The sequence below is a fragment of the Corylus avellana genome, chromosome 6 (genome assembly GCF_965113065.1).
Source record: "Corylus avellana chromosome 6, dhCorAvel1.hap1.2, whole genome shotgun sequence".
In the NCBI taxonomy this organism is placed as follows: Eukaryota; Viridiplantae; Streptophyta; class Magnoliopsida; order Fagales; family Betulaceae; genus Corylus; species Corylus avellana.
In genome coordinates, this window is record NC_142495.1 from 2,725,934 (window position 1) to 2,797,277 (window position 71,344).

General features: G+C 36.5%; 7 protein-coding genes and 6 pseudogenes across 9 annotated transcripts in view; 11 read left to right on the top strand and 2 right to left on the bottom strand.

Annotated features, from left to right (window-relative positions):
• The window catches only part of LOC148584774 (putative receptor-like protein kinase At5g24010), a 1,155-nt gene extending 64 nt beyond the window's left edge, over positions 1-1,091 (top strand). Inside the window, exon 1 of the mRNA XM_088517262.1 lies at positions 1-1,091. This exon is cut by the window's left edge and continues 64 nt beyond it. Coding sequence (XP_088373388.1) covers positions 1-1,091 — 1,091 coding nt within the window.
• Positions 1,092-5,255: 4,164 nt separating this feature from the next.
• On the top strand, positions 5,256-8,242 carry LOC132188721 (putative receptor-like protein kinase At2g23200 pseudogene; annotated as a pseudogene).
• A 3,610-nt stretch (positions 8,243-11,852) lies between these two features.
• LOC132186861 (putative receptor-like protein kinase At2g23200) lies at positions 11,853-14,752 on the top strand. The gene has a single exon (XM_059600963.2). The coding sequence runs from the start codon at positions 12,043-12,045 to the stop codon at positions 14,503-14,505; it is 2,463 nt and encodes an 820-aa protein (XP_059456946.2). The 5' UTR covers positions 11,853-12,042; the 3' UTR covers positions 14,506-14,752.
• A 104-nt stretch (positions 14,753-14,856) lies between these two features.
• Positions 14,857-17,164, top strand: LOC132186532 (putative receptor-like protein kinase At2g23200 pseudogene; annotated as a pseudogene).
• A 5,901-nt stretch (positions 17,165-23,065) lies between these two features.
• LOC132187269 (putative receptor-like protein kinase At5g24010) lies at positions 23,066-25,787 on the top strand. The gene has a single exon (XM_059601534.2). It carries the CDS (start codon positions 23,089-23,091, stop codon positions 25,570-25,572), a length of 2,484 nt encoding a protein of 827 aa, XP_059457517.1. The 5' UTR covers positions 23,066-23,088; the 3' UTR covers positions 25,573-25,787.
• A 3,484-nt stretch (positions 25,788-29,271) lies between these two features.
• On the top strand, positions 29,272-32,066 carry LOC132187551 (putative receptor-like protein kinase At5g24010 pseudogene; annotated as a pseudogene).
• A 3,520-nt stretch (positions 32,067-35,586) lies between these two features.
• Positions 35,587-38,568, top strand: LOC132186479 (putative receptor-like protein kinase At2g23200). Of its 2 annotated transcripts, XM_059600458.1 has the most exons (2): positions 35,587-36,079; positions 36,383-38,568. In XM_059600458.1, exons 1-2 carry the CDS (start codon positions 35,746-35,748, stop codon positions 38,287-38,289), a joined length of 2,241 nt encoding a protein of 746 aa, XP_059456441.1. In that variant the 5' UTR covers positions 35,587-35,745; the 3' UTR covers positions 38,290-38,568. The 2 variants fall into 2 exon arrangements, with proteins under 2 accessions (XP_059456441.1, XP_059456440.1); XM_059600457.1 differs by having other exon boundaries at positions 35,587-38,568.
• Positions 38,569-42,104: 3,536 nt separating this feature from the next.
• On the top strand, positions 42,105-44,961 carry LOC132186734 (putative receptor-like protein kinase At5g24010 pseudogene; annotated as a pseudogene).
• Positions 44,962-47,877: 2,916 nt separating this feature from the next.
• Positions 47,878-50,594, top strand: LOC132188224 (putative receptor-like protein kinase At5g24010 pseudogene; annotated as a pseudogene).
• Positions 50,595-55,519: 4,925 nt separating this feature from the next.
• LOC132188213 (F-box protein GID2) lies at positions 55,520-56,731 on the top strand. The gene has a single exon (XM_059602621.2). It carries the CDS (start codon positions 55,787-55,789, stop codon positions 56,330-56,332), a length of 546 nt encoding a protein of 181 aa, XP_059458604.2. The 5' UTR covers positions 55,520-55,786; the 3' UTR covers positions 56,333-56,731.
• Positions 56,732-59,157: 2,426 nt separating this feature from the next.
• LOC132186535 (UDP-glycosyltransferase 84B2 pseudogene) lies at positions 59,158-60,681 on the bottom strand (annotated as a pseudogene). The gene is made up of 2 exons (XR_015912637.1): positions 59,796-60,681; positions 59,158-59,721 (listed from the first exon to the last, which is right to left on the bottom strand). The product of XR_015912637.1 is annotated as a UDP-glycosyltransferase 84B2 pseudogene (transcript).
• Positions 60,682-64,752: 4,071 nt separating this feature from the next.
• On the bottom strand, positions 64,753-66,411 carry LOC132188678 (UDP-glycosyltransferase 84B2-like). Its single transcript, XM_059603199.2, has 2 exons — positions 65,500-66,411; positions 64,753-65,416 (listed from the first exon to the last, which is right to left on the bottom strand). Exons 1-2 carry the CDS (start codon positions 66,346-66,348, stop codon positions 64,859-64,861), a joined length of 1,407 nt encoding a protein of 468 aa, XP_059459182.2. The 5' UTR covers positions 66,349-66,411; the 3' UTR covers positions 64,753-64,858.
• Positions 66,412-70,139: 3,728 nt separating this feature from the next.
• On the top strand, positions 70,140-71,137 carry LOC132188756 (uncharacterized). Its single transcript, XM_059603291.2, has one exon. The coding sequence runs from the start codon at positions 70,156-70,158 to the stop codon at positions 71,071-71,073; it is 918 nt and encodes a 305-aa protein (XP_059459274.2). The 5' UTR covers positions 70,140-70,155; the 3' UTR covers positions 71,074-71,137.
• Positions 71,138-71,344: the final 207 nt, after the last annotated feature.

Genomic DNA, 71,344 nt, shown 5'->3' on the forward strand with positions numbered 1-71,344 from the left:
CTCTCCCAACTAAGTATTTTATGAATTGCGGCTCAAAGTCCAACATTACTGTCGGCGGTCGGAACTTCGTTGGTGACTTGCATTCTGGCTCCTTCTCTGTCGGAACAAGCTCTGATGTCAATGACACCAATTACTCAGCAACAGGAACGTCTCTCTATCAAACAGCAAGAATTTTCACACTACCATCTCAATATGAGTTTGATATCATCGATCATGGCATTTATTACGTTCGTCTCCATTTCTTTCCGTTCAGGTCCGGCAAGATTAATCTGGCTGAGGCCCTTTTCGATGTCTCAACCTCTAATTTTTCGCTCTTGTCAAACTTTGGGGTTAAAGAAAATAGCACATCACCTGTGATTGAGGAGTTCTTACTCACTATCAACGGAAGCAAGTTCAACATCCACTTTGCTCCCCACAAAAAATCTCTTGCTTTCGTGAGCGCCATAGAAGTCTTTCTAATCCCAGATAAAGACTTCGTCAGGGGTGATTTTCCTCTAGTTACTCCTGCTGGGAGCAATCAAACTTACGTTAGCGTAGGATCTCAGGTTTTACGCACAATTCACAGGGTCAATGTTGGAGGTCCACAGAACAATGACTCACTGTGGAGGACTTGGATACCGGATGACGATTATCTCCTTTCCCCAGGATCTGCAAAAATCTGTGTCCCTTATAACGGTACGCTTAAATATGATGTTCTTGGTGCTACTAATTATAGTGCCTCAGATGTTGTGTACAGGACTTGCAAAGAATTGGCTTCAATTTCTTCTGTCATAACTTGGCGTTTTGATGTGAGCAAGAGTGGCTCCAGACACATGCTTCGGCTGCACTTTTGCGATATTGTTAGCACAAGGGCTGCTGTTGTCAAGTTCGATGCATCTATTTATAGCAATTTCAGTCAGAAGATCTATCTTGACGATTCTTTTAACAAAGTTGTGCAGTTGTCAGCTCCATTTTACTTTGATTTTGTGGTTGACTCAGATGATTCGGGAGCTATCTCTGTTAGCATAGCGCCTAGACAGGATTCTAAAAATAAAAATGCCTATCTGAATGGACTGGAGATTTTGGAGTTTTCCAAGGAATTGATGAATTGATTGGTGGATGAAGGAGATGATTGATTTGGACACAAGAAATAATGGAGGGTTCTCCCAATTAAGGATGGATGGATTGTTCCAGATGTTAAAATTTATAATTTTGATCCACATTTTTTTTTTTTTGTATCAATTATCATAATACTCATGATTTCCTTACCGCACCTCGTCATTGTAACACAATTATTTATATATAAGTCAATAGAATCAAAATGGTAGGCTTAAGCCGGTAAGGCCAAAATTTGCTCTTATTATTATTATTTTTTATTTTTTTATTTTTTTGGAAAGAGAATACATTTCATACTCATTCATCGATGAAAAGATCGTGAACAAGAGCTCAAACAAAGCATAAAGTTATGAAGCAAATCATAGCTGAAGCTAAAGTTACAGGTGTCAAAGATACAAACAATCCAAGCCAATCAATAACAACATCCGCTAACCCATGACTAATCTTAAGGTTTAACTACAGATCTGCATCAGACAGACTTAATTCAATGCATAAGTAGTGCTTGTTCCTCGATCTTGAGAGGAGAGGACCCTTACGCAGAAACTTATCCTCTTTGACTCGAAAGCGAGGACAACATAAATTTAGAGAAAGAAGTTCTTCTGATCTATGACTACCAGTGTCAATAGATGGTTATACATATCTCTATTTATAGGTAGGTCATGGACCTTCAATCTTTATTGGTTGGCTGATTTTTCTCCTCCCATTAAGGAATAAAATCAAAATAATATTAAATACAATTTCGGTTTTCACATGAATCATTTATATGGTATAAATAATTTGAACACCATAATTTCAATAATTACAGTTACAGTGAAACCGTAATAATATTTATTTATAATTATAATAAACATGTCATAGGGTCATAAATGAAATTTCTTACATTCATTTCTCCAGATCAATTGATAGGGAGATAATCATTGCAAGAAAAATGGTCTTTAGCGATCAAACGGGAGATAATATTTAAGATGCGTGTATGCAATGCAACGTACAGCTACAACCTCCATGCGAATTGTTTCATTGTATCAAGGGATAAAATGTAAAATTGGTTTTTGTGGTCGACCTAAATTACAAACCACTTTCTGTGGTATATAATTTATAGGTCCTTGTAGTTGGCTTAAATTACAAATCACTCAATGTAGTGTAAAAAATAATTTATAGATCCTCAAGGTTGGCTAAAATAACACTTTACTTCTTAAAATCAATTTCCCTTAAGTAACTTAACATAATCCGTTACTTTGTCACACCATACTGCTACAGAAAATTAACATAATCTCTTCTATCCCAAAAATTTTGTTACCATTCTTTCATATCATTTACTATTCTTCCATATATGAGCCACCTCGGCAAGAGATTTTATTGACGACCCTTATCGGCTCAAAGCCCTTTCAGCTAAATTCTTTAGCTCTTGAGCAATTTTCCTTCTTCTCCTTCAATCAAGCCTCTTGCGTAGTATGCAATATATTTGCGTCTCACTAGGCCGTTATCATTGAATTTGACCCCCAACGCAACCTTCAAATCAGAAAATATTTTTTATTTTTGAACATATTAATTCATAATTCATTCGTATATATATATCTCTAGGCAACATAATGAAGGAAAAAAAAAAAAAAAAGAAAAAAAAAGAGAAGACAAGAGTGAACAATGTGATAATTTTGTGGGTTCGGAGAGAGTATGGAAAAGAAAGAAAGAAGGAGAGAGGAGAAAATAAGAAATGAAAAAAAAAAAAATTGAATGAGTTATCTTTTAATTGATATACCAATCAAATTGGGTAAAATACTTCATACAATGTCAAAGATATAATTTGAGATCTTCACAACTCAAACATTATCTATGACATACACAATAGCTTATCGGGTTATTATAAGACAATATCTATGATATGACCAGGGATAGAACCATAAATTTTTGTATGGGGGGTCCGAACTTATATAAATAAATAAATAAGTAAATACATATACTTATAAAAAAATATGTGTACGCATGTGTTTATGTAAATAAAAGCAAACAAGTTTTAGACTTAATTTCATACTAAGTTATAAGTTGATACAAAAGTTATATGTCTATAAAATCACCTTTAAAAATAAATTGGCTTTCAAATACGAAAGTTTGTTTAATTTACTATAGACATAAAAACTAATAATAATAATAATAATAATAATAATAAATTGGCATCTCCATTGCTATGCCATGGCATGAAGTGAACCCAATCAATATGTAAATCAGGGGTTGGGGGCGAGATTGGAGATTGCATAAAGAGGTTTGGGAATTGAGATTGAATAGACTACTCCAAATATGAAATTGTAAGTATAAAACAATAAAAATCCAAGAAAATTACTCATGTAGGTCCACTTTTGATAACATTAGATTCGTAAGAAGAGGGACAAATTCGTCTTTACATGCCTGATACCCATCAAAAAGAAAATACAGCTAGCTCAACGAGAAGATTTGAGTTGGGAGTGACATGAGGAGGGCAATTTGTCAGTGAGGTGGGAAGAAATTAATGTTTGGGGGTGCCATACTTATAAAATCAAATTTTTATCAGGCTAAAAATCAATCTTTGCAAAGCTTTGGGGTTGCCAAGGCCCCCCAAGCATGCACAGAGGTTCGCCCCTGGCCCTGGATATGGCATCGTCCCAATCAGTTTTAGATTTACTACAAATTTCGACAAATCATGTCCATATCCGCTGTCGAGTCATTGGTTTTTTGACTTTTTCATCACAGTTACTAGTGTTTTATTAAATGTAATCTCCTTTGATGTCTCTATCATAATAATTTCTTTATGCCTTATAACTTTTCTGTCATCGTTTGCTCAAAGAAAAAAACTATAAAAAAACAAAAGATTGACCGGAAACTATTTCTATTATTCATTAAAAAAAAAAAATAATAATTGGGGGGAGAAAGAAAGTTCAAATTATATATATATATATATATATATATATATATATATGTGTGTGTGTGTGTGTGTATGTGTGTGTTTTTCAATTTTTTTTTTTCTTCATAATAGGGAAACGAATAAAGGGTCAAAAATATACATTTTACCATTTTCACTCTCTAAAATAAGAATTAACTTCTCTCCAATAATGCTGTTAGCTTATGAACGAAACCAAGAAAAAAAAACAAATATATATATATAATCAGGATCCCCGGCAATAGCTGGGGAATCGCCAATGAGTTTTTTTGTTAATCTAGATCGTTGGATTCCATCCAATGGTTTAAAGCTCGCCACATGTCCCACATAAAAGAAAATAATAAAATATTATTTATAGTTTAAAAAATAAATATAAAATAAAATAATTAAAATTAAAAATTTAATTTAATAATATCCAGTGCAGCCATAGGGGTGTCGTCGGCCACCCCCAACTGGCCCTTGGGGGTGCCCGAACCACCCCCTGGGGCTCGAAGGGTGGCTTCAACAATCCCCAAAGATCGGTTGGGGGTGGCCGGTGCCACCCCCATGGCCCTAGGGGGTGGTTCGGCCACCCCCTAAGGCCAAACCCAAAAATATTTGTTTTTAGGTTTGACCATAGGAGGTGGCCAAATCACCCCCTGGGCCCTAGGGGTGGCGCCGGCCACCCCCAAAGATCGGTTGGAGGTGGCCAACACCACCCCATGGCCCCAAGGGATGGTTTGGCCACCCCTATGGCCAAACCCAAAAACAAATGTTTTTGGCTATAGAGAGTGACGGAACCACCCCCTGGGGCTGCGCCATCCCCTCTTGGGGGTGGCCGACGCCACCCCAATGGCTATGGTGGGGTGGCCGGCCACCCCCTATGGTGGAAATGGGGTGTCCAACCACCCCATATTATTAAATTTAATTTTTAATTATTTTATTTTTTAAAATATAAATAATATTTTATTATTTTCTTTTAGGTGAAACACGTGTCGAGCTTAAGACCACCGTTGGATTGGTCCAAATTAACAAAAACAAAAAAAACTTTGGCAATTTCCCGGCTATTGCTTGGATCCTGATCCCCGGGTGAATGTTCCTCCTCTTTTACCAGCTAGGTAGGCAAAAGCTATTAAAGAAGATGGAAGACTTTTCGTCCTTGGAAATGACTTTGCCGCTTACCTTTCAAGCGTCTAGTCAACAAGAGATTTTCTTCTACATATGATCTGCTCAAGGCAAATTATTGACGTCCACTACTTCCTCCATTTTTTACTGATAAGGGAGCAACTCCTACCAATTTTCCATGGAAAAGCTTCATCTCCTCATGGCTCTCTTCCCTTTCTTTCTTCTCCATTTTCTTTCTCTTTTACTTTTCTCATCAGCTAATCACACTCTACCAACTAAAGCGGAGGAGGATGGAAGACTTTTCTTCCTTGGAAATGGCTTTGATTTGACGCTTACCTTTCAAACGTCAAAGTCAACACGAGAGTTTCTTCTACATCTGCTCAAGGCAATTTATGACGTCCACTACTTCCTCCATTTTTTACTGATAAGGTCCACTTTCAGTCTCCCACAAGAAACTCCTACCAATTTTCCATGGAAATGCTTCATCTCCTCAGGGCTCTCTTCCCTTTCTTTCTTCTCCATTTCCTTTCTCTTTTGCTTCCCTCATCAGCTAATTACACTCTACCAGCTGTGTATTTCATCAATTGCGGGTCAAAGTCCAACATTACTGTCGGCGGTCGGAACTTCGTTGGTGACTTGAATTCTGGCTCCTTCTCTGTCGGAACAAGCTCTGATGTCAGTGACACCAACTCAGCAACAGATATGTCTCTCTATCAAACTGCAAGAATTTTTGAAAACCCATCTTCATATGATTTTGATATCATCGATCATGGCATTTATTATGTTCGCCTCCATTTCTTTCCGTTCATGTCCGGGAAGACTAATCTGGCTAAGGCCCTATTCGATGTTTCAACTTCTAATTTTTCGCTCTTGTCAAACTTTGGGGTTCAAGAAAATAGTAATTCACCTGTGATTGAGGAGTTCTTACTCACTATCAACGGAACCAAGTTCAGCATCCACTTTACTCCTCACAGAAAATCTTTTGCTTTCGTGAGCGCCATAGAAGTCTTTCTAATTCCAGATAAAGACTTCGTCCTGGATGATTTTCCTCTAGTTACTCCTGCTGGGAGCAATCAAACTAACGTTAGCGTAGGATCTCAGGTTTTACGCACAATTCACAGGGTCAATGTTGGAGGTCCACAGAACAATGACTCACTGTGGAGAACTTGGATACCGGATGACGATTATCTACTTTCCCCAGGATCTGCAAAAATCTGTCCCCTGTATAACGGTACGCTTAAATATGATGTTCTTGGTGCTACTAATTATAGCGCTTCAGATCTTATTTACAGGACTTGTAAAGAATTAAATTCAAATTCGTCCGACTCCGACATAACTTGGCGTTTTGATGTAAAGAAGAACGCCAGACACCTGGTGAGGCTGCACTTCTGCGATATTGTTAGCACAAGGGCTGATGTTGTGATCAGGTTCAATCTCCTTATTTATAGCAACTTCAGTCAGACGATCTATCCTGACGATCGTGATGGAATTGAGCAGTTGGCAGCTCCATTTTACTATGATTTTGTGGTTGATTCTGACGATTCGGGAGTTATGAATGTTAGTGTAGGTCCGAGGCAGGATTCTGCAAATAAAACTGCCTATCTGAATGGGCTGGAGATTATGGAGTTTATGGGTGTTCCTATTCAGGTCAAGCCAAAGAAACATGTTGTTGTTATAGTTGCTACCGCTTGTGGTGCGGTCTTTGTCTTCGTTTTGGTAGTGCTGTTGTTGTTGGGGTTAAGATACAAGAAAGCAAAGCATGTTGATGGAGTAGGTTCATTGCCGGCGCTTCATGGAAAAGGAAGTTATTACAGTAAAGGGAAAGCGAATGCCTCCCCGGTTCGTAGTGTTAACCTAAATTTGAAGATGCCTCTTCTTCAAATACTTGATGCAACTCATAAATTTGACATCAAATTCTTAATAGGTGAGGGTGGGTTTGGCAAAGTTTACAAGGGAACTCTTCCGGATGGTACTAAAGTGGCTGTGAAACGAAGTGATCCTAAAAATGGGCAGGGCCTTCCTGAATTCGAAACAGAAATCTTGGTCTTATCCAAAATTCGCCATCGCCATCTTGTTTCCTTGATAGGGTATTGCGAAGAAGGGTCTGAAATGATACTGGTGTATGAATTTATAGAAAAGGGCACTCTGAGAGACCATCTTTATGTTTTGAAGGAGAACCCTGAGAGATCATCTAAAAGGTCTAAATTGTCTTGGAAGCAACGGCTTGAGATTTGTGTTGGTTCAGCAAAGGGCCTTCATTACCTTCACACCTCTTCAGCTGGGGGAATCATTCACCGGGATGTTAAGTCGACAAATATCTTGCTGAATGAACAGTACGTGGCTAAAGTTGCTGACTTTGGCCTTTCAAGATCAGGCCATCAAGATCCAAACCATTTCAGTACTGTTGGCATAAAGGGTAGCTTTGGTTATGTGGATCCTGAATATTTTAGAACCTTTGAGTTTACAGAAAAATCTGATGTCTACTCCTTTGGTGTGGTACTTCTTGAGGTGCTTTGTGCAAGGCCAGCTATTGTTGACTCGCCCAAGAGGGAGGAGGTGAACCTTGCCGAATGGGGGATGTTTTGGCAAAAGAAAGGGCAACTTGAAAAGATTATCGATCCGTTGTTAGTGGGAGAAATTAACCATGATTCACTAAGAAAATTTGGTGAAATAGCTGAGAATTGTTTGAAGGATTGTGGAGCTGACAGGCCTTCCATGCTTGATGTGCAGTGGGACTTGGAATATGCACTGCAGCTTCAACAAACTGCATTGCACAAAGAAGCGCATGACGACTCTACAACAAATGCATTTTTGGAATTGCCTTTGCCTTCCGATCATAGCATCCCAGATTGGGAAGATGATCATGTGCCCATTATGTTAAGGGATGATGGTTCGGAGACGACAGATAGTGGGGTTTTCTCTCAGATGAGGATTGATGGTGCCAGATAATCTCTAGCTACTGCTTTAGGGTAGTTTTATCTCTTTCTTTGTTCATTATCACTGTGGAGAATCTTGTATTGTGTTATGTATCTTTGTGCTCTTTGTTTGTTTACTCAATGCTGCAAGTGTAATAATAATAGGTTTATTGAACATCAAGCATTTGGCTATAATCTATTAGTGAAAAGTTTAAGAACACGCGATCTACTCTGTTATTCAGTTGCCCCCCTTCCAAATAAAAAGAGTGAAAATTTCGAAATGAAATGAAATGATTGGACTGACCCAGGCCACGTCGACTGGTGACCTATAACCTCACTTTAGGTCCCTTGAATTTTCATTTTTGTTTTAAATGGGGTACTTTTGGCATTTTAATAAAAAAAAATGGTAAAATTAAAAATGGCTGAAATATTCAATACTGACAATGAAAATTTTTAGATTTCAAATATATGATTGCTAGACCACTTATACTTCGAAGGGTGGGTGTAATTCAAATTTCCCCAAAAACTTTTCTTTGTTGGTTCCGTAAAATTCTCTTTCCAAGTAAAAAATGACTAGTCAAAAGCATATGCTAATCCAGTATAATGAACTAAAATGGTCCACCATTTATTTAAGAAAAATGTTGTAAATTACATTTTTATCATACTTTGTTGATATGGCAATGCCAATTAATCATTAGATCAACAACATTAACAATATAGGATAAAAGTGAGATAATAGTGTTGTTTCTAACCTAGGAACCCAAAAATTGATTTTGGGGAATTTAAACATGTTAGAAAATAGTTGACATTTATTAGAGTGAATCGAATGAAATTTCTTTGGAGGGAATTTGTATCCATTATTTATTGAATAAATAGAGTGAGGGTTCCACGTGTAGAGTTTATCTTGAATCCAATTTAAGTTGAAATTGAGACATATGTCTCTTTGGACCATAAGATGATACGACTAAGCCCCTAAACCTAATTTGCCCCCATAAGTTGCTCTTGCATAGATGGTAAACTACCTTATGAAGTGGAGTATTAGAATATCGTATACTACATATAAAAGTAGAAGCTTTCGTGCTTAGAAGTAGAAGCTTTCGTGCTTAGAATTGCAACAAGTACAAGTCTAAAATATTGACAAATGTCCTTTTAATAAATAAGGAAACCAAATATATATATATATATATTTGGTTTCCTTATTTATTAAAAGGACATTTGTCAATATTTTAGACTATATATATATATTTGCAACAAGTACAAGTCTAAACTATTGACAAATGTCCTTTTAATATTCAAATCAAATAAGGAAACCAAATATATATATATATTAAGGGAAAAATACATTTTATTCCTCAGAACTATCCAATCATTTGCACTTTTAATCATAATGTTTAAAAAGTGACACTTTACCCCTCCAAACTTCCAAATTGTTGCAATTCGTCCATTCTAAGTTTTTTTTCTTCCCAAAATGCCCCCATCCCAAGTTTTTTTTTTTTTTTTTTTTTTTTAAATTAAAAATTAAGGGGTGGTAGGTCTAGGGTGGCTTTAGGCCCAACTGAGGTGGCCAGCCACCCCTTAATTTTTAATTTTTAATTTTTTTAACTTGGGATGTGGGCATTTTGGAAAAAAAAAAAAAAATCAGAATGGTCGAATTACAACAATTTGAAAGTTTAGGAGGTAAAGTGCCACTTTTTAAATATTAGGGTTAAAAGTATAAATATGTTGATAGTTCAGAGAGGTAAAATGTATTTTTTCATTATATTAAAGAATTTAGAACAAATAACAAATTTAGCCCATCCGATTCTTCAAGATGAAAGACTTTTGCCCAAGAAGGTCTCGTATGAGAAAACTCAAAATATTTTCATTATAATTACTTTTGCCCCAAAAATATTTTTGACAAAACAACTTTGGAAAAAAATTGTAGAAAATATTTTCATTCTACTTTGGGTTTGGATATCATATACTAAATATAAAAGCATAAACATTCAAGAGAATCACTTAAAGAATGTGACGGACAAGCGGTATTCTAAAATGTTGACAAGTGTCCATTTAATTTCCAAATCAAATAATAATAAAAAAAAAACAAAATCAAATCATATTGAGGATTCAGAACAAATAACAAATTGCATCTTTTTGCTAATTGGAGACTTTCAAGTTGATAAATCATGTATTCTTTTGAGATTTGTGGTAAGCCCTTTTATCAAATGCGTTAATTAATAATAAATAATTTATATATATACAAAAATTTTGAATTTAAATTAAAAAAAAAAAAAAAAACTCACACATAGTGCAATTAATTAATTAAATAATTAAATAATTAAATCAATAATTTGATATAAGTGAAGAGATTATAGACACAAATTCTATAAACTTTACGTTTTTGCTTCTCCAACTCTGTCTTCTCTTACCTCTCCGTTTCTCTTCTCTTCTCCTCTCATTGGCTTACATTGTTCCTGATAAGTACTTCATCAACTGTGGAGCGCCCGAGAACGTGACCATTGCCGATGGTAGGTGGGTCTTTGTTGGCAGCCGAGATTTCTCAGCTAGAAAAGGTAAAGCTGTCAAAAGCCGTAACTATTATGGTTTATTTGCTTATTTTACCGGAGATGCGCTTATGCCCAGTAGCATTTTCATATGCTTCCTTGAATTTGTTTCCTATTTTAGCCACAAAAAAAATCTCCATTTGAATTGCTCCAAAGCATTTATGTTCGGCACTCTAAATTAGGATTTTCCTTTTATTATTTTATTTATTATTATTTTTTTAACATTCATATATTTAGTTCTCAATGTGTAACCCAATCAGTTGGATGTCACATCTTATAAAGTAAAGGTCACTAATTTGAATCTCTTTCTCCTTTCTCTCTTCTTGTGCATATATGTCAAAAAAAAAAAAATCATATATATGAAAATTTGTCCTTTTCTAATGTATATTTTTGAAAATTTGTCTTTTTCTAACATATATTTTTGAAAAATTATCATTTTTTAAAGGGAAATATTAGGTGTTCGATCTCCTCATTTTAAGTGGATATTATTTTCTAAAAAAAAAAAAAAAAAAAGCTCTTATTTCTTTCACCCAGTTTTTAGAAAGTAATATTTATCTAGGACTAGAAAAACATTTTAACTTTTTTTTTTTTTTTTTTAACAGTCATATTTTTAAAATTTCGTTTTTCCTAACAATTATATATATATATATTTTCAAAATTTGGACTTCTCACCATTATGAATCTAGGCATAAATGGGGGGGAGGGGAGGGTGAATAGTGTCGTAATTTTGGGAAGAGCGTGGAAAAGAAAGAAAGAGAGAGAGACAGAGGAGAAAAATAAGAAATGACAAAAAAAAAAAAAAAAGGGAACGAAAGAAAAAGCTTGAATATTTTTTATGTTTTTTTTTTTAAAAAAAATAAAATAAAATTTGGGGACTAACCAACCAATGCTTCTTAACTAGTGGGGAAAATGATTATAAAAAGAAAAAAGAAAAAAAAAAACTAGCGGAGAACATTGTTCATGTTCCTCAGATATTTTTTCATAATTGGAAGACGAATAGTTAAAAAAAAATATACATTTTACTATAATAAAAAAAATTATAATAATAAAATAATAATTACAAAATTTTTTTTGCCTAGCGTGCATCACTATGCACACCAGGAGTAAGTTCTATCACTACTCTTTTTCTTTTCAAAGTAAGAATTTTTCAACAGTAAAAAGGCGGAGGAGAATGCAATTAGCATCGGCAGTTAAAAAAAAAAAAAAACTCTCCAAATGGTCCGGGGTACAAGTTCCCTGCTGCTGGGTAGATGCAAAAGCTATTAACAACGCGGAGGAGGATGGAAGACTTTTCTTCCTTGGAAATGGCTTTGATTTGACTCTTACCTTTCAAACGTCTAAGTCAACACGAGAGTTTCTTCTACATCTGCTCAAGGCAAATTATGACGTCCACTACTTCCTCCATTCTTTACTGATAAGGTTCACTTTCAGTCTCCCACAAGAAAAGAGAAAAGGCAGCAACTCCTACCAATTTTCCATGGAAAAACTTCATCTCCTCATGGCTCTCTTCCCTTTCTTTCTTCTCCATTTCCTTTCTCTTTTGCTTCCCTCATCAGCTAATTACACTATCAATTGCGGGTCAAAGTCCAACATTACTGTCGATGGTCGGAACTTCGTTGGTGACTTGAATTCTGGCTCCTTCTCTTTCGGAACAAGTTCTGATGTCAGTGACACCAACTCAGCAACAGATATGTCTCTCTATCAAACTGCTAGAATTTTTGAAAACCCATCTTCATATGATTTTGATATCATCGATCATGGCATTTATTATGTTCGCCTCCATTTCTTTCCGTTCATGTCCGGCGAGACTAATCTGGCTAAGGCCCTATTCGATGTTTCAACTTCTAATTTTTCGCTCTTGTCAAACTTTGGGGTTCAAGAAAATAGTAATTCACCTGTGATTCAGGAGTTCTTACTCACTATCAACGGAAGTAAGTTCAGCATCCACTTTACTCCTCACAGAAAATCTTTTGCTTTCGTGAGCGCCATAGAAGTCTTTATAATCCCAGATGAAGGCTTCGTCATGGATGATTTTCCTCTAGTTACTCCTGCTGGGAGCAATCAAACTTATGTTGGCGTACGATCTCAGGTTTTACAAACAATTCACAGGGTCAATGTTGGAGGTCCACAGAACAATGACTCACTGTGGAGGACTTGGATACCGGATGACGATTATCTACTTTCCCCAGGATCTGCAAAAATCTGTCCCCGTTATAACGGTACGCTTAAATATGATATTCTTGGTGCTACTAATTATAGCGCTTCAGATCTTGTTTACAGGACTTGCAAAGAGTTAAATTCAAATTCGTCCGACATAACTTGGCGTTTTAATGTAACGAAGAACGCCAAACACCTGGTGAGGCTGCACTTCTGCGATATTGTTAGCACAAGTGCTGATGCTGTGATCAGGTTCAATCTCTTTATTTATAGCAACTTCAATCAAACGATCTATCCTGACGATCGTGATGAAATTGGGCAGTTGGCAGCTCCATTTTACTATGATTTCGTGGTTGATTCTGATGATTCGGGAGTTATGAATGTTAGTGTAGGGCCTAGGCAGGATTCGGCAAATGAAACTGCCTATCTGAATGGGCTGGAGATTATGGAGTTTATGGGTGTTCCAATTCAGGACAAACCAAAGAAACATGGTGGTGTTGTTGTTGTTATAGTTGCTACCGCTTGTAGCGCGGTCTTTGTCTTCGTTTTGGTAGTGCTGTTGTTGTTGGGTTTACGATACAAGAAAGCAAAGCATGTTGATGGAGTAGGTTCATTGCCGGTGCTTCATGGAAAAGGAAGTTATTACAATAAAGGGAAAGTGAATGCCTCCCCTGTTCGTAGTGTTAACCTAAAATTGAAGATGCCTCTTCTTCAAATACTTGATGCAACCCATAACTTCGACACCAAACTCTTAATAGGTGAGGGTGGGTTTGGCAAAGTTTACAAGGGAACTCTTCCGGATGGTACCATAGTGGCTGTGAAACGAAGTGATCCGAAAAATGGGCAGGGCCTTCCTGAATTCGAAACAGAAATCTTGGTCTTATCCAAAATTCGCCATCGCCATCTTGTTTCCTTGATAGGGTATTGCGAAGAAGGGTCTGAGATGATACTGGTGTATGAATTTATAGAAAAGGGCACTCTGAGAGACCATCTCTATGTTGTGAAGGAGAACCCTGAGAGTTCATCTAAAAGGTCTAAATTGTCTTGGAAGCAACGGCTTGAGATTTGTGTTGGTTCAGCAAAGGGCCTTCATTACCTTCACACCTCTTCAGCTGGGGGAATCATTCACCGGGATGTTAAGTCGACAAATATCTTGCTGAATGAACAATACGTGGCTAAAGTTGCTGACTTTGGCCTTTCAAGATCAGGCCATCAAGATCCAAACCATTTCAGTACTGTTGGCATAAAGGGTAGCTTTGGTTATGTGGATCCTGAATATTTTAGAACCTTTGACTTTACAGAAAAATCTGATGTCTACTCCTTTGGTGTAGTACTTCTTGAGGTGCTTTGTGCGAGGCCAGCTATTGTTGACTCGCCCAAGAGGGAGGAGGTGAACCTTGCCGAATGGGGGATGTTTTGGCAAAAGAAAGGGCAACTTGAAAAGATTATCGATCCGTTGTTGGTGGGAGAAATTAACCACGATTCACTGAGAAAATTTGGTGAAATAGCTGAGAATTGTTTGAAGGATTGTGGAGCTGACAGGCCTTCCATGCTTGATGTGCAGTGGGACTTGGAATATGCACTGCAGCTTCAACAAACTGCATTGCACAAAGAAGCGCATGACGACTCTACAACAAATGCATTTTTGGAATTGCCTTTGCCTTCCGATCATAGCATCCCAGATTGGGAAGATGATCATTTGCCCATAATATTAAGGGATGATGGTTCGGAGAACACAGATAGTGTAGTGTTCTCTCAGATGCGGATTGATGATGCCAGATAATCTCTAGCTACTGCTTTAGGGCAGGGTACCCTCATGTGACCATGTCATTTTCGTATATTTTCTTCCTAATTACGTATAAGAGTAGTTTTTTCTCTTGCTTTGTTCATTTCCAGTGTGGAGAGTCTCGTATTGTTAAATGTATCTTTGTGCTCTTTCTTTGTTTACTCGATGCTGCATATGTAATATATTTATTGGTTTCATGATCCATTATCATTCAATCTGTAAATTGGAAGAGCGGCTTCATTACTGCAGGATTGTTAATTGGCCAAATGGATTACTTTATAGGCCAACACCTTCCACACAAATCCATTTTAAATACAAATTATATTTTTATTACACAATTATCCAATAATGCTCCGGCGGTAGTTCTAACAAACTTTGGATTAATTATTGTTAAAAAATAAAATCCTAAAGATTCAATTCAGACTGACATATCAATAGTATGAAATACAAATATAATTTATAACATTATGTATTGAATAAATAGAGTGAGAGTTCCTCAGTTCCACATGTAGGGTTCAACTTGAGCCTAATTTCAAACGCCTTTTTGGAGCAAAAGATGATAGATTGATAGGCCCATGGCCTAATTTGCCAATATATATCCACCATTACTTGCTCTTAAACGGTAGAGTATTATTTTAGAAAAAAAAAAAAAAAAAAAAGAAAAAAAAAAACGGTGGATATATATTAACAATTCTTTTCCAAAAGAAATACGTATATTCCAGTATTTCAAATGCAACTTGGGCTTTTTCCGTCAATAAGAGTGCTACACACTTTGTTCGGGTCCATTTTTGCGACATAGTAAGTATAACACCTAACGACTTGTGGTTCGATCTTATTATTCATTATCCTTATATTATTCCGTTGATCGTTCCTTATGAAATAAAACAATTCCTGGCTGCTCTGTTCTACTTCGATTTTGTGGTTGATCCAGATAATAAAGGATTTGTGGATATTAGCATACACATTAAAGAGGACTCAAACATTCGTAATGCCTTTTTGAATGGGGTGGAGATTATGGAGTTCATGGAGAAATCAAGTGTTAATTTACCATTTATTCCAGAAGCTTAAAGCTAATATGCAGAGGTAAATTTAATCACTTAATCATTACTTTAACACTCATGCTCACGTGTGGGCTCAAACTTCCTTTTAATAGGTGATGCCCAACATGTGAAATATTTAATTTAAATGGGGCGTGATTTGACGGAGTCAAGATTCGATCCCAGGACCTTTGGCTCTGATACCATGACAAACATGCAATCAACAAAATGCAAGTTAGAAATGGATCTTGGGCCTAACTCAACCCAAAAGCTAGCTCAAATTCCATTCTTAAGGAAAGTGAATCAAAGAAGAAGTTCTCCCCCTTTATAATTGGTCTTGTAAGTAGTGGGGCATTTGTCATTTTGGTAGCGGTGGTAGCCACGAGTTTGAAATGCAGGAAACAAGAGCCTGATCAAAGTTTGGTAGAGCTTCTTTATGCAGGGTTCAATTCTAAAAACAGGTTGAGTGAAAGAAGTTTTAACGCGCCCCTTGCCCCTAATCTAAACCTCAGTTTAAGGATATCTTTAGCTGAAATTCAAAATGCAACTGAGAACTACAACGCAAAACATTTGATTGGTGAGGGTGGATTTGGGAAAGTCTACAAAGGAACTCTTCGGAATGGTATGACAGTGGCTGTGAAACGAGGTGAAGCAGGGCATGGGCAGGGTCTTCGTGAATTCCAAAATGAAATCATGGTGTTATCTCAAATCCGCTACCGCCATCTAGTATCTTTGATTGGGTATTGCGATCAAGATTCTGAGACTATACTGGTTTATGAATTCATGGAAATGGGGACTCTGAGAGATCATCTCTATCATACAGATGGCAGTTCTGAGAAATCATCTTCACTATCTGAATTGTCTTGGAACCAAAGACTTGGAATCTGCATTGGTGCGGCAAGCGGCCTAGATTACCTACATGCTCAGGCAGGAAGAATCATACACCGTGATGTGAAGTCAACAAACATTTTGCTTGATAAAGACTATGTGGCTAAAGTTGCTGACTTTGGCCTTTCAAAGTCAGGGCCTCCTGATCCAATCAATTGCACCATGAGTGTAAAGGGTAGCTTTGGTTATCTTGATCCAGAATACTTGGCAACCCAACAGTATACCGAGAAATCTGATGTGTACTCCTTTGGAGTTGTACTTTTTGAAGTTCTTTGTGCTAGACCGCTTATTGACAACTCGCTTCCGAGGGAGGAGGAGCAATTCCTAGCTGATTGGGCGACGCAGCTGCATAGGAAAGGCGAACTTGAGAAAATTATTGATCCCGTGCTACTTGGGAAAAGTAAGCCAACTTCATTGCGAAAGTTTAGTGAAACTGCAGTCAAGTATTTGAAGCAAAATGGTACTGAGAGGCCTAGTATGCGTCAAGTGTTATATGACTTGCACTATGCACAGCAGCTTCAGGAACATCTAATGGACAAAGAGCAACATGAAGCCAGCACAACAAATATTAATTCATTAATTAGGTTGCAGTTTCCTGCTGTTTTGAATGTTCCTGTTCTGGAAGATGATGAAGCACCCATTGAAGGGGATGAAAAGTGGCTACTCAAGACTAACTCCAATTGAGGATTGATAGTAACAGATAGTCTCCATTATTTTGGTGTAGATTTCTATCAATGTGTCGTTGCGTTTCCGTGGCTTCTTATCACCATAAAATGCGTAATATGGTTTTAGTCTGCAAGAATGTTTCTAGTGCTTGAATTCTATTACGGCTTCACTGTCGTCTTTTTTTTGTTTTCCCCTTGATGTGTAAAAGTACCTATTTGCATGTTTCACTTGAAATGGACAACATCCTAATCCTTGTCTGTACAAATTAGAGTCTATTTAGAATTGCATTTAAAAAATAAAGTTTTTAAGTCGAAAGGTATTTTTTTGACAAAAACTTTATTTTTAACTTTTTATTAAAGTATGTTTTGGTAGTAAAAAAGTATTTTTGAAAATTTTTACTAAATGGGCAATTTTTGGTTTGATATGACTTTTTAAACTCTTTAACGCTATCTCAAATAGGCCCTAACTTACAAAAATCAAGAAACTGAATTTGAATATGAGATGATCAAAATTTGTCTTAAGACTTCATTTGTTAATATTTATTGTCTCTTGCGCGTTTTAGGCTTGAAACCCAAATACACTTATTGGTGTGATAATCCAAAATAATAATAATAATAAACAAAGCTTTTAATTCGAAAAATACTTTTTTGCAAAAGTTTTATTTTTTAAGTTTTTGTTAAAAGTGCGTTTTGATTATTTTTAGACACTTAAAAGTACTTTTAATTTTTTTTACCAAACAGATATATATAATTTTTTTAAAAAAATAAGCTTTTTAAATATTAAATGCACTTTTAAACATTCAAATGCACACACAAACGTGCCAAAAAAAAAAGACAAAAGACAAAGATAATCTTATCGAAAGAAAAAGGTGGTTCAAAAAGATAAAAGGTTGCTTTTCTCCTCCATGGGTCATCTCTTCATATTGCTTTTTTGTTCATTGGCTCGCTGGGATGACCTTCATATTACTTTTTAACAACTAAAGTGACCCATATACAATATTTTTTCGTTATTATTGTTAAGAAATTTATCATATTTTTTAGAATTGGTGGGCAAAAAATAAGAAGAAAATAAAAAATAACTTGGTTCACCATTAAGGATTATGTTTACAGAGTTTTAGGAGGCCTCAATTACATTCGTCTACAGGATTGATGGTCCATTAATTTGGGATAAATTTTAGTTTTAACTTTTAAAGGAGGCTGCAAATTATTTTTGGGTAAATTTTATTGATAGCGGAAAAAAAAAAGGGTAAAGTCTACTTAATCTCCTCAAACTACAACCCTAATGACAATCTATCTTCCAAACTATCAATTATGACAATTTACCCCACAAACTACCAAAATAATGACAATGTACCCCCCAATGCTAGCAAAATGACGAAATTACTCCTATTAAATTTTCAATAAGATAAAAATACCTTTAAAAATTTAAATTTTAGTATTTTTGTTTTTATTTTAGTAAGGGTAATTTCGTCATTTTTTAAAAATTAGGGGTATATTGTCATTGTTTTAGTAATTTGGAGGGTAAATTGTCGCAATTGATAGTTTGAGGGTTAAATTGTCATTGGATGGTAGTTTGAGGGGTTAAGTGAACTTTGCTCTGTGTTATTTGAACTTTATGCTTGTTTATCAATGAATGTGATTGAATTGTTTTAAAAAAAAAAAAATTACTTTGTTTACTTGATGTTGTAAGTGTAATAATAATAGGTCTATTGAACATAGAAAATGCTAGGGGTGTTAAATTATCAATTATCCCAAAAACTTAAGCTTATAGGAAGAGGTAAATTTAATTACTTAATCATTAGTTTAACACTCCCCTTCACGTGTGAGGTCAAACTCCCTTTTAATAGGTGAGGCCCAACACATGAAATATTTAATTTAAATGGGGGTGATTTGACGAAGTCAAGGTTCGATCCCAAGACCTTTGGCTTTGATACCATATTAAATTACAAATTATCTCAAAAGCTTAAGCTTATAAGAATAGGTAAATTTAATCACTTAATCATTAGTTTAACAATGTAAAAAAAGAAAACAGAAAAATAATTGTATGGAAGAAAATTTTTTTTTTTGTTTTGTTTTTTTTTTTTTTAAAGAAATACATTCCATTTCATTGATAATAATCACGAGCATAAAACTCTTACATCGCAAGAGCACAAAGCCCTGAAAATGCAAATTATAGCCGAAGCTATAAGGATACAACATCACCTAAAATCTCCGCTAACCTATGACTAGTTTTCAGTTGAAATAACAAATTTGCATAAGACAGACGCAATTCAATGCATAGGTAGCGCAAATTCCTCCTCGACCCAAAAGCCAGGATGAAGTTCACGTTCACAACTCGAAGGTTTGGACTACAATTCACATCCACGACCTAAAAGATCTGGACCAAAGTTCAGTTCACATCCAAGCAGGCAGATCGAGTGGCCAAGCCTTATTACAAAACAGAAGCAAGAAAACCTAAATAAAACGTGAGCGAACCAAAGAGGCAGGGCCTTATTACAAGCAAATAACATGAATGAAATGCATACAGGGAAAAAAATGAACAAAGACAATACGAGGAAAATAAAACAAACGGGAACAGGCACACGTAGCGTGGATGCCGATTGTGCACTCGCCGGAAACCGACACTAGAAGGGAACGATGGAAGCTCGACGTGGTGGGGACGCGAAAAAAGCCTAAAACAGTGGACGGAGGGTGGCGAAACCGATCGCCAGCAGGCCAGAAAACCATCGCAGCAGGGGACGTTGAAGCTCATCGCAGGAGGGGCACGAGGAAAGACCCAGCATTGGACGGTGGGCGGCAGAGCGGGCGGAGGAGATCGGCGGCGAACACAAAACAAAACTGGGGGGAGTTTGAAAGAAACTCCCAAAATCAGCACCCACATCGAGTGGCACACAAGCAAAGCTACAAGAACATCACCCCAAAAACACAGCAAAAAAAAAACAAAAAAGAAAGGAGCAGAAAACAACCAGAGAGCCCCGCCAAGGACAAAAGCAGAACAAAGAGGAAGGGGCGGCTGAGAAAGGGTAGGGAGGAGGCAACCTGGGCCAGGGACATCAAGTAAACTACTGGCACCCGGTGCAAGGGCCGGTGAGGGGGAGGAGGGAGGCAACAAATGGCCATCCCTCCTTCCCTCACCATGAGGGAGGGGGCTTACCTGAGGTTGCGATACTAGAGAGAAAGTGAGAAAACCCTAATGGGAAAAAGGAAAATTGTATTTCTGATGTATGTTCAATTGTACAATAGAATGACATATTTATAGTTTAATAATGCCCTAAAAGAAATGAAATACAATAATTACAAAATCACATAAAATTAGCATATTTACAATAATGAATACAGTATCAAATATTGCAATAATATATGTGGAGAATATTTTCGTAATATATTGAGAATATTTTGTCACATAAATATTACGAAAATATAATATTCTAACAAGGGGTACTAACTATTTTACTAATAGAAACTTACTAAACCGGTGTGTAGCTCATTCATTGGAGAAAAAAAAAAATTAATTAAGAGAAATGTAAAGAGTACTAATAAATAAGCTACACATCAGTTTAGTAAGCCCATGTTAGTAAAATAGTTAGTACCCCTAGTATTTCTCTTGAACATATGTGGCTATAAGCCCGAAATGGAATAGCCACTTTGTTATTTAGTTGCTTCAAGAATAATTATTTTCACAAGAGAAATGTTAGAGATGCTAAATTTTTTACCAATATATAAGTACTAAGATGATACATAACTTATTCAATGGAAATGATCAAAACAATTAATAAAGAGAAATGCCTATGGGTACCAATAAATAAACTTCACATTATCTTGGTAAAAAATTTAGTACCCTTAGTATTTATCTTTTCACAAAATAAAAAATAGTAATTCCTTAAAAATAATAAAAATAAAAGTGTAAAGAAAACTTTGGAAAAACTTAAGTTACGCCTTCAAAGTATAAGCGGTTTTGCAATCATAACCTCGAAGTATAAAAATTTTGCAATGTCGATATCCTACGTTTTCGCCCCTTCTAATTTTTTCTTCATTTTTTTTTTTTGTTTTGTTAAAATGCTCAAAATCCACTCCCCCCAAAAAAAGTGAAAATTCAAAAATGCTTTGGGGGGATACCAACAACCATGTCACGCCATGGGTCACCTGAATTTTCACTTTTTTTTTTTTTTTTTGAACTTTCACTTCTTTTTAAACAGTAATGATAAACAGCACACTGGGCGTGCATGAACGCCCGGCTAATTTTTTTAAAAAAAATATTAAAATATAATATTTTAATTATAAAAAATAAAAAATAAAAAAAATATAGTCGGGCGTGCAGTGAATCATTACTCTTTTTTAAATGGGGGCATTCCATCTCTACATTTTGAAGTATTTTAAATGGGAGCATTTTAACTTTTAAGTTAAAAAATACTTTTTGGCAAAAATTTTATTTTTAATTTTTTACTAAAGTACATTTTGGTCATTTTAAGAGTCAAAAAGTCAAAAAGTATTTTTAAATTTTTTTACTAAATGAGCAATTTTTGGTTTGACATGACTTTTTAAACTCTTTAACGCTATCTCAAATAGGCCATAACAAAAAACAAGAAACTAAATTTGAATATGAAATGATCAAAATTTGTCTTAAGACTTCATTTGTTAATATTTATTGTCTCTTGCGCGTTTTAGGCTTCAAAACCCAAATACACTTATTGGTGTCATAATTTCAAAAAAATAATAAATAAAGCTTTTAAGTTAAAAAAAACGCTTTTTAACAAAAACTTTATTTTTAAAAGTTTTGTCGAAAAATGTGTTTTGGCCATTTTTGAGCCATTTTTTGTCATAATTTTCGAGAAATGTGTTTTTTTTTTTTTTTTTTTTTTAAAAAAAATTAATTATTTGAGTGTTAAACTCACTTTTAAGCATGTCAAACGCAATTGCAAATATGCCCCAAAAAAGAAAAAGACAAAGATAATCTTATCCAAAGAAAAAGGTGGTTCAAAAAGATATAGGTTGCTTTTCTCCTCCATGGGCCATCTCTTCATATTGCTTTTTTGTTCATGGGCTCGCTGGGATAGTGGGATGTCCTTCATATTACTTTTTAACAACTAAAGTGACCACATCCAATAATTTTTAAGAAATTTATCATATTTTTTAGAATTGGTATGCAAAAAATGAGTAGATAGTAAAAAATAAGCAGTCACAAAAACCAAGATTTATTTCGTTCACCATTAAAAATTACGTTAACAGAATTTCAAGAAGCGTTAATTACATTCATGCAAAACTCTAAAGTCAGTAGTGATTATAGTTCAAGCCTCGATTCTATGGACTAAGCCTAAGCCTAAGAAGAAGATTTTTTTTTTCTTTTCTATTTTTTCATTTAAACCGTAACGCTTTCAACGTCAATCAAGTAAAATACAAACTAGACTTAACAACTATGGTTCTCAAGTGAATGACTTTTGAAGAAAAAATCAGACAGGATACTGTTCATATATTGCCACCAAATCTGAAAGACATTTGGACCGTTCTTTTCATTTCAGGTCGAAACTTCTTTCAAACCACGTGCAACACGAGTTACCCCTACCCACAAATCCCATATTGTTTAAAAGATTATTTATATTCTTCAAAAAGTAGATGCTGTAGTTTTTTAACTACTGCTGTTAAAGTAACCAATGGTTGGGATTAAGAAGAACATAAAAAAAAAAAAAAAAAAAAAAAAAAACCAACGGTTGAGGTTGAGATTTGATACTCATTTTCAAAATCAAATATTGCACTGCCAGCATCCTTCTTAAGACTTTCGAAATACATCTTTGGTGTATACGTATTTCTTTTTTTGTTGAATTATACGTATTTCTTTTCGAAAGAGGTAGAATATTTATATCCAATTCAGCTCATTGTCCTTGTTTAATATTCCCATTTTCATGAATTATTGTTGCCCAACTTTATTCCACTCCAGATACCCAGACCCTGCAAAAGTAGCAAGTACTCTTACCAAAAAAAAAAAAAAAAACTCCATGGAAAAGCTTCACTCCCGTAAGCTTCTTCTCCACCTCTGGCTTCTCTTACCTCTCCTTTTCTCTTCACTTCTGCTTCTCTCATCAGCTTACACAGTCCCTGATAAGTACTTCATCAACTGTGGAGCGTCCGAGAAAGTTACCACTAACGAAAGCCCGCCCAGGAACTTTGTCGGCGACCAAGATTTCTCAGGTGGAAAAGGCAAAACTGTCGAAAGCAGCAACTCATCAATAGACACTCTGTATCGAACAGCAAGAGTTTACGAAAGGACATCTTCATATGAGTTCCAAATCAACGAGAACGGTACATACATAGTACGCCTCCATTTCTTTGTTTTCTCTTCGTCTCCTGATCTGTCTGTTGCTCTGTTCGATGTTTGGGCTTCTGGGTTCTCACTCTTGACAAATTATAGCACCCGAAACATAACTACTTCTCCAAGGATTGAGGAATTCTTGCTCACCATCCCACAAGGAAGTTTTAAAATCTACTTCATACCTTCTCAGGAGTCATCTTTGGCTTTCGTAAACGCCATAGAAGTCTTTCTTGCCCCTGACAACTTCTTCGACGATAACAGTACCAATCGCATAACTTCTGCAGGAGTTAATGTTACCTACAGTGGTTTGATCTCTCAGGTTCTACATCCAATCCATAGGATCAACGTTGGAGGTAACTATATCAACGGTGATGATTTATGGAGAAATTGGGTGCCAGATGATAATTACTTGGTACTCAGACCGGCGACTATGAGTAATAATTCTGGTTCAACGCCTAATTACCAGAGTGCAGGGGTGACAGTGTATATTGCCCCAACTCTTGTCTATCAGACAGCCAAACAGTTGAATAAAAATGCTACCAACAATTCCAGTGTTTCAAATGCAACCTGGAGTTTTCCCGCCAAGAAGAATGCTACACACTTTGTTCGGGTCCATTTTTGCGACGTAGTAAGTACTACACCTAATGATTTGTGGTTCAATCTCTCTATCAATAGGAACTATACTCAGACGATCATTCCTTATGATAGAATTCAATATCTGGCTGCTCCATTCTACTTGGATTTTGTGGTTGATCCAGATTATTCAGGATTTATGAATGTCAGTATAGGCGCGCTTGAGAACTCAACCATTCGTGATGCCTTTTTGAATGGACTGGAGATTATGGAGTTCATGAAGAAATCAAATTCCACTCCCATGGAAATTGAATCAAAGAAAAAATTCTCCCCCGTTATAATTGGTGTTGTAAGTAGTGGGGCATTTGTCATTTTGGTAGTGGCGGTGGCCACGGGTTTGAAATGCAGGAAACGAGAGCCCGATCAAAGTTTGGTAGAGCTTCTTTATGCAGGGTTTAATTCTAACAACAAGTCGACTGAAAGTTCTAATGTGTCCCTTGCTCCTAATCTAAACCTCAGTTTAAGGATATCTTTTGCTGAAATACGGCGCGCAACTGAGAACTTCAATGCAAAACATTTGATTGGTAAGGGTGGATTTGGGAAAGTCTACGTAGGAACTCTTCGGAATGGTACGACAGTGGCTGTGAAACGAAGTGAAGGAGTTGGGGATGGGCAGGGTCTTCATGAATTCCATACGGAGATCATGGTGTTATCTCAAATCCGCTACCGCCATCTTGTATCTTTGATTGGGTATTGTGATGAAGGGAATGAAATGATTCTCGTTTATGAATTCATGGAAAAGGGGACTCTCAGAGATCATCTCTATAGTAAAGACGGTGGTTCTGATAAATCATTTTCACTATCTGAATTGTCTTGGACGCAAAGGCTTGACATTTGCATTGGTGCGGCAAAGGGCCTAGATTACCTGCATACTCAGGCAGGAAGAATTATACACCGTGATGTGAAGTCAACCAACATTTTGCTTGATAAAGATTATGTGGCTAAAGTTGCTGATTTTGGGCTTTCAAAGTCAGGGCCTCCTGATCCAGAGCATTGCACCATGGCTGTGAAGGGTAGTTTTGGCTATTTTGATCCAGAATACTTGGCAACTCAACAGTATACTGAAAAATCTGATGTGTACTCCTTTGGAGTTGTGCTTTTTGAAGTTCTTTGTGCTAGACCGCCAATTGACAACTCGCTGCCAGAGGAGGAGGTGCCCCTAACTGATTGGGCGATGCAGCTGCATAGGAAAGGCCAACTTGAGAAAATTATTGATCCTGTGCTAGTTGGGAAAATAAAACCTGCTTCATTGCGAAAGTTTAGTGAAACTGCTGCCAAATGTTTGAAGCAAAAAGGTATTGGGAGGCCTAATATGCGTCAAGTGGTATATGACTTGGAATATGCACAGCAGCTTCAAGAACCAGTAATGCAGAGAGAGCAGGCTGAAGTCACCGGAACTTATATTTCTTCGTTGGACGGGTTTCAGTTTCATGGTGCTTGGAATTTTCCTCTTCAGGAAGATGATGAAGCACCCATTGAAGGGGATGATGATTCTGTTTCAGCGGCTACCGAAACTGTGACATCTAAATCCAACTGAGGATTGATAGACGGTGCCAGACAGTCTGCATTATTTTTGGGGTAAAATGCTATTAGTCTCTATTATTGTCGTCCTTTTTTTTCCCCTTTTCCTAGCGCTTAATTTCAAAACTTGTTGAACAGAAGACTTCTATTTTCTAGCATTACTACGCAGAAGTGGGTTGTAAAATATCATGATTCCTATTTGCATGTTTCACTTGAAAATTGAGAGGATCATGATTACTTGCGCAAATTAATAAACTGAAATTGTCTTATTGATGCGATAATCCCAAAAAATAATAGCTTGCTCTTGCGACGGGAAAGGGGATCCCTTTGTGTAAGGCCAAAAAATAATGTTTTCTAAAGAAAAAGGTGGTTATAAAAGATAAAGGTTTCCAATATGTTTTCTCCTCCATGGGTCATCTCTTCATACTGCTTTTTTTTTTTGTTTTTTCTTTGTTGATGGGATGTTCTTCATAGTACTTTTTTAACAACTAAATTGACCCATATCCAATAATTTTGAGTTACTATGGCCATCACTTGAATGAACTTTGGATGAAGAAATTAGACAGGATACTGTTCATATCATACCTCCAAAGCTCAGAGGCATTTGGACCGTTCTTTTCATTTCAGGTCGAAATTAACTTCTTTCAAACCACGTGCAACACAACATACATCTGACCCACAAATCCTATCTGATTTGTTACAGAATTTTCAACAATATATATATATAACATTTTACATTATCTTTGATTTTTCTTTTTCCATTTTGGCTGTCATCAACTTTATTCCATCCTCAGTTGCAGATTAGGTATGATTTAACAATGAAAAGTAACTTTTGTTAATACTTTTTAGATGGTATTTTTTTATTTAAAGTTTTTAAAAAATGTTTTGATGTATCGTAGGGGTGAAAGTATTTTGGTGTTGAAAAATGCTAAATACATTTTCAAGTACCCATTATCTGTTGTAACAGTGATATTATATGTATTTTCATTTATTATTTTATTTAATACTAATTTTTACTGATACGGCAGACAATTATTAATATTTTTTATTTTGAAAAGAAACAGCAAAAAAGGTAAAAAGAAAAAACATGTCAAACAAAACCTTTATAAGGGTACCAACATCCATGGAAATGGTACATTCCTGTAAGATTCTTTTGTTCCACCCTTCCTCTCCAATTCTCTTCACTTCTGCAGTTCTGCCTTCCTCTTTATCTTATACTCTTCCTGAAAAACAGTGTGACAGTCCTCTTTACAAGCAAAAAATGACTGGCCAAAATCAAAAGCATCTATTAAACTAATATAATTACGGGTTGACAATTCTTGTATTTCCCCTTTCTTTTTCTTTTTCTTTTTCTTTTTTTAGTTTTAGCTTGTGAAGGAGTCTGCATCTTACTGTTAGTGAGAGAAGATAGAGATTTGTTTAAGAAAGACGAAGAGAATCTTATCGAAAGAAAAAGGTTGTTCAAAAAGACATGTTCATTATCAGCATGGTTAATTGAAGTAAAAGACATGTTCATTCTTGTATTCTTAATTGTATTTTTGTACTTTATTTCTTTACTTGAGGCTGCAAAGTGTAATAATATTAGGTCTATTGGACATCAAGCACATGGCTATACGCCCCAAATGGAATAGCTACTCTGTTATTCAATTGTGTCAGGAATATGAATAGTTATTTTCACAAAATAAAAAATAGTTATTCATTAGAAAAGAAAAGAAAAAAAGAGCGTAAATAATAACTATTCTAAAATGGAAAATTGAAGTAAAAAAAACTTCATTTACACCCCTTGAAGTGGTTTTGCAATCATAATCTCAAAGCATAAAAATTTTCAACTCATTTTAATTTCACTTTCTTTTTTTTTTGGGGGTTAAAATGCTCAAATCCCACCCTAAAAAACAAGTGAAAATTCAAAAATGCTTTGGACTACTAACAGCCACGCCATGGGTCTTGTCCCAGACTCAGCCGTGGGCCATCTGAATTTTCACTACCCTTTCTTTTCTTTCTTTTTTTTTTTCACTTTTTTAAAAATGGGGGAATTTGGGGTATTTTAACAACAAAAATAGGTGAAATTAAAAATGGTTAAAACATAGAATATTGACATTGTAAATTTTTAAACTTCAAGATTATGATTGCAATACCCTTATACTTTAAAGGGTGTTAAGTAAAATTTTCCCAAAAACTTATCTTTGTTGGTACCCATAAAGTCATTTTCCCAAGTAAAAAATGACTAGTCAAGAGCAAAGACATATGTTCATGCTAACAAGTTATTTAAGAGTAATATTATAAACCACATTTTTATTATATTTTTTATTTTTGTTTTAAAAAATATTTTTATTCTACTTTGTTAATGTGCAATGCGAATCAATCATTACTCTTTATTTGATTTTTATATTCTCTCCGTATCTTACTATATTCTTTCTTAAAGTTTGTGGTTAATAAGAAAACACCATTAAAATTTAAAATCCAATGCCATTCAATCCGTTTATTGAAAGAGCAGTTCCTTTTCTGCAGGATTGTTGGCCAAATGAACTTTTTTAAAGGCCAACACCTCCCGCACAAATCCATTTTAAATAGACATTATATATATATATATATATATATATATATATAACTCACGAAGCATACATGGTAGTCTCAATAAAGCATTGTAAGATAAAAATATGATTTATAACATCACTCATTGAATAAATAGAGCGAGAGTTCCACATGTAGGGTTCAACTTGAGTCCAATTTCAATTACAATTGAAACATGTCTGTTTTGACCAAAAGATGATAGGACTAATCCCATGAACCAAATTTGCCAATTGCCACATTACTTGCTCTTAACATAGAGGTTAAACGTTTTGGTGAACCTCCCGCCAAGAGAGAAGGTTCTTTCTTTTTTCCTTTAGGCAACACCAAAGAAGAAGAAGTCACAGGGGAGGGAAGAATGTCCTACTCCCCCTTTCCCTAGTAGCAATGTTCGGTATCTTCTTTGTGGTCTCTTCGGGTTTCCGTTTCTGACGGGTGTCTTTTAGATCTAATTTGTAAATCTAGATCTAATTTCTTCAAACTTAGATCTGGTCGTCTTGATCAGCTAAAGCGTGTCTTCCTAGGGATGTCTACGATGTCAGGCTCCTCTGCTACTGCTTGTAAATATTTTTTGTTTTTATGAGTTTTTTTACTTTGATTTTTTGATTCTTTCTGTCCTGATCTTTGAGTCGAGGATGTGAATTATCTCTTAACCTTTGGGCCAAGGAGAAAAGAATTATCTCTTAACCTTTGGGCCAAGGAGAAATAGACCGGTGTGGGGTTTATCTCTCTTGGCCGAATTTTTAGGTTTTTTTCATATTTTTTATTTTTTAAATTTCTGTTTTTTTTATATGGGTTATCCATGTCCTAGATTTGTTTCATAACTGTAGTTGTACATGAATTAACAAAAACTTGAAGTCATAGATATGCACTTAATTGTAAGAATTTTTTTGATTGTATCTATGTCTTTGTAACCTCATAGCATTTAACTATGATTTTTTAGAGTTTTATGCTGTATATTGTAAGATTTTTTTGCTTTGTATTTTTAGAGCTTTATACTTTTGATCTTTTATCAATGAAATCTACAGATTTTTCTGAAAAAAAAAAAAAAAAAAAGATTAAACTACGATGTGGGGGTAGAGTATTAGAATATCAGTTTGTATACGTATTTCATGAATTATTGTTGCCGACTTTACTCCACTCTCAGATTCATACCCAAACCCTGCAAAAAGTAGCAACTCTTACCAAAAAAAAAAAATCCATGGAGACGCTTCACTCCCGTAAGCTTCTTCTCCGACTCTGTCTTCTCTTACATCTCCATTTCTCTTCACTTCTGCTTCTCTCATCAGCTTACACTGTCCCTGATAAGTACTTCATCAACTGTGGAGCGTCCGAGAAAGTGACCACTAACGATAGCCGGGACTTTGTCGGCGACCAAGATTTCTCAGGTGGAAAAGGCAAAACTGTCAAAAGCAGCAACTCATCAATAGACACTCTGTATCGAACAGCAAGAGTTTACGAAAGGACATCTTCATATGAGTTCCAAATCACCGAGAACGGTACATACATAGTACGCCTCCATTTCTTTGTTTTCTCTTCGTCTCCTGATCTGTCTGTTGCTCTGTTCGATGTTTGGGCTTCTGGGTTCTCACTCTTGACAAATTATAGCACCCGAAACATAACTACTTCTCCAAGGATTGAGGAATTCTTGCTCACCATCCCACAAGGAAGTTTTAAAATCTACTTCATACCTTCTCAGGAGTCATCTTTGGCTTTCGTAAACGCCATAGAAGTCTTTCTTGCCCCTGACAACTTCTTCGTCGATAACACCACTCGCATAACTTCCACAGGAGTTAATTTTACCTACAGTGGTTTGCTCTCTCAGGTTCTACATCCAATCCATAGGATCAACGTTGGAGGTGACAATATCAATGGTGATAATTTATGGAGAAATTGGGTGCCAGATGATAATTACTTAGTGAGACCGGTGACTGCGAGTAATAAGACCTACGGTTCAACGCCTAATTACCAGAGTACAGAGGTGACAGATTATACAGCCCCAGCTCTTGTCTATCAGACAGCCAAACAGTTGAATGCAAATGCTAGCAACAATTCCAGTGTTTCAAATGCAACCTGGAGTTTTCCCGTCAAGAAGAATGCTACACACTTTGTTCGGGTCCATTTTTGCGACATAGTAAGTACTACACCTAATGATTTGTGGTTCAATCTCTCTATCAATAGGAACTATAGACAGACGATCATTCCTTATGGTATAATTCCATATCTGGCTGCTCCATTCTACTTGGATTTTGTGGTTGATCCAGATTTTTCAGGATTTATGAATGTCAGTATAGACGTGCTTGAGGACTCAACCATTCCTTATGCCTTTTTGAATGGACTGGAAATTATGGAGTTCACGAAAAAATCAAATTCCACTCCCACGGAAATTAATGAATCAAAGAAAAAATTCTCCCCCGTTATAATTGGTCTTGTAAGTAGTGGGGCATTTGTCGTTTTGGTAGTGGCGGTGGCCACAGGTTTGAAATGCAGGAAACGAGAGCCTGATCAAAGTTTGGTAGAGCTTCTTTTTGCAGGGAACAAGTTGACTGAAAGTTCTAATGTGTCCCTTGCTCCTAATCTAAACCTCAGTTTAAGGATATCTTTTGCTGAAATACGGCGTGCAACTGAGAACTTCAATGAAAAACATTTGATTGGTAAGGGTGGATTTGGGAAAGTCTACAAAGGAACTCTTCGAAATGGTACGACAGTGGCTGTGAAACGAAGTGAAGGAGTTGGGAATGGGCAGGGTCGTGATGAATTCCATACGGAGATCATGGTGTTATCTCAAATCCGCTACCGCCATCTTGTATCTTTGATTGGGTATTGTGATGAAGGGGATGAGATGATTCTGGTTTATGAATTCATGGAAAAGGGGACTCTCAGAGATCATCTCTATAGTCAAGATGGTGGTTCTGATAAATCATTTTCACTATCTGAATTGTCTTGGACTCAAAGACTTGACATTTGCATTGGTGCGGCTAAGGGCCTAGATTACTTGCATACTCAGGCAGGAAGAATCATACACCGTGATGTGAAGTCAACCAACATTTTGCTTGATAAAGATTATGTGGCTAAAGTTGCTGATTTTGGCCTTTCAAAGTCAGGGCCTCCTGATCCAGAGCATTGCACCAATGCTTTGAAGGGTAGCTTTGGTTATTTTGATCCAGAATACATATTAACCCAACAGTATACTGAAAAATCTGATGTGTACTCCTTTGGAGTTGTGCTTTTTGAAGTTCTTTGTGCTAGACCGCCCATTGACAACTCGCTTCGAGAGGAGGAGGTGCCCCTAACTGATTGGGCGATGAAGCTGCATGGGAAACGCCAACTTGAGAAAATTATTGATCCTGTGCTAGTTGGGAAAATTAAGCCTGCTTCATTGCGAATGTTTAGTGAAACTGCTGCCAAGTGTTTGAAGCAAAATGGTATTGGGAGGCCTAATATGCGTCAAGTGGTATATGACTTGGAATATGCACAGCAGCTTCAAGAACCTAACAGAGAGCAGGCTGAAGTCACCGGAACAGTTATTTCTTCATTGGACGGGTTTCAGTTTCATGGTGATTGGAATTTTCCTCTTCAGGAAGATGATGAAGCACCCATTATAGGGGATGATGATTCTGTTTCAGCGGCTACTGAAGCTGTGACATCTAAATCCAACTGAGGATTGATGGACGGTGCCAGACAGTCTGCATTATTTTTGGGGTAAAATGCTATTAGTCTCTATTATGTCGTCCTTGTTTTTTTTTTTTCCCTTTTCCTAGCGCTTAATTTCTAAACGTGTTGAACAGAAGACTTCTATTTTCTCCTTGATCACTTGGAGTGTTTTGTTCTTACTATGTAGAAGTGGCTTGTAAAATATCATGATTTCTATTTGCATGTTTCAAGTGAAATCGAGAGGATCATGATTACTTGCACAAATCAATAAATTGAAATTGTCTTATTGATGCAATAATCCCAAAAAATAAAAGCTAGCTCTTGTGAAGGGAGAGGGGATCTCTTTGTCTAAGGCTAATAGATAATCTTTTCTAAAGAAAAAGGTGATTGTAAAAGATAATGCTTTCCAATTTTTCTCCTCCATGGGTAATCTCTTTCATAGTGCCTTTTTCTTTTTCTTTGTTGATGGGCTAGCTGGGATGTTCTTCATAGTACTTTTTTAACAACTAAAGGGACCCATATCCAATAATTTGAGTTACTGTGGCCCTCTAGTGAATGAACTTTGGATAAAGAAATTAGACAGGATACTGTTCATATCGTGGCTCCAAAGCTCAAAGGCATTTGGACTATTCTTTTCATTTCAGGTCGAAACTTCTTTCAAACCACGTGCAACACGACATACATCTGACCCACAAATCCTATATGATTTGTTAGAGAATTTACATTATCTTTGATTTCTCTTTTTCCACTTTGGTTGTCATCAACTTTATTCCATCCTCAGTTGCAGATTAGGTATGATGTACAATCAAAAGTAACTTTTGTTAATACTTTTTATATGGTATTTTTTATTTAATGTTTAAAAAAATGTTTTGATGTATCATAGGTGTGAAAGTATTTTGGTGTTGAAAAATGCTACATACATTTTCAAGTATTATTATATGATGTAACAATGATATTATATGTACTTTCATTTATTATTTTATTTAATAGTAGTTTTTACCGACAAACAAAACCTCTATAGGGGTACCGACATCCATGGAAATGGTACATTCTTGAAAGATTCTTTTTCCACTCTTTCCTCCCATTCCTCTCCATTTCTCTTCACTTCTTGAAAAGTAGATTTGATTAATATGAAAGAAAAAAATAAGAATGTTTTGTATAAAAAAATTAAAAATCTTGTTTTGTTGTGATTTTTTTATTTGAATAGTAATAAAAAATTATTGATGTGATGTAAAAAGTAAGAATATTATGATTGATTTTGAAAAGAATTTTTTGAAATTTTGGGTTCAGTCCAACCTATTCCTTTGCCAAACACGGCTAGAGATGAACCACAATTTCAGCATTTGGAGCAATTAATGTAAACTTTAGGGTCTCTTTCGATGTGTTTTCTAAAAATTGTTTTGAGCATAATTGTAAGAAATTTCTTAGAAACCAATTTTTAAAAATAACATGTCTTTAACATATGAGATTTTTTTTTTTTTTTTTTAATAATATGTGTTTTTCACATGGTTTTTTAATAGCTTTAGAAACATATATCGCTTTTAAAATTTAATTTGTATGAAATTTTTACAAACTAATTTAAAGAAAGTTTATACCTCAGATCTCAACCCTTTTGAATTGTGTTCAAACATTTCATATCCTGCAATTTTATTTAGAACTAACAGTTAAACCCCATTGATGTGACTTCATAAAATGTACCAATGCAAAATTGATTTCTATCATGGTCTTGACCTTTTTGGTAATCTCAACTTCAGTGCATCCGACAACATCATGTAATCAAAACAATGATAATGTACCCTCAATTTTAATAAAATAACAAAATTATTCTTACTAAAATAAAAATAAAAGGACAAAGTTTTTCTCCCTCTTGTGTGGATATGTCAACAAAAAAAAAAAAAAAAAAAACAAAGTTGAAGGAATTTTCTTTAACCTTGTCTATAAAAGTGACATGTGTCCATGAACATGTGAGATGCACATGTTTTTTTAATATCAGAGACAAATTTAGAATAAATTTTATTAAAAACTCATGTATATCTCACATGTTATTAAAAAAATGGACACATGTCATTTTTTATAGACTAAATTGAAGGAAATTCCTCCAACCTAGTTTGGAAGGAAAACTTTGTCCAAAACAAAAATACTAAAATTTATTTATTTATTCAAATTTTAAGGGTATTTTTGTCTTATTCAAAATTTTAAAGGGGTAATTTCGTCATTTTGCTAGCATTGGGGTGGTACATTGTTATTGTTTTGGTAGTTTTAGGGGTAAGTTGTCATACTTGATAGTTTAGGGGTAGATTATCATTGGAGTGGTAGTTTGAGGGAGTTAAGTGAACTTTAACCTTTTCTTTTTGTTTTCTCCAAAAACAAATAGGCCAAATGGACAGCCCAAATTGTGACAAAAAATACAAAGTGTGCGTTGGGTACCTTCTGGAGAGACCCAACTATCGCATTGCCAATTTTCCAGCTCCAAATGGCCGAATCAACCATCGGCCCCAAACCGGCCATCCCTTGGGCCTTGGTCCTGGAATTGATTCGTCGCCCAACCAAGCCACCCTCTTTTATTTTATTTTAGTTTAATTTATAATTTGCCTAAGGCAATTTTTTTGTTAGGTTCCTGAAAATCGTAGGAATAATAATAAATAAAGCAGTGGATTCAAGAATTTATTTTAATAGAGACAGAAATAAAATAATAAAAATATAATGAAATTGTGGCTTGCAAAAGATAATTTAGTGCTCAGATAAAAAAACTTTCATCATATGATTCACAGAACAGAATTACGGCGTAAAAGTAACCAATAGCGATGAACAAGCACAAAAGAAAAAATTTGTAGTAGCCTAATAGGTAAGAAGTAGTGTAAAACACTATCTCCTTCGATTTACTCTAATTTTTGAGTTAAAATTTGGACTAAAGTGAATTTTATAGAGGTTAAAGTGCCAAGGATATAAAATTTGACTTTATTGTACAGGAGCTAGTAGAAAATTTTGGCATAAAAACAAATAAATAAAAAATAAATAAAAATTAGCTCCCGCCCTTGGAGCAGATTTTTTTTTTTTTTTTAAAAAAAAAAAAAAAATTAAATTAAATTCCTTATGGGGGGTAGTTGGGTTGAATAAACCTCTGCCCTACGTCTTCTGCAATCTGCCCCCTTGAGTACGTTAACGCGTTCTGCCACACACATGAGATTAATGCATTCGATTCAACTATTCCACCACCCAAATAAAGGTTCCAGGACTCCTTCCAAAAGTCAAAATCTCGATAATTATATCGATAATGAATTTTATATATATATAATGTTAATTAAATAATTAAATATATATTTTTTATTAGCTTAAGTAATTATTTATCATGGTTTCAAAGTAAAAATTCTCAATTCGAACTTGATTCCAAAACAAACTCCAATTTCATTTTAATTAAATATTTTGAAAGATTTTTTTTTTTTTTTCTAATATGAAGATGCCGTAGATTTGATAAAAAAAATATTATAAAAATGATAGAAGGGCAAGCATATTAGACAAAATAATGATGAAATAAAATATGATTATTAGGTATTGAATGATTGGTATAAGATTCCAATTATTTCCAACTTGTGTTGTGTTCAACCCCTCTGGCTCCAAACTGGCAACCGGAGTGACTGCTATAGCTCTTCTCTTCCGTGCACAAAAAGACATTTAATTCTTTTGGACAGTTGATGTTTTTGGCTTGCAGCCTATTGAAACCCCGAAATTATCCTCGACTGTATGCACACGGCTATTGAATACAAAAGGGTTTTTAACTCGAAAGTGGGATCAGACTTTTCGCATTGGAAAATTATGATGGTCCATCATTCAACTCGAAAGTCCACTAGCAGAACTGACCAATCATGAGTCTTTCCCCTACAATGTTTCTGTCTTCATTTAAGGTCCACAATTATCAGATAAGCGTTGCCCTGACTGAAAGTAAAGCTAAGTTTTCTCCGCCATATTCATGGAAAAGCTTCAGCTCCACAACACCCATATCCCCCTATTTGCTCTTCTTCTTTTTCTCCTCCACTTTTCATCCCTTCACTTTCTGTCTTTGGCTTACACTCCCCCAAATAAGTACTTCATCAATTGTGGTTCAGCTTCCAACGTGAACGCCGCCCTCCGGAATTTCGTTGGGGACTCGAATTCCAGTGACTTGATTTCCGCTTCCGTTTCCCTCTCAGGGAAAAGCAGCACCGTGAAAGACAGCAACCAGTCCTCAGGTGCATCATCTCTCTATCAGACAGCAAGAATTTTCAGACAGAACTCTGCTTATGAGTTCAGCATCGAAGACAATGGTACCTATTTTCTACGTCTCCATTTCTTTGCTTTCTCTTCCCCAACTACTCCGACTGATCTCTCCACAGCTCTTTTTGACGTGTCGGCTTCTGGGTTTTCACTGTTGCTTAATTTCACTCCCAAAAGCTATAGCAACTCCCCTATACTAAAGGAATTCTTACTTACCATCCCTCCTGGAAAATTCAAAGTGTACTTTGTTCCTCGAGAATCATCTTTTGCATTTATAAATGCCATAGAAGTCTTCCTTGCCCCTCCAGACCTCATCTCTGACGAAGCCCCACTAATGCATGTTAGTCCTGCAGGAAAACGTAACCATAATTACACGGGTGTGCTCTCTAAGAGTTTACTGAGCATTTACAGGATCAACGTTGGAGGCCCTGCACTCACACCAGATAATGAATCGCTATGGAGAAACTGGGTTCCGGACGATGAATATATCAAAAATCCAGGCGCTGCAGTCGATAGCCCATTACACTCCGGTAGGCCTAATTACCAGGGAAATTTCACTGAATTCATTGCCCCAGATCTGGTCTACCAGACTGCGAAACAGATGAATATAAATAATAGCAGTCAATCCAATCTTTCCAACATAACATGGTCTTTTAATGTGAGTAAGGGTGCTGCACATCTCGTTCGAGTTCACTTCTGCGACATTATTAGTACATCACTTGCCACTCTGAAATTCAATCTTTATATTTATCGTAACTTCGGTTTGAAGATTGATTCCTACGAGTATGCTGACTATTTAGCTGTTCCTTTTTATGTCGATTTGGTGGTTGATTCTGATGAATCTGGACTTATGAATATCAGTATAGGCTCTCGGGATGATTCTGATCAGAAAACTGCCTATTTGAATGGGCTGGAAATAAAGGAGATACTGAATAATTCAGGTTCAGTTCCTTTAGTAAGGGCGCACAAGAATAACCATGTTTTTCTTGTGGTTGGTTCAGTTATTGGAGGGTTGGTTCTAATCTGCATTTTGGTAGCTGTACTCTTTTTGGTTTTCAAAAGCAGGAAGCCGAAGCCTGTTGAAAATTCAGACTGGTCACCAGTACCTGCACTTGGAGGAGGGAGTTCTCACAGCAGGGTGACCGACGGAACCAGAAATGGCTCCCTTGGCTCCAATTTGAATCTCGGGTTGAAGATGCCTTTTTCTGATATTCAATTTATGACAAACAACTTCGATAAGAAATTACATATTGGTAAGGGTGGTTTTGGGAATGTCTATAGAGGAACTTTTAGGGATGGCAAGAAAGTTGCTGTGAAACGGAGTGAGCCAGGGTCAAACCAAGGCCTTCCAGAATTCCATACAGAGATCATGGTTCTGTCCAAAATTCGACACCGCAATCTTGTTCAATTGATTGGGTATTGTGATGACAGGTCTGAGATGATTCTTGTCTATGAGTTCATGGAAAAGGGGACTTTAAGGGAACATCTATACGCTTCAGATAAGCCTCCTTTGTCTTGGAAGCAAAGGCTTGAAATTTGCATTGGTGCAGCAAGGGGTCTTCAATACCTCCACAAAGGTTCAGCAGGGGGCACTATACATCGTGATGTTAAGTCCACCAACATCTTGCTTAATGAAAATCTTGTCGCCAAAGTTGCCGACTTTGGCCTTTCAAAAACAGGTCCTCTGGATGAAACCCATGTCAGCACAGTTGTTAAAGGCACTTTTGGTTATCTTGATCCTGAGTATTTTAAGACCCAACAGTTAACAGAAAAATCGGATGTGTACTCATTTGGCGTAGTTCTTCTTGAGGTGCTATGTGCAAGGCCCCCAATAGATCCAACGCTTCAAAGGGAGCAGGTGAATTTAGCAGAATGGGCAATGATATGCAAGAAGAAAGGGTTGCTTGAAGAGATTGTTGATCCCTCAGTGAAGGGTCAGATTGATCCCAACTCCCTAAGAAAATTTATTGAGACAACAGAGAAATGCTTACAAGATTGTGGTGCTGATCGGCCCAACATGGCTGACGTTCTATGGGACTTGGAATATGCATTACAGCTTCAGCAAAATGCAATGCGGAGCGAGCCACACGAGGACAGCATAACCAATTCCTCAGCAGCATTCGTGATGCCCAGTGTTCAGAGGTTTCCTTCAATTAGCATGTCGTTTGAGAGAGATGATACGCCTATTCTTATGGATGATGGCTCCTACGTCAAAGCAAGTGAAGTTTTCTCCCAGATGAGAATTGATGATGCCAGATAATGATATTTGGTTGTTGAGGTCTAGTAACCAAATATGTCAGGTATGCCTACTTTGTTTCCTCCCAATTCACAAACTAGATTTGCCTGCTACTTCTGGTTGCCAGTGCAGGGGAAACTCCCTGCCCTATGCCCAGACCATAAGTAAAGTGGGAGAAGTAGAAATTTATAATAAAATGTATGAAAGATAAGGCAGATTTTGTGATGTCTAAGAACATTCACATTGACCTGTTCAATGTTTCTCTAAATTTGACTCAAAATATATATATATATTTTTAATCTAGTTAGCCACTTTTAAAAACCACTAAAATCAAACTATCTAAATATTTTTCTACTTTAACTAATTTTTTTTTTTTTTTTATGGGGTAAATACTAAATAACCCCCTGGGTTTCACTTAATTTTTTTTTTTCTTTTTTCCTTTAAGGTTTATTTTTTATCACAGGAGATCCTTCTGATTTTGATAAAAGATCAAATTCGTTATTCCGTCCATTGACCGTTAGTTGACCTAACGGAACTCCACGTAGACCAATTAGAAGTTGACATTTGGCATAACACCCAATTAAATTTTTATTTTTAAAATTAAAAAATTTGGAGGTGGCCGAGCCGAGTCACCTCCTTGTGGCCGAAACCACCCCCAGTACCCACTGGGGGTGGCTGAAACCATCAAGACACCCCCAATTTTTTTATTTTTTTTATGAAAAATATAGTTTTTTAATTTTTTAATTTTAATTTTTTTAAAAAAATAAAAATTTTAATTAGGTGCCGCATCATCACTGATGACGTGGCCACTTATGCCAAATGTCAGCTTCTAATTGGTCCACATGGAATTCCGTTAGGTCAACTAATGGTCAATTGATAGAATAATGAATTTGGTCTTTTATCAAAACGAGAAGAACCTCATGTGATAAAAAATAAACTCTATGGAGGAAAAAAAAAAAAAAAAATTAAGTGAAACCCTAAGAAGTTATTTAGTATTTACCCCTTTTTTTATTGATAAAACCAACTTTGATGCACAGCTGGTATGGATTTCGATGCCCAACTACTTTCATACCAAAACCCTAGAAGCTAAAACCATTTATGAAATGACGAACCCTAGAAATAATCATGGATATGAAAACTAATCTCAGTTCTTCCGAACAAAATTCAAAGAGGGAAATAGAACCTAAGATTCCTAATTATTCATGGCATAATATGTGTACCGGGCATGAGATGGAGAAGATGAAGAAGAAGAAAAATAGAAGAACAACCTCTGCCGAGTATACATTCCTTGAGACGCTTGGTCCGTCGCGTTTAGCTTCAAATCCACAAGGCATGAACGCAGAGAAGATGAACCAACGAAATGGGGATCGAGTGGCGCAATGTAGGAACCAAATAATATTTAAAAAATTAAAACAAACAAAAAACTAAAAATCTCCATTTCTAGATAAATTTTACAATATACATCATTTAACAAACTTTTTATTTAATGGTGAATTTAACTTTTTGTCAGTAACTTTTTGTATGTAAACAGTCGAATTGAAAGGTGAAAGTTATTTATTTTTTAATATTCTTTTGATTTTTTTTTTCCTTTTCAACTAAAATAAGTTTTTAATGCATGAATCTAAAAGTTGGTTTCATTAATAAAATAAAGTTAAAATAGATAAATATTTATAGAGATGGATGCTTAGTGATTTTAAAAAGGGACTAGCTAAATTTGAAGAGTTCATTGTAAATACTTTTTTTTTTTTTTGACATACTGTAAATACTTAATGCTCTTTGAAGTTGGAGATTAAGACTAACATAAGTTAAATTTAACCGTAAATATAAAATTTGTTAAATAATGTATTTTGTGAGTTTCATTAAAATTTTAGAGAAAAGCTAAAAGTAGGGAGTTTAATGTGAATGCATCAATAGGGCCCGAATATATGGGTGATTATGTATTCTTTGTGGGTGATTAAGAAGTGATCATTTCAGTTTTGCAACAAACCCCCGCATTATATCATCAATCACTTCTTTCATCGGTACTCATATGAGAAATGTATCTTGAGATGAGCCAGTTAGGCAAAAGGATGGAACAAAATTTTCCTAAATTTATCCTAATTTTTATATCTTTTCGCCTATTATTATTATTATTATTATTATTTTGAATTGTCTTTTTGCCTAAATGACTCCTATCTATTTCATTTAAAATTGAATTAAATGGAAAGGTCCATTTTCCTAATTATGAGTGTGCATCATGAAAGTTATGGCAACATCTCATCACATATAATTGTACCATAATAATTTGAAGATGTGCTGTCTCCTCAAATAGCGCATTTTCACCCCTAAAAGAGAAATGTTGTATCATATATATCCCAGTTGCGACGTAGCCAAAACTTTAATAAAATAGTAACCTACACACAACTACACAAGGGCAGTCACGTAAATAATCAGAGCAGAAAAAGAAAAAAATATATAGTAAAAGTCTACGTACTCTTCAAATTATTATCCAATTCGCAATGCAATCCAAATTCGCAATGCAATCCAAACTTTTAACTTGAACAATGTCTCGCAAACTACCCAAAAAAAAATTGTGGGTACACCAAATGAGCTCATCATCATCCCTCTCCGAATCCTACTCATTGCACCAATATGGATTGTATCTAGCTAATTCTCTTCTCATTGTCGAACACCTTTTGGACTCACTGCACAAATAAATTTGATGTGAAATATTAATGATTGTTTAAAAATTTGACATGTCATAATATTTAGCTTCTATTTGTCAAATATTTTAAGCAATCCTGGCTAGTAATTATATATGTGTCATATGGTACCATAAATAGTAATGATTGTTTAATATTTAATGCATGTCATAATTTTAGCTAGATTGGTCTTTAATGGGTAACTCAATCGACTGTGAATCACGCCTAATGAAGCGGAGGTCACTAGTTCGAATTCTTCATCCCCTTCCCTTGTGTAGACATGTCCCAAAAAAAATATAAAAAATCAAGCTAGATTGCCGCTTGTCACAATTAAAAAACTATACCATTATGTTTTTTATATATATAAGCATTTTAGGTATACACTAAAAAATATTTGTTAGCATTTTAAACGGTCATCTAAATTATTCTCTTGAAGGATTATGCTTTTATATGTATATGATGAGCCAATCCGCTCAAAACTCAAGATACAATTAGGCTGATTTTTTTTAAACTAAAATAAATAGAAAATTTACTCCACCGCCGAATGCAAATACTCGTGTTCAGCATTTTTTTTTTTTTTTTAACATGTCCGCACAAGAAAGGTGAGCGAAATTCGAATTAATAACTTCCGCTTTATTAGACGTGATTCTAACCAATTAAGCTACATCTTGAGAACTCGTGTCTCGTGTTCAGCTTTCATGCTCCATCCAGTCGCATCCGTTGAACTATTGTTGGAGTTTTATGGCAGTAATATAACATTCAATCCCTTGTCCTCCAAACTGGCTACCGGAATTACAGGCTACTATGGCCATTCTCTTTCTGACCTGACACAAAAAAGACATCTAAGGCTCCGTTTGATAAACAATTTTGCCATGATTTTGGCACAAAATTATTCATCCCACTTTTTTATTTTTTTAACATTTTCTTACTTTTTACATCACATCAATAATTTTTTGTTACTATTCAAATAAAAAAATCACTACAAAACAAATTTTTTTTATTTTTCTATACTAAACATTATTACTTTTTCACTTCTTTTTTTTTTTAAAAAAAAGACATTCTTACTTTTTTTTTCACATTAATTAATTTTTGATATAATATCCAACTAAAACCCAAACAAAATCGTTTTTCAAGAATGCTTTCTGGCACTTCAAACCTTCTAAATTAAATGCCTTCACTAACTTATGAGTTGAAAATTCATCATGGATCGGTGGTCTATAATTCAACTCGAAAAGTCTACTGGAAGACCTATCCTGAGTCTTTCTCCTACAAGGTTTTTGTCTTCATTTAAGGACCACAATTATCAGATAAGCATTGCCGTGACTGAAAGTAAGCAAAGTTTTCTCCGCCATATTCATGGAAAAGCTTCAGCTCCACAACACCCATATCCCCCTATTTGCTCTTCTTCTTTTTCTCCTCCACTTTTCATCCCTTCACTTTCTGTCTTTGGCTTACACTCCCCCAAATAAGTACTTCATCAATTGTGGTTCAGCTTCCAACGTGAACGCCGCCCTCCGGAATTTCGTTGGGGACTCGAATTCCAGTGGCTTGATTTCAGCTTCCGTTTCCCTCTCAGGGACAAGCAGCACCATGAAAGACAGCAACCAGTCCTCAGGTGCATCATCTCTCTATCAGACAGCAAGAATTTTCAGACAGAACTCTGCTTATGAGTTCAGCATCGAAGACGCTGGTACCTATTTTGTACGCCTCCACTTCTTTGCTTTCTCCTCCCCAACTACTCCGACTGATCTCTCCACAGCTCTTTTTGACGTGTGGACTTATGGGTTTAATTTCACTCCCAAAAGCTATAGCAACTCCCCTATAATAGAGGAATTCTTACTTACCATCAATCCTGGAAAATTCAAAGTGTATTTTGTTCCTCGAGAATCATCTTTTGCATTTATAAATGCCATAGAAGTCTTCCTTGCCCCTCCAGATCTCATCTCTGACGAAGCCCCGCTAATGCATGTTGGTCCTGCAGGAAAACGTAACCATAATTACAGGGGTGTGCTCTCTAATAGTTTACTGAGCATTTACAGGATCAACGTTGGAGGCCCTGCACTCACACCAGATAATGAATCGCTATGGAGAAACTGGGTTCCGGACGATGGATATATAAAAAATCCAGGCGCTGCAGTCGATCGCCCATTACACTCCGGTAGGCCTAATTACCAGAGAAATATCACTGAATTCATTGCCCCAGATCTGGTCTACCAGACTGCAAAACAGATGAATATAAATAATAGCAGTCAATCCAATCTTTCCAACATAACATGGTCTTTTAATGTGAGTAAGAGTGCTGCACATCTCGTTCGAGTTCACTTCTGCGACATTATTAGTACATCACTTGCCACTCTGAAATTCAATCTTTATATTTATCGTAACTTCGGTTTGAAGATTGATTCCTACGACTATGCTGACTATTTAGCTGTTCCTTTTTATGTCGATTTGGTGGTTGATTCTGATGAATCTGGACTTATGAATATCAGTATAGGCTCTCGGGATGATTCTGATCAGAGAACTGCCTATTTGAATGGGCTGGAAATAAAGGAGATACTGAATAATTCAGGTTCAGTTCCTTTAGTAAGGGCGCACAAGAATAACCATGTTTTTCTTGTGGTTGGTTCAGTTATTGGAGGGTTGGTTCTAATCTGCATTTTAGTTGTACTCTTTTTGGTTTTCAAAAGCAGGAAGCCGAATTCTGGCGAAAATTCAAACTGGTCACCCGTAGTACTTGTATTTGGAGGAGGGAGTTCTCACAGCAGGGGAACAAGAAATGGCTCCCTTGGGTCCAATCTGAATCTTGGGTTGAAGATGCCTTTTGCTGAAATTCAATTTGTGACAAACAACTTCAATAAGAAATCACTGATTGGTAAGGGTGGTTTTGGGATCGTCTATAGTGGAACTTTAAGGGATGGCAGGAAAGTTGCTGTGAAACGGAGTGAGCCAGGGTCAAACCAAGGCCTTCCAGAATTCCATACAGAGATCATGGTTCTGTCCAAAATTCGACACCGCAATCTTGTTCAATTGATTGGGTATTGTGACGACAGGTCTGAGATGATTCTTGTCTACGAGTTCATGGAAAACGGGACTTTAAGGGAACATCTATACGCTTCAGATAAGCCTCCTTTGTCTTGGAAGCAAAGGCTTGAAATTTGCATTGGTGCAGCAAGGGGTCTTCAATACCTCCACAAAGGTTCAGCAGGGGGCACCATACACCGTGATGTTAAGTCCACCAACATCTTGCTTAATGAAAATCTTGTCGCTAAAGTTGCCGACTTTGGCCTTTCGAAAACAGGTCCTCTGGATGAAACCCATGTCAGCACAGTTGTTAAAGGCACTTTTGGTTATCTTGATCCCGAGTACTTTAAGTCCCAGCAGTTAACAGAAAAATCTGATGTATACTCATTTGGGGTAGTTCTTCTTGAGGTGCTATGTGCAAGGCCCCCAATAGATCCAGTGCTTCAAAGGGAGCAGGTGAATCTAGCTGAATGGGCAATGATATGCAAGAAGAAAGGGTTGCTTGAAGAGATTGTTGATCCTTCAGTGAAAGATCAGATTGATCCCAGCTCCCTAAGAAAATTTATTGAGACAGCAGAGAAATGCTTACAAGATTGCGGTGCTGATCGGCCCAACATGGCTGATGTTCTATGGGACTTGGACTATGCATTACAGCTTCAGCAAAATGCAATGCGGAGAGAGCCACACGAGGACAGCACAACTAATTCCTCGGTAGCATTCGTGATGCCCAATGTTCAGCGGTTTCCTTCAATTAGCATGTCGTTTGAGAGAGATGATACGCCTATGCTTATGGATGATGGCTCCCACGTCAAAGCAAGTGAAGTTTTCTCCCAGATGAGAATTGATGATGCTAGATAATGATGTTTGTAGACTCTATTTGTTTTTTGATATGTATTATCACTACTTCTAATTGTAAAGATGTGTTGTAATTTGCACTGCTTTTCCCTGGCTTTGTTTAGCCAGTATTGTTTATCAGAAAAAGGTGTTATATTCAGGCGGCTATAAATCGTGTGTATCTATTATAACGTTGTTTTGATCATAAGATTAGAGATTGCCTTTTCAAAAAAACTTTGAAAAATCAGACCAACAAAGTGACATATTTGTCTCTGTTTATAATAAAATTAATGGTGAATGAAACACGCTAACTCAACGAAAATATACGAGTGATGGACGCCACAGTGCCAAAAAAAAAAAAAACATTTCTCTTGTTTAAACCAAAATTTAGAGCGGAAGGTGTTGAGTATTGGGCTTGTTGTATGGGGTTTGCTTGTTACTCACCTGAATGCCAATGGACATATTCATTGTGTTGTGTTGGTATGTACCTAATTCAGAAAAATCACTCTTAATATTTTTTATTTTGTAAAGAAACAACAAAAGGTAAAAAGAAAAAAAAATCCATCGCCAAACAAAACCTCTATATAAGGGTACCGACATACATGGAAATGGTACATTCCTATAAGATTCTTTTTCCACTCTTCCCTCCCCTTCCTCTCTAATTCTTTTCACTTCTTAAAAAGTAGATTTGATTGATGTGAGAGAAAAAAGTAAAAATGTTTTGTATAAAAAAAGTTATAAATTTTGTTTTGTTTTGATTTTTTTATTTGAATAGTAATAAAAAGTTATTAATTTAATGTAAAAAGTAAGAATATTATAGTTGATTTTGAGAGTAATTTTTTAGAATTTTGGGTCCGGTCCAGCCTACTCCTTTGCCAAACACAGCTGGAGATGAACCACAATTTCAGCACCTGGAGCAATTAATGTAAACTTTAGGGTCTCTTTTGATGTGTTTTTAAAAATTGTTTTGAACATAATTGTAAGAAATTTCTTAGAAACCAATTTTTAAAAATAACATGTCTTTGACATATGAGAAATATATATATTTTTTAATAACATGTGTTTTTCACTTTTTTTTTTTAATAGCTTTAGAAACATATATCGCTTTTAAAATTTAATTTGTATGAAATTTTTACAAACTAATTTATAGAAAGCTTATACCCCGGATCTCAACCCTTTTGAATTGTGTTCAAACATTTCATATCCTGCAATTTTATTTAGAACTAACAGTTAAACCCCATTGATGTGACTTCATAAACTGTACCAATTCAAAATTGATTTCTATCATGGTCTTGACCTTTTTGGTAATCTCAACTTCAGTGCATCTGACAACATCATGCAATGTTTTGTAGTCCAAATTTTAATAAAATGACAAAATTATCTTTACTAAAATAAAAAAAATATATATATATATTAAAATTTATTTATTTTTTAAAATTTTAAGGGTATTTTTGTCTTATTAAAAATTTTAGATGGGTAATTTTGTCATTTTGCTATTATTAAAGGGTACATTGTCATTGTTTTGATAGTTTGGAGGATAAGTTGTCATACTTAATAGTTTGAGAGGTAAATTCTTATTAGGGTGACTGTTTGAGAGGATTAAGTGAACTCTACCTTTTTTTTTTTTTTTTCTCCAAAAGCAATTTAGCTGATAATTACAAATGGGCCAAATGGACAGCCCAAATTGTGACCAAAGAAAAAAAAAAAGTGTACCTTGGGTACCTGCTTGAGAGACCCAACCACCCAACTATCCCATTGCCAATTTGCCAGCCCCAAGGCCCCCAAATGGCCGAATCAACCATCGGCCCATACCGGCCATACAATTCCCTTGGGCCTTGGTCTAGGAATTGATTCGGCCAGCCCAACCAAGCCACCCTCTTTTATTTTATTTTAGTTTAATTTATAGCCTAAGGCAAATTTTTTGTTAGGTCCTGAAAATCGTCGGAATAATAATAAATAAAGCGGTGGATTTAAGAATTTATCTTAAAAAAGACATAAATAAAATAATAAAAATATAATGAAGTTGTGACCTGTAAAAGGAGGCTCAGTGCTCAGATAAGAGAACTTTCATCATATGATTCACAGAATAGAATCACGGCGTAGTAGTAGCCAGCAGCAATGAACAAGCACAAAAAAAAAAAAATTTGTGATAGTCTAGTAGGTAAGAAGTAGTGTAAAACACCATCTCTTTCGCTTTACTCTAATTTTTGAGCTGAAATTTGAACTGGACTGAATTTTTTAGGGGTAAAAGTGTCAAAGATATAAAATTTGGCTTTATTGTATAGAAGCTAGTAGAAAATTTGGGCAAAAAAAAAAATTAGCGCCCGCCCTGGGAGCAGATTTTTTTTTTTAATTCCTTATGAGTTATGGGGGGTAGTTGCGGTGAATAAAGCTCTGCCCTACCGCTACGTCTACTGCAATCTGCACCCTTGAGTACGTTAACGCGTTCTGCCACAGACATGAGATTCAACTATTCCACCATCCAAAATAAAGGTTCCAGGTCTTCTTCCAAAAGTCAAAATCTGTTTATATATATATATATAATTAAATAATGAAATATATTTTTTTATTAGCTTAAATAATTATTTATCATGATTTCAAAGTAAAAATTCTCAATTCGAACTTGATTCGATAACATACTCCAATTTCAATTTAATTAAATATTTTGAAAGATTTTATTTTTCAAATATGGAGATGCCGTAGATTTGATAAAAATATTACAAAAATGATAGAAGGGCAAGCATATTGATTATTGGACAAAATGATGATGAAATAAAATATGATTATCAACCCCTCTTGCTCCAAACTGGCTACCGGGCCAGTGACTGCTATAGCTATTCTCTTCCGTGCACAAAAAGATTTAATGCTTTTTGGACAGTTGAAACTTCCCTTTACAAGATGTTTTTGGCTTGCAGCCTATTGAAACCTCCAAATTATCCTCAACCGTATGCACACGGTTGTTGAATACAAAAGGGTTTTTAACTCGAAAATGGGATCAGACTTTTCGCATTGGAAAATTATGATGGTCCATCATTCAACTACAAAGTCCACTAGCAGACCTGACCAAGCATGAGTCTTTCTCCTACAATGTTTCTGTCTTCATTTAAGGTCCACAATTATCAGATAAGCGTTGCCGTGACTGAAAGTAAGCAACGTTTTCTCCGCCATATTCATGGAAAAGCTTCAGCTCCACAACACCCATATCCCCCTATTTGCTCTTCTTCTTTTTCTCATCCACTTTTCATCCCTTCAGTTTCTGTCTTTGGCGTACACTCCCCCAACTAAGTACTTCATCAATTGTGGTTCAGCTTCCAACGTGAACGCTAACCTCCGGAATTTCGTTGGGGACTCGAATTCCAGTGACTTGATTTCGGCTTCCGTTTCCCGCTCAGGGAAAGGCAGCACCGTGAAAGACAGCAACGAGTCCTCAGGTGCATCACCTCTGGCTCTGTATCAGACAGCAAGAATTTTCAGACACAACTCTTTGTATGAGTTCAACATCGAAGACTATGGTACCTATTTTGTACGTTTCCATTTCTTTGCTTTCTCTTCCCTAACTACTCAGACGGATCTCTCCACAGCTCTTTTTGACGTGTGGACTTATGGGTTTAATTTCACTCCCAAAAGCTATAGCAACTCCGCTATAATAGAGGAATTCTTACTTACCATCAATCCTGGAAAATTCAAAGTGTATTTTGTTCCTCGAGGATCATCTTTTGCATTTATAAATGCCATAGAAGTCTTCCTTGCCCCTCCAGATCTCATCTCTGATGAAGCCCCACTAATACATGTTAGTCCGGCAGCATTAATTAACAACAATTACACGGGTGTGCTCTCTAAGAGTTTACAGAGCATTTACAGGATCAACGTTGGAGGCACTGAACTCACACCAGATGATGACAAGCTATGGAGAACCTGGGTTCCGGACGATGGATATATCAACAATCCAGGCGCTGCAAGAAATAGCACATTAGACTACAGGCCTAATTACCGAGAAAATAATCAAAATATCAATGAATTCACTGCCCCAAATCAGGTCTACAAGACTGCAAAAGAGATGAATATAAATTCTAGCGCTCAAAGTACTCAATTCAATCCTTTCAATATAACATGGTCTTTTATTGTGAGTAAGAGTGCTTCACATCTCGTTCGAGTTCACTTCTGCGACATTATTAGCCCATCAATGGCCACTCTGAAATTCAATCTTTATATTTATGGTAACTTCGGTTTGAAGATTGATTCCTATTATGTAGCTGTTCCTTTTTACTTCGATTTTGTGGTTGATTCTGATGAATCTGGACTTATGAATATCAGTATAGGCCCTCGGAATGATTCTGATAAGCCGAAAACTGCCTATCTGAATGGGCTGGAAATAAAGGAGATACTGAATAATTCTGGTCCAGTTCCTATAGTAATCGCCCCCAAGAATAACCATGTTTTTCTTGTGGTTGGCTCAGTTATTGGAGGATTGGTTCTAATCTGCATTTTAGTAGTTGTACTCTTTTTGGTTTTCAAAAGCAGGAAGCCGAATTCTGGCGTAAATTCAAACTGGTCACCAGTAGTACTTGTATTTGGAGGAGGGAGTTCTCACAGCAGGGGAACAAGAAATGGCTCCCTTGAATCCAATCTGAATCTTGGGTTGAAGATGCCTTTTGCTGAAATTCAATTTGTGACAAACAACTTCAATAACAAATCACTGATTGGTAAGGGTGGTTTTGGGATCGTCTATAGTGGAACTTTTAGGGATGGCAGGAAAGTTGCTGTGAAACGGAGTGAGCCAGGGTCAAACCAAGGCCTTCCAGAATTCCATACAGAGATCATGGTTCTGTCCAAAATTCGCCACCGAAATCTTGTTCAATTGATTGGGTATTGTGATGACAGGTCTGAGATGATTCTTGTCTACGAGTTCATGGAAAATGGGACTTTAAGGGAACATCTATACGCTTCAGATAAGCCTCCTTCGTCGTGGAAGCAAAGGCTTGAAATTTGCATTGGTGCAGCAAGGGGTCTTCAATACCTCCACAAAGGTTCAGCAGGGGGCACCATACACCGTGATGTTAAGTCCACCAACATCTTGCTTAATGAAAATCTTGTCGCTAAAGTTGCCGACTTTGGCCTTTCGAAAACAGGTCCTCTGGATGAAACCCATGTCAGCACAGTTGTTAAAGGCACTTTTGGGTATCTTGATCCCGAGTACTTTAAGTCCCAACAGTTAACAGAAAAATCTGATGTATACTCATTTGGGGTAGTTCTTCTTGAGGTGCTATGTGCAAGGCCCCCAATAGATCCAGTGCTTCAAAGGGAGCAGGTGAATCTAGCTGAATGGGCAATGATATGCAAGAAGAAAGGGTTGCTTGAAGAGATTGTTGATCCTTCAGTGAAAGATCAGATTGATCCCAGCTCCCTAAGAAAATTTATTGAGACAGCAGAGAAATGCTTACAAGATTGCGGTGCTGATCGGCCCAACATGGCTGATGTTCTATGGGACTTGGAATATGCATTACAGCTTCAGCAAAATGCAATGCGGAGAGAGCCACACGAGGACAGCACAACTAATTCCTCGGTAGCATTCGTGATGCCCAATGTTCAGCGGTTTCCTTCAATTAGCATGTCGTTTGCGAGGGATGATACGCCTATGCTTATGGATGATGGCTCCCACGTCAAAGCAAGTGAAGTTTTCTCCCAGATGAGAATTGATGATGCTAGATAATGATGTTTGTAGACTTTTATTTGTTTTTTGATTTGTATTATCACTACTTCTAATTGTAAAGACGTATTGTAATTTGCACTGCTTTTCCCTGGCTTTGTTTAGCCAGTATTGTTTATCAGAAAGAGCTGTTATATCCAGGCCGCTATAAATCGAGTGTTTCTATTTCACCCTGCACTTCTATTATAATGTTGTTTTAATCATAAGATTAGAGGTCGCATTTTCAAAAAAACTTTGAAAAATCAGACCAACAAAGTGACATGTCTGTCTCTATTTATAATAAAATTAATGGTGAATGGAACACGCCAACTCAACGAAAATATACGGGAGATAGACGCCACAATGCAAAAAAAATAAACATTTCTCTTGTTTGAACCAAAATTTAGAGCGGAAGGTGTCGAGTATTGGGCTTGTTACATGGGGTTTGCTTGTTACTCACCTGAATGCCAACGGACATATTCATTGTGGTGTGTTGGTATGTACCTAAATCAGAAAAATCACTCTTATATGCTTAATATGTAAAGGTAGGAATCTCGGAATGTCCATTTATTTTGAGAATATTGGACAGAATATTGAGGAACTACTATATATGAAATGGCGTCCGCCTAGCCACCCAACCTAAAGGTTTAGCTTTCTACTGTAAAAGAATGGAATTCATGTAATTTTCCTTCACACTTATTTGTTTGGGCCCAAAGGTATTGGAGAATTTTGGTCGTTGCTTTGAGGGAGCCGTAACCTCATAAATATCATACTATTAATTATTCAATAACTCTAGGTTCTTATAGAAGACTCCTGAGCATCTATCTCCAGCAATAGTATGTAATTTTAGCTACTCAAATATTTATTTTTTTGTATTTTAGCTATTAGTTTTTCAATACAAACTCCAACATATTACCTATTCAACTCTCTACTTTCTTTAAATATTATTTTCTAACACAATTTTATTGAGAATAAAAAGTAATCATTGAGCTAATCTGTTGGAAATGTTCAAGGGATACTTAAAAGAATAAGGGAAATAAGATTATATTATTCCGTGAAGAATGATACTCCTTATTTTTTCCCAAATAGAGAATACATTATTTGAAAGGAAAAATATTATATTCTTACCAAATGAGCCTACTTTATTTTATAGCCAAAATGAGCTGGATGGTAGCACTTTTTTCATTGAGATTTTATACCCATGATATGGTTAATTCTACAACGAGAGTGACACTCGAAGCAATTACAAGGAGAGATCCATTGAACCGTACAACGCTCCCTAGCTTGACCGTACTCTTCAGAATGAGAAGCCTACAGTTCGCTGGACTTTCCCGTAAAAGGTTTGAGTTGATATTTACAGTTGCATGGAAGTTGGCCTGCCCTTCTACTTTGGAGTGCCAAACTGTGGTTAATTACCTTCCAAATCACGACCAATTTCAACCATGGCGACCACACAGAAAAGTTGGGAAGTTATTGCAATTTGGGTAACTTATAAATTAATGGAAAGTTAAAGAAAGAAAAAACGATAAGCTCTATCAACAATGGAAGGAGTTTTACTCTATATTAGTGAAAAATGCCTAGTCTAAATACGATACATATTTTACAAATAAGTCTGAGACGATCGAGAAAGGAAGTAATTTGAAAGAGAGAATATATATATATATATATATGGCTAGTGGCCAGAGCCTTTCCTGCTAGGTCCAGAAGCCAACGTCGTAAAGACTTGATCTCTCACGGCCAAAACCCGACCACCTACGACGTTGTTGGTTTCTGGGCCACCATGATCAACAACAGCCTTCTCAGGGTTGTCGGTACTCTTCACGATCCCCTCCGGTCGAAGGGCTCGACAGTCAACAAGGCTCAGCTGTGGAAGCGCGAGCAGGATGGAGAGCAGGAGAAGTTGTAGACAAAGGTGCCTCATTGTTGATGTTGTCGTTGTTGAGTTCGTGTTTTGCTTGACACCCGTATTTGATTACTCCTTGAAATATATTCTCTCAGGCAAAGGATGGAGCAGAAAAGATTGTTTTGGAATCTGCATTTCATAAGCTAATTAAAGGGATGGATGGTCTTGGATTGCCAAGGAGTAAGGACGGTGAATGACTTTTTGGCATGGGGGACCCTTAAAGTGCCCATTTGACTCACTTTTCCCATTACTAATGAGGCGTGGAGATTGCAAGTGAATCCAGGCCAATCCCCACTTCTCACATTAGCTAGCCTTTGTACAAAATTCGACTTTTAGAGCATTCATGCTGAACCAATTTGGTGAGCTGCTCCATGGATCCGACTTTTTGCCTTATTGCATGGTTTCAGTTCTCACAGTCGGCACCAGAAATTAAATTGGTTGGTCCAAACCGACCTAATTATTTCATATCATCATCAATATGAAATTATATACACCAAGGCAACCGTCCATGATTGAAATTACATAGCAAACAAGAAGTATTGAGCCGGGGCCTTCTTCTACGATCGCCTAAGTGGTTTAATGGAAGAGTCGACAGTATTGTTCTTATTGTCTACATATTAATTAGTTAAGTGTTATTAAGAAATTAATTAAGTTTTTGAGATAAATTATGATTTAATATAATATTAAGGCAAAAACTCTGACCATATTGAGGGGAGCAGTAATGGAACTGAGGATGGCCGGTATAGGTTTTTTCTTTGCCTATTAGCCCCTACCCATACCAAACTCTGTATCCGTCCCTAGATGGAAGTATTAAATTATCAATAAAGTGAAAAACCCACTTTTATTCTTCCAACTTAAACTTTTAGGATAAATAATAATTGAACAAGCATATGCCATTTGCAAGTAGTGTGGTTCCCTTCATCTTTTTGTTTCCTTCTCGTTCCAAAACCAGCAAATGAAGCAACGGTGCCACCAAACTAGAATGTCACAACATTATAAGAATCCAAATTTGATGGATCGAAGGAAAAGAGCAGATGGGTGTAGCACTCTGATCGCCTTTAGTGATAGGGAATCATCAGATGATCAGAGATGATTAAAAAAAACAAAGATAGAAAAATTCCTTTGGGATGGACGAAAAGGTTGGAGGGGTTTCTTTCTGTGAAGTAATTGTCACTCTTTTTTTGGCTGATCAGACAATAATAAGAGTTCAAATTGAAAAGGTTCATGTTCTCAAGCATTTTTTCAAACTTAATAATGTTACTTTTGAGAATGAGAATTGACATAACTAGCAGTCTAAGATTCAGTCAATAAACAATATCTTGTGTGGTGGACGAATATTTTTTACATTGGAATCAATCAAATGCTGCCCCGGCCAGTTCCACGGTTCCAGCTATGCCTTCCAATTCTCATTTGCAAGTACCCACTTGTGGGCGAACTTGGACTAAGCCTTTTTGTGTATGTTAGAATAAGGAAAAATTGTAAAATTGTTTTTTTTTTTTTTTTTTGGAGTTTGAGGCAGTGGCAAATAATTTCCTATGATTTTAAAAGACAAATGACTTCTCGGGGTGATATGGTGTGTAAGAAATAATTTTTCTTAAGAAATTTTAGAAGGAGGACTTACGTCTTTTTTCGTGTCATTCTAAAATTAATTTGATTTTTAAAATTATTGTTTGATCAAAATATAATAATAGTCTGTCACAAATCTAATTATAATTTTAAAACTCACATCAATTTTAAGAGGATTGGTCATGGGTCTTCATTCTAAAAGTGGTTGGCCACTACTAAGGCCAAAGGGGGTGGTGTAACACTCTTTTTTGTTTTTATTTATAGGTTTTCTAAGATAAATGTTTAATTTCTTACTAATCCTAATAAAAGAATTGTCATGAGTAAGTTATTTATTACACAATCAGAGCATATGTTTATTTTGATTTTAAGAAGTTAGAGCATCTCCAACAAAAATAGACAAAATAGCTACTGAAAAAATATAAATTTTTACTTTAATTACTCATTTTTCTATACACACTCTAATACGTTCTTTACTCTATTCTCTATTTTCTTTAAATATTATTTTGTGTGAGAGAGTAAAAGAAAGAAAGTGAAAGATAAAAAATAATAAACAAAATTTATAGTGCGGATAATGAATAGGCTAATCAGTCTATTTACTATTTATGAATAGGTTAATCAGCATATTTATTATTCATACTAGATAAAATAAATAAATAAATATAATTAATTAATTAATTAATTACCTACATGTTGGACATTAAGAAATATTAATAATAACCATATTTAACCATTATTACAAATTTAGCTATCGAGAAAATCATTGACTAACTATTCTGTTCACACTAGATGCTCTTATCTGTCACCGTCTCAAACTCTACGAACCGATTTTGCAATTTTCCCTAACATTGGGCAATTATTTCAAAAGTTATTTCTCTTGAGTTACGAGCCGTGGAAGGTGAGTGCGGATTGGTGCCTTCGGGGTTTGGTCTTGGTGGCGTGGGCTCGTTCAAACAGATCTATCAAGAATGGATTCACTTTCAAGTATTAGACAGAGTAGGACAAAGGACAGAAAGTGATCTGTTTGAACGCTACATAGATTTTTATTTCGTGTAAGACTAAATGACCAGCCCAGAAGCCCAACAAGTTATATATATAGATTTTGATTCAGCAAAACTTTATTGGCCCAAAACATTGGATTTTCACGAAGGAAAAGTTTCACCGAACGTGGCGATGATCACAACCGTTAGATCAATGAACACTTCCGGTGAAGCCACTACTGCAGTAGAGCTTAACATAACGCAAGTGCCTAAAGATCAACGTTAAAAGGGAAATTCTTATCCTCCTCAAATTTTCTTAATTGGATGTGATTTTTAAAATTACTAATAATCAAATTTTAAAAATAATTTCAAATTGACAAAAGAGAAAAAAAAAATAAGTGTTATCTTTCTAATATTATTGGTGGTGTCATATTAATTAATTAATTAATTTATTGAATTTGATGACGTGTAAGCACAGCCTTAAACATTGAGCCAAGAGCTGGTCCGGGAAAAATGTTGCAACTCGTGGCAAGCAAAAGACGGAGAACAAAAAGGGTGGTGGTTAAAAGAGGAATCTAAGAATTTTCACTAAGCGCCATTCAGAAAGCTACACACACATTTACTCAAGAGGAGGCAGCATCTTTTTCGCTGTGTCTTCCTCCACCATTGCCAACCCAAAAGTAACTTTGCGTATAAAGAAGCTTAAACAATGAATAATGGCGACAAAAGCCTGCTCTGGCCTTGTAAACTTTCTATCTAATTTTGTTTTAACCCCTGCAATCAAGGGCACGCTAGCCATTTCAGTCAAACACCCTTTCTGGATACAGAGCTAAAGAGAGAGACTCCAATATTGATGAATATTCCCCGTGGCTGTGATCGGAAAATGAAGCGACCACTTCACGCCGACAACCTCTCCGGCGACGAGATAACAAAGAAACCGAAGCTCGTAGAAGAAGAAGAAGAAGAAGAAGAGAGTGCGTTGGTGAATCTAGACGACGATTTACTCTTCGAGGTAATGAAGCACGTGGATGCGCGCACGCTGGCCACGGCGGCGTGCGTTAGCAAGCGGTGGAGGAACACGGCGCACGACGAGAGGCTCTGGGAGATGCTCTGCACGCGCCACTGGGCTAACATCGGGTGCGCCAGCGATCAGCTACGCTCGGTGGTCCTCGCCCTCGGAGGCTTCCGTCGGCTCCACGCGTCCTTTCTCTGGCCGCTCCTCAAGACCAAGACGACGTCGTCGTCGCACTCTCTCTCCACGACTTCGTTTCCGCCGCCGAAGAAGGGGTGTAGGCGTTGGGGCAAAGACGAGGTTCATCTCTCGCTGTCGCTGCTTTCCATTCGGTACTATGAGAAGATGGATTTCAGTTACAAAGGTTGTCCGAATAGAAAATGTTAAGTACATATCTAAGATTCAATTTTTCATTTTGTTTTTGTTAATTCTTGGATTTCTGTTTCAATTTTTATGTGCTTTAATTCCCATGGATATTGTGTTCGCATGGGAACTGGTTTTTCTTTTTCTTGTTTCCTTCCAAAAGAACATGAGAATTTTCCTGGCATGAAGAGGTGATGAGTGATGACAGATGAATGTTAGGATCTAAAATGACAGATGAATGTTCGCATGGGAGCTGCCGGACTCGATGGAAATTGTGGGCTGTTCTCTGATCATCGCCATTAGAGGACCAAAAGAGCTCAGGGCCATTCTGTGCTTTGGATTCCATTCAGATTGCCCCCCTAGGGCAATATGGTCATTTTATAATCTAAAATGCCCAAATTTTCATTCAGATTAGCCCTTAATGCAAATTACCAACTAATAAAATGAAATCATTGAGTAGTTTGGTTTGCATTGTTGGTTCGGATACTAGCCAGCGTTCTAACTAGAGTTTTGATGATCAGTTATTATTTGTTTTAAAAGTTTAAAGTCATATGAAATTATTAGTTAACATAATTGTTTAATTACTTTGGTTACAGCTTTGATTAGTTAATTGATCAAACTTTTAAAACAAATCATTATTTGTTTTCCTTTGGTTTGTTTTAAAAGTTTAAAAATCATTATTTTAGTACTTATCTTAGTGTGTCACGACAGTGAATTTAGATTATTCAAATATAAAGTTAGAGATAATTATAGTGGTAGTATCTTACCAACCCTAATCAAATCCTAAAATTTATATCAAATTTATTGAATCTCTTCTAACATACTTATCTCATGCAGCCTCATTTCCAGCCTCATTCAGATATGGAAATAAACTATAGATAATGATAGATATCTTTATTCACCAACCCTAATCAAATCCTAAAGCCTATATCACATCAATCGAACCTCCTCTAATTTATATAAAAACCACAAGTTATTTTCTGTATTATACATATATAGTTATCGGGAGAGGCTAAAGCCATAAATAACATTTTTATTCCATATCTATGAATCCCACAATGCTAACATGATAATTCCAACTAATCATTAGATTACTCATTAAAAAAAAAAAAAGACTAGTTAACAATTTGTAGAAGAGAATCTATTTCAAAATCCAAACTAAATATTTTGCCATGGTATTTATAATTAAATTCAACAAAGCAAAATCTCGCTAAATCATCAAATAAATTGTCTTCATTTTTTTTTTTTTTGAAAGAAATACATTCCAATTTCATTGATAATAATCACGAGCTTAAATCTCTTACATCGCAGGAGGACAAAGCCCTGAAAATACAAATTATAGCCGAAGCTATATGGATACAACATCACCTAAAACCTCTGCTAACCTATGACTAGTTTTCAGTTGAAATAATAGATCTGCATAAGACAGACGCAATCCAATGCATAGGTAGCGCAAATTCCTCCTCGACCCAAAAGCCAGGATGAAGTTCACGTCCACAACTCGAAGGTTTGGACTAAAATTCACATCCACGACCTAAAAGGTATGGACCAAAGTTCAGTTCACATCCAAATAGGCAGATCGAGTGGCCAAGCCTTATTACAAAACAGAAGCAAGAAAACCGAAATAAAACATGAGCGAACCAAAGAAGCAGGGCCTTATTACAAGCAAATAACAGGAATGAAATGTATACAGGGAAAAAACATGAACAAAGACAATACAAGGAAAATAAAACAAATGGGAACAAGCACACGAAGCGTGGATGCCGATTGTGCACTCGCCGGAAACCGACACCTGAAGGGAACGATGGAAGCTCGACGCGGAGAAAGCCCAAAACAGTGGACGGAGGGTGGCAAAACCGATCGCCAGCTGGCTGGAAAACCATCACAGCAGGGGACGTTGAAGCTCATCGCTGGAGGGGCACGAAAAAAGACCCAGTGGCGGACGATGGGCGGCAGAGCGGGCAGAGGAGATCGGTGGCGAACACAAAACAAAATTGGGGGGGAGTTTAAAAGAAACCCCTAAAATCAGCACCCACACCGAATGGCACACAAGTAAGCCTACAAGAACCAAAAAACAGAAAGGAAAGGAGCAAAAAACAACCAGAGAGCCCCACCATGGACAAAAGCGGAACAAAGAGGAAGGGGCGGCAGAGAAAGGGTAGGGAGGAGGCAACCCAGGCCAGGGACATCAAGTAAACTACTGGCACCCGGTGCAAGGGCAAGCGAGAGGAAGGAGGGAGGCAGCAAACGGCCATCCCTCCTCCCCTCACCATAGGGGAGGGGGCTTACCTGAGGCTGGGGCTCTAGAGAGAAAGTAATAAATTGTCTTCATTAATTTCACTCTTTCCGGTAGATTGTACAGCTATAGAGCCCAGACATGGTATCTCTTTTCTTTTTCTTTTTTTCCTAAGCAAAATGGTAGGTCGAGGAAACCAATCGTGATTTTCCTACCTCGAAGTGACCGTAGTAGCACCTATTCACTGGGAGCCGCATAGGAGGGGCCTAAACAGTGGGATCCGCAGGCGCTCCCTCAAGTCCGACTGAGTCATAACCTGACTCAGCCCCACCAAGACATCAATGAAAATTTAAGGCAGTTAATACTAATAAGGCATATGTGGAGATTCTCTATTACTGATATTCGAACACATACCCTAATAAATGCCCTAATCACTTGAAAATTTTCTTAAGCCATTAGGCTTTATGGTTGGACATGGTATCATTTACATGAAAAGGAAACCAGTCAAGAGAGTTATTATTAGCAAAATATTCATTTGCATGAACACGAAACAAGGACACATTTGCAGGCTACGAAATATCCAATCAAAGGCCATGCCATTGCCACCTAAAACCTAAAGATCAGCCGTACGGCAAGGTTTTCGAGCAATTTCATCAATAAATCGATTGAAGTTCTGCTTAGAAGAGCCACCTTCCTCCACAGCTTTCTTGGCAGCCTCCTTCAACTCCATCGCCCTCTTCTTTATCTCCACTGCCTCTGGCCCATCAATAACCTCTACAATGCGCCTCTCCACCTCCTCGGAGCTAGCAACCCCGTCTTCTCCATTTCTTATTCTCACCCCCACCTTAAAAACATCAGTTAAAAGCTTGGCATTTGTCAGCTGATCCGTCCACTCCGGATAAGCAATAACGGGGACCCCGGCGACCACCGTCTCCAGCGTCGAGTTCCACCCACAATGAGTCATAAAGCAAGCCACCGCCTAGTGCATAAGCACCTTCTCTTGGGAGCACCACTTGACCACTAGACCAATCCCCTCCGTCTCTTCCAAGAACCCTAATGGCAGTTCACCGGCTTTCATCTCGCAGCCTTTCTCCGGTGGCTTAACTACCCAAAGAAACGGTTTGTTGCTCTTTTTCAACCCTATGGCTATGTTGTCCATTTGCTTTTGAGATAATACCTGTTAGAATAATATAAATTACATAAAATTTACTTAAATTTCAATTTTTGAAATAAGTGATGATTTAATAATACCTTCATGCTGCCGAAGGAGACGTAAATGACCGATGACGGTAGCTGATTGTTTAGCCATTCTATGCAATAATCTTCAGCATTCCACATATCAACTTTAAAGGGAATGGTTTCTTTTTTTCCTAGCAAAAATGGCGACACCAGTGGACCAATGGGGAGAATTGGACTGAGAGAGGCCATGGAGTTTACTATGTTCTTCTCGAGCTCGTAAACAGAAACACCCAAAACCCATTTTACCTTATCCAAATATTGAACAAATTCAGAAACCAATTTTGTCATGCATTCGTTTTTTGTAGGGAAGATGAACGAAGGAAGATCTTCAATCTTTAACAACGGCATTCCAGGCAACTCTGCAACCCCTTCCGGATATTCCAAATCGGGAAACAAATTTGGATGCGTAAAGTAATGATAATATATAGAGTATATAGCAGAAGCCTGGTTCCAAAGCATCGCCGCCGGGATGCCATGATCGGCAGCAACATCAACCCACCACGGCATAAAGCCATTGACAATCATGCAAGAAAAGTTGTTGCTCTTGGTTAGGTTGGAAACGAGATCTGATAGATTTCTGGATGCTGTTGTTCGCAGGGATTCAACAAAGAGCTCGAGATTCTTTTCACGGTCAAACTCTAGGCTAAGTCCATCGGAGAAGAACTCAAGCTGTATTGTGGTGTTTTGGGAAGATAAAGTACCGTTGTGCTTGAGCATTCGCTGGCGCGCGAGTTCAGTTGTTGCTAGAGTGACGTGAACGCCATTTGAGACAAGGCGTTTGGCGAATCTTAGCATTGGATTCAGGTGACCTTGCATTGCCGCTGTCACCATTAGAACATGCACTTCTCGATCATCAGCCGACATTGCTTCTGCGTGGACTGTGGAGAGGAAAAGCAGTGGAGGGTCATAATACTTAAGACACAGTACGCAGAGCATATATATATATGCTCGATTTTGCTAGAGAGTATATAGAGTCAGTTTTCGAAACGGAAAAATGCATGTCCAAGTGTCTATCTACTTCTATACAATAAGGAAGAATAAGGAAATTAGCCCACCAATTCAATAAATTCGCGTTACTGGATTTCTTCCAATTCATTCATTTCCTTACGTTCCCGAATCAGATTTTAATTTATGACCATAAATGACAAGGAAGCGAATTTCATTTTGGATTGGACTATCTATTACATGGATAGGACTTCTTCTCAAAAATTTTAAAGCCACAAATAAGACGCGCGTCCTACTAATAAAAAAAACTAAAAAAATATTATTTAAAATTTAATAAATAAATAAATAACAAATGAATAAAAAAAACTAGGGTGGCCATTTTGTGCCATACGGGGTATCCAGCCAACCCCATTTTAGCTAGGGGTTGCTTGAGCCACCCTAATGGCCAGCCAAGGGAGCCAGGGGTGGCCAAACCACCTCATGGCCCTTAGGGGTGGCCAGTGACTACTAACTAAGATGGGGTGGTCAGCAATCTCATTATTTTTTTATTAATTTGTTTTTTTATTTATTTTTTTATCCTAAATAACTTTTATTTTTTTATTAGGGGGACACGTGTCCCATTTGTGGCCCTAAAATTTCTGAAAAAGAAATCTTAACAATTAACTACTCTCTAGTCCATTTTGGATTGGAGAGAATCCAAATCCAAATGACAATGAGGCACCTTCATTAATTTGGAAACAAAACTCTCTTGCATTAAATTATTGTAGATTTTGTTATAGAAACAAAATCAAGGAAAATATTTCAAAACCTTCTTCCAAGCTAAAGAAACTAAGGGTGCATTGTGATTTGGGATTGTTTAAAAAATTGCTACATGAAATTAAGGGGTATATTTAGGGGTGAAATAGCGGTTGCGGTTAGCGGTTAGTGGCTAAAACCGCTAACCGCAACCGCCTAGGCGGTTAGTAAATTTTACTAACCGCCTCCGCTAACCGGGTAGCGGTTAACCGCTTTGAAATAACCGCTTTTTTTGGCCTTTTTTTGGGCTTTTTTCTTTGGACCGATTTTGAGCCGGGTTTGGACCAGGTTTGGGCTCACTTTAAACATTTTTTTTTCTCATTTTAAACGTTTTTTTTTCCCTTTTCATGGCCATTTTAGCATTAAAAATTACTATATACCAAAATCTTGTTGGCCACCTTCTACAAATCTACACATCATATAATATACAAATAAAATTACAACAAAATAATCACTTCACTTGTAGTCTTATACATAAACTCACAAGCAAGTTCATAAACTCACACATAGAAATAAAATAAAGCACAAACAAGTTCATAAACTCACAAGCAACCAAAAAAACCAACATATATGGTTAAACTTGAAGCTTGAAGCCCATTTCAATCAACCAAAAAAAGGTTCATAAACTCACGACTTATTGTTATTATATATATATAATATAAATATATATTATATTTAAAAAAAAACGGTTAGCGGGTAGCGGTTAGCGGATTTCCAAAACCCACTAACCGCTAACCGCAACCGCCTAGGCAGTTAGCGGTTTTTACTAACCGCTTTCAAAGCGGTTAGGCGGTTAGCGGTTAACGGTTATAGCGGTTGCGGTTAGGCGGTTTTAAATTTCACCCCTAAGTATCTTAATCAATTAAGGACCACGCTTCATGAAGCAGAGACTACTACTTCGAATCTTATTCTACCATTTCTCTCTCATGTGTGAACATTCAAAAAAAAAAAAAAAAAAAAAAAAGGTAAAAAATCTGTGTTTTTAAATAACACTCAATATAGTACTTTTTTTGAAAACACACAATTTTCATAGATAACCTACGATTTTAAAGGGCAGACTATAATTTTGCTAAATCCTTATCTTCGTTTTTTAAAATCACGTTTTTAAATTACACATTTTAAAATAATAATAATAATAATAATAATTTTTTTTTTAATTTCGCAAGCTTAATTGGTGATTTCCGACCCTGATAACATGATTTAAGCCATGACCTTATCCTGCATATATATATATATATACCTTCCAAATTGAGGATGACATCACTGAATATGTCATCTTGTTCAAAGATCGAGTACATATATACCTTCCAAATTGAGGATGACATCACTGAACATGTCATCTTGTTCAAAGAGTAAATACATTAACATTGTGGTCAGAAAAATCGACATCCTCCCCTTTTTTTTTTTTTTTTTTTGGCCTTTTGGGACCACCCATTTTGGCCAAGGGGGTGGGGTGGTCTGGCCACTCCATTTTGGCCAAGGCGGTGGCCAAAGCCACCCCGATTTAGTCTTTTTTTTTTCTTTTTTTTTTTATAAAAAAAAAATTAATGTGTAAAACGACGTTATTTTGGGCTGGATAAGTGTTGTAGTTTTGGAACTCAAAACGATGTAGTTTTGGGGTGAGGGTAAAATAGATATAAAAAATCAAACTGTTTGATTTTAACGTTGAAAACTAACAGAAAGATCCAAAGTGAGAGCAAACCAAAGTTTAAAGAGCCTAAGTAAGAATTTGATAATTCAGGGGTGCTTGTCAAATCGGGGGGACTTACTGAAGTTTTTCTTAAATATTTTATTCATTTTTAGAATGTCTTAAAATATGTGTCAAATTTTTTTGTAAAAGTTCACAATTTCGGGAGCAACCAGACTCGATGGAAATTGTGGGCTGTCCATTAGAGGACCAAAAGAGTTCTGGGCCATTCTGTCCATTGGATTCCATTCAGATTAGCCCTAGGGCAATATGGTCATTTTACAATCTAAAATGCCCAAATTTTCATTCAGTTTTAGCGCTAGGGCAATATGATCATCTATATAATTTTTCTTTATAGATTGGGGGATGAGGCCAAAAGTAATTCCTAAACTAAGTAAGATAATGTAAATTACCAACTAATAAAATGAAATCCTTGAGTAGTACTTTGGTTTGCATTGTTGGTTCGGATACTAGCTAGCTTTCTAACTAGAGTTTTGATCAATTATTATTTGTTTTAAAAGTTTAAAGTCATATGAAATTATTAGTTTTGGTTACAGCTTTGATTAGTTAATTGATCAAACTTTTAAAACAAATCATTATTTGTTTTCCTTTGGTTTGTTTTAAAAGTTTAAAATCATTATTTTAGTACTTATCTTAGTGTGTCGCTACAGTGAAATTAGATTATTCAAATATAAAATTAGAGATAATTATAGTGGTAGTATCTTACCAACCCTAATCAAATCCTAAAATTTATATCAAATTTATTGAATCTCTTCTAACATACTTCTCATGCATGCTCAGTCAAATATGGAAATAAACTATAGATAATAATAGATATCTTATTCACCAACCCTAATCAAATCCTAAAAACTATATCACATCAATTGAGTCTCCTCTAATTTATATAAAATCCACAAGTTATTTTCAGTATTTTACATATATATAGAGCTTAACTTTAATACGGTCAACACCTCAACTTAGAACAAAAAATCAAAATGAGAACAAAACACCATTATTCTTCTACACAACCATTTTAGTCACTTGCCACCCATTGCCTCTGTCTCTCTCTCCGTCGGCCTAATGGGGGTGGCACACGGCCACTCTCTCGGCCCATGGGATGGCCCGCTAGCCACCCTAAGGGTGGCGTGGCCACCCCCATGGGGCCGGTGAAGAGAGAGAGAGACAGAGGCAGTGCATGATGGCGGTTTCAGATGACGGTAGTAGGCAGAGGCGGCTCAAATGTGGGAGGATTAATCTTGTGTTTTGCTAAAATGATAATCCCAACTAATCCTTAGATTACTCTTTAAAAAAAAAAAAAAAAGTAACATACTTAACGATATTTAGAAGAAAATCTATTTCAAAATCCAAATTAAATATTTTGCCATGGCATTTATAATTAAATTCAACAAAGCAAAATCTAGCTGAATCATCAAATAAATTGTCTTCATTTCACTCTTCCCGGCAGATTGTACATGCAGCTATAGAGCCCAGCAGACATGGTATATCATTTACAGGAAAAAGAAACAAGTCAAGAGCGTTATTATTAATTAGCAAAATAATCATTTGCATGAACATGAAACAAGGGCACATTTGCAGGCTACGAAATATCCAATCAAAGGCCATGCCATTGCCACCTAAAACCTAAAGATCAGCACGTATGGCAAGGTTTTCGAGCAATTTCATCAATAAATTGATTGAAGTTCTGCTCAGAAGAGCCACCGTCCTCCACTGCTTTCTTGGCAGCCTCCTTCAACTCCATCGCTCTCTTCTTTATCTCCACTGCCCCTGGCCCATCAATAACCTCTACAATGCACCTCTCCACCTCCTCCGCGCTAGCAACCCCGTCTTCTCCATTTCTTATTCTCACCCCCACCTTAAAAACATCAGTTAAAAGCTTGGCATTTGTCAATTGATCCGTCCATTCCGGATAAGCAATAACCGGTACCCCGGCGACCACTGTCTCCAGCGTCGAGTTCCACCCACAATGAGTCATAAAGCAAGCCACCGCCTGGTGCATAAGCACCTTCTCTTGGGAGCACCACTTGACCACCAAACCAATCCCCTCTGTCTCTTCCAAGAACCCTGATGGCAGTTCACCGGCTTTCATCTCACAGCCTTTCTCCGGTGGCTTAACTACCCAAATAAACGGTTTGTTGCTCTTTTTCAACCCCATGGCTATGTTGTCTATTTGCTTTTGAGATAATATCTGTTAGAATAATATAAATTACATGGATCATAAATTCAAACAGGTATTATCAATTTTTGAGATAAATGGTGATTTAATAATACCTTCATGCTGCCGAATGAGACGTAAATAACGGAGGACGGTAGCCGATTGTTTAGCCATTCTATGCAATAATCTTCAGCATTCCACATATCAACTTTAAAGGGAATGGTTTCTTCTTTTCCTAACAGAAATGGCGACACCAGTGGACCAATGGGGAGAATTGGAGTGAGAGAAGCCATGGAGTTTATTATGTTCTTCTCGAGCTCGTAAACAGAAACACCCAAAACCCATTTTACCTTATCCAAATATTGAACCAATTCAGAAACCAATTTTGTCATGCATGCGTTTTTTGTAGGGAAGATGAACGAAGGAAGATCTTCTATCTTTAACAACGGCATTCCAGGCAACTCTACAACCCCTTCCGGATTTTCCAAATCGGGAAACAAATTTGGATGCTTAAAGTAATGATAGTATATAGAGTATATAGCAGAAGCCTGGTTCCAAAGCATCGCCGCCGGGATGCCATGATCGGCAGCAACATCAACCCACCACGGCATAAAGCCATTGACAATCATGCAAGAAAAGTTGTTGTTCTTGGTTAGGTTGGAAACGAGATCTGATAGATTTCTGGATGCTGTGGTTCGCAGGGATTCAACAAAAAGCTCGAGATTCTTTTCACGGTCAAACTCTAGGCTAAGGCCATCGGAGAAGAACTCAAGCTGTATTGTGGTGTTTTGGGAAGATAAAGCGTTGTGCTTGACCATTCGCTGGCGCGCGAGCTCAGTTGTTGCTAGGGTGACGTGAACGCCATTTGAGACAAGGCGTTTGGCGAATCTTAGCATTGGATTCAGGTGACCTTGCATTGCCGCTGTCACCATTAGAACATGCACTTCCCGATCATCAGCTGACATTGCTTCAGCTGCGTGGAGAGGAAAAGCAGTGGAGGGTTATATATATGAATACTTGATTTTTGCTTGATTCAGTTTTCGAATGGAAAAATGCATGTCCAAGTGCCTATACAATAAGGAAATTAGCCCACCAATTTAATAAATTCGCGTTACTGGATTTCTTCCAATTCATTAATTTCCTTATGCTAATAATTGCTTTCCTGAATCAGATTTTATGACCATAAATGACAACCAGGCACCTTCATTTAATTTGGAAGCAAATCTCTCTTGCATTAAATTATTGTAGAATTTGTTATAGAAACAAAATGGACAGAAATTTATGGTTTGGAGAAAATTTCCTCCGACCTATTCCAGTAAGTGCTACGTACGTGTGACCATCTCTCACATGTTTTCTTTAATATTCTTAACACTAATTTATTGTCATTTTACTAACTTAGGAACTCAAACATTAATTTTTGAGAAACCTAAATATATTAAATGACACTTGTCATTTAGACCTTGTTTGGAATTACGTTTGAGAAATATAGTTTTTAAGTCAAAAAGAGCTTTTGGGCAAAAGCTTTATTTTTAAGCTTTTGCCAAAAGTGCGTTTTAACAATTTTTAAGCTTTTTTTACCCTTAAAAACTCTTTTAATTTTTTTTACCAAACGAGTAATTTTTTCTTCAAACGGACTTTTTGAGTGTTAAAAGTATTTTTAGGCCCCTCAAATGTAATCCTAAACATGCCCTTATTAGAGTAGGTTTAAGGAAATTTCCTCCAAACCAGGTTTGAGAAAATTTGAGTCCAAACAAAATGACAGAAATTTCCTCCAAACCTTGAGGAAAATATTTCCAACTTTCATTTAAACTAAAGAAACTAAGGGTGCATTTGACATTGCGATTTCATAAATTAAAAATGTGATTTTAAACCAAATCATAAAAAAAATTGATTGTTTAGGATTGCGTTTTTAAAAAATTGCAATTTAAAAACATTGAAAATTTAGGTTTTCAAATCATAGGTAAGAGGTGTTTTTTTAAAATGTTAAACTGTGATTTAAAATGCTAAACTGCAATTTTACCAAACGCCTAACTGTATTTTTAAAAATCAAGTTTTAAAATTGCTTAGTCACTATCTAATATTGTTATTGAGTTCAATCCCCTTCCTAATTAAAAGAAGAAGAAAAAATCCAAATAAAGCTTAATTGGTGATTTCTGTCCCTAAAATAACAGGATTTAAGTCTTGACCTTATCCTCAATACCTTCCAAATGGAGGGTGATATCATATGTCATCTTGATCAAATACCATTAACAAACTTTTGCGAGCAATTTCACTGATAAATACATTAACGTTGTGGTCAGAAGAACCTTCTTTGTAGACTCCTACTCTATTAATTAATACGTTTTTCTACGTCGCCGATTCGGCAGCCCATCACTGCTGGCCACTTTTTGGGGTGCCAATTAAGATCCAACCCTAACAATCACTCTAGCCCAAGTATGAGTGATCTTGGGTTAAGCACCTTGTACCCAAAATAGATTAGGCTACGGTATTATTTTCTTAATAATCCATTCATAATTAATGCATTATCTTTCCTCTTCCATTCGCATCCGCATTTGATTTAAATATTGGATCCGGCTTTAATAGCATTTGATTTAAATATTAGATATGGCTTTAACAGCATATATGTTGTAGTTTAACCTACTGCTTAAATTCAATCTCAAAAAATCTAAAAAGTTATCTGACTTTAAAAGCATTTATAAGTCATGGTTTTTAACCATGGTTCAAAATAACTCATTCTTGTCTAGAAAATAGAAAGACAGGGATGAGTTTAATGGAAACAGATAGGAGAGAGAAAATGAAAAGATAGGGATGAGTTATTTTGAACCATAGTTAAAAAACATAATCAATAAATACTTTTAAAGTCAGATAACTTTTTAGATTTTTTGAGATTAAATTTAAACGGTTGGTTAAACTACAACATACATACTGTTATTTTAACTAAAATCCTTAAATATTAATGGCGAGATTAAACATTTTGAATTGAGACAGAAACGTAGCTTAATTTGTTGCAGTATAACTTGTCACGTAGTTGGTATTGTGGCTACGAACAAAAAGGGAAATGTTGAACTACTACGATTTTTAATTGTTTATTACGTGGTGTAATAAAGTTGAAAATTATAAACAACAAAATTTAATTGTTTAATTATTATATTAAAGTAATAAGTGTCTTCTTAATAATCTGTTGTAAAAGGTGTGATATTCCTTATAGCACTCAAATTGAGTAATACTATAAAGAAAATTTATATTATTGTGTCTTTCTAAAATTGATGTGACTTTTAAAATCAGTACATTCTTTCACGACAAAAAACACCTGCAAATTAAAAAGAACCAAAGCCCGACCCCAACTCCAAATACAACACCATTTCATCTCCTCCGATTATTTTTTACTACTGTAATAGCATTCCTAGTGAGCTCCTTAAATAGCTAAATTTGAGAAAAAAATTTCACTTTTACAAATTTTAAAAAACTACTTTTAAAATGGATTAAATAGCAAATTTTTTACTTTAGTAAAATATTATTTTTTATTAGTTTTATAGTGCGTTGTAGCAAGATTTAGAGTTAGAAGAAAGAAGTGTGCAAAAAGCCCAATATAAATGCCCGAGACGTGATATAAAGCACACGCCGTGCTGTGCACACCTGTGCAAAATTTTTTTTTTAAAATTATTAAAAAAAAAAAAAAAAATTTGCACACGGCGTGCGTGGCGTGTACTCTTTTACTTCACCCTAAATGCTCTGCACCTACTCGCTAAAACCCGATCCGGTATGCCCCGGTGGGTGTTGAAATCTCAGCTTTGTGGTTGATTAATAGTTGTAAAATAAGGTTAAACTCTTTAACATAATCAAGTAAGCTCGATAGAATTAATCAAGTGAAATTTTCGTTAGTCTTTCTCTGAGCAGTACCCCGTGGAAAAAATTGGAAATATTAATAAACGTGACTGTCGCTCATTCGTCGAAAACAGATTAGCGTAAAACCATCAAATCAAAAGACCAATTAATGGTCGTTGTTAGGGAATTCACAAATCTTGCGTAGGCTTTAGTCTCTCCTTTAGACTGGATATGGAACTTTCCGATGGTCTGGGCCGCCGGCGAAACTTAAGAATCAACACTAGCCTCCATCCACAGAATTTTCTTTCCACAAACTCCAACTTGGACTCGCAAGCTCCTATTTCTTCTCATGCCGCTGTTTTTCTTTTTCTTTGGGTTACTATGACCGTTGACTAGTCAAGAAGCTCGAAGGGTTCGAGTTTGACCACCAGTCCAACCCTATTTTTTAGGGAATCCAAATCTTGCGTAAGCTATATTAGTCTCCTTAGACTGGATATGGAACTTTCCGATCATCTGGGCCGCCGGAGAAACATAAGAATCAACACTAGCTTCCATCCCCATATACTTTTCTACAAACTCCAACTTGGACTCGTAATCTTCCATTTTCCTCATTCAGAGTCATCCCAGTTGCCCCTGTTTTTCTTCTTCTTCTATTTTGGTTCTTATATCCTATTTTCTCCAATCAAGAACCTCCCGAGCTGTTTCCTAGGAAAGAACATAACAATCCAAATTCCCACGTTTGTTTGAATTTTGGAGATTGGAAGTCTCACATTTGTTTGAATATCACGCAACCCAATTACCCTAGTCAAAGAAGAGGCAGAGATCTCACCAGACACCACCTTCCCATGCTGACACTATATATAGGACACACGCACTTCTCCATGTTTCATATCACATTTCACTTCCTAGCTTTCTTGCACCAACAAGCCTCTCTGTTCCTATTCAACATGAATACATTCTTCAACTTCTTCGTCCTTTTTCTGTTGCTCATCTCTGTCTTCATTGCAACAGAAGCCCGTCCCTTCAATATCTTGGATTCTCCAGGCACTGCTCGTGGAGGTTGTGGGGGTTTCTTCGACGGCTTATCTCTCGGAGGGATCAAGCAATCGGGCCCCAGCCCTGGCGATGGAAACAAATTTGCAGACCACCACACCCTCGGAGGAATTAAGGAAGGTCCAAGCTCCGGCGGCGACGGGCACAAATTTATAGACCACAAGACCCTCGGAGGAATTAAAGACGGTCCAAGCCCCGGCGGCGGACACAAATTTGTAGACCACAAGACTCTCGGAGGAATTAAGGAAGGTCCAAGCTCCGGTGGCGACGGGCACAAATTTGTAAACCACAAGACACTGGGAGGAATTAAAGATGGTCCAAGCCCCGGCGGCGGACACAAATTTGTAGACCACAAGACCCTCGGAGGAATTAAGGAAGGTCCAAGCTCCGGCGGCGGCGGGCACAAATTTGTAGACCACAAGACCCTCGGAGGAATTAAGGACGGTCCAAGCCCCGGCGGCGGACACAAATTTGTAGACCACAAGACCCTCGGAGGAATTAAGGACGGTCCAAGCCCCGGTGGCGGACACAAATTTGTAGACCACAAGACCCTCGGAGGAATTAAGGACGGTTCAAGCCCTGGCGATGGGCACAAATTTGTAGACCACAAGGCTCTTGGAGGAATTAAAGACGGTCCAAGCCCCGGCGGTGGACACAAATTTGTAAACCACAAGACCCTCGGAGGAATTAAAAATGGTCCAAGCCCTGGTGACGGACACAAATTTATAGACCATAAAATCCTTGGAGGAATTAAAGACGGTCCAAGTCCTGGCCAGGGTCACAATTATGTCAATGGCGTGCACCAGCTGTGACTCCTGCTTAGCAACTTTGACAAATTCTTGACAATTTGTTTTTTTGGAACGGTTCATTTATTTGTTATTTACACTCAAACAATACTTTCTATTAATTTATAATTTATTCATCGGTATAAAACATATAAATGCTTTATCCGTTTTTTTTTTTTATGGAATTTTTTTGTTGTCTTTGTCTGAATAGAGTGAGGGCCAATTAAATAAATTGAAATCAATCCATAGCTTTGAATATTTTATATTATATGTGTTGATCAGTTTATTGTTATATTCA

Coding starts and splice junctions, on each gene's coding strand:
- LOC132186861 (XM_059600963.2), top strand. CDS start 12,043: ATGGAAAAACTTCATCTCCTCATGGCTCTCTTCCCTTTCTTTCTTCTC.
- LOC132187269 (XM_059601534.2), top strand. CDS start 23,089: ATGGAAAAGCTTCACTCCCGTAAGCTTCTTCTCCACCTCTGGCTTCTC.
- LOC132186479 (XM_059600457.1), top strand. CDS start 35,746: ATGGAAAAGCTTCAGCTCCACAACACCCATATCCCCCTATTTGCTCTT.
- LOC132188213 (XM_059602621.2), top strand. CDS start 55,787: ATGAATATTCCCCGTGGCTGTGATCGGAAAATGAAGCGACCACTTCAC.
- LOC132188678 (XM_059603199.2), bottom strand. CDS start 66,348: ATGTCAGCTGATGATCGGGAAGTGCATGTTCTAATGGTGACAGCGGCA. Junction 65,417..65,499: donor TCTCATTCGGCAGCATGAAG/GTATTATTAAAT, acceptor TTATTCTAACAG/ATATTATCTCAAAAGCAAAT.
- LOC132188756 (XM_059603291.2), top strand. CDS start 70,156: ATGAATACATTCTTCAACTTCTTCGTCCTTTTTCTGTTGCTCATCTCT.